The 66,928-nt window shown below is 43.3% G+C and overlaps 1 protein-coding gene across 4 annotated transcripts; it reads left to right on the top strand.

The window, feature by feature from the left end:
* Positions 1–30,019: 30,019 nt before the first annotated feature.
* On the top strand, positions 30,020–65,560 carry LOC106568846 (paired box protein Pax-3). 4 transcript variants are annotated; one of them, XM_045694012.2, is made up of 9 exons: positions 30,020–30,444; positions 31,105–31,340; positions 31,745–31,871; positions 32,266–32,412; positions 50,012–50,211; positions 54,008–54,173; positions 54,379–54,599; positions 63,874–64,146; positions 65,374–65,560. In XM_045694012.2, exons 1-9 carry the CDS (start codon positions 30,360–30,362, stop codon positions 65,389–65,391), a joined length of 1,473 nt encoding a protein of 490 aa, XP_045549968.1. In that variant the 5' UTR covers positions 30,020–30,359; the 3' UTR covers positions 65,392–65,560. The 4 variants fall into 4 exon arrangements, with proteins under 4 accessions (XP_045549968.1, XP_013995048.1, XP_013995047.1 ...); XM_014139573.3 differs by having other exon boundaries at positions 54,376–54,599; XM_014139572.3 differs by having other exon boundaries at positions 31,742–31,871; positions 65,374–65,559.
* Positions 65,561–66,928: the final 1,368 nt, after the last annotated feature.

The following is a 66,928-nucleotide window of genomic DNA, read 5'->3' as shown; positions in this document are numbered from 1 at the left end:
CGATGGACGGGGCCATGTACCGTCAAATCTTGGGTGAGAACCTCCTTCCCTCAGCCAGGGCATTGAAAATGGGTCGTGGATAGGTATTCCAGCATGACAATGACCCAAAACACACGGACAAGGCAACAAAGGAGTGGCTCAAGAAGAAGCACATTAAGGTCCTGGAGTGGCCTAGCCAGTCTCCAGACCTTAATCCCATAGAAAATCTGTGGAGGGAGCTGAAGGTTTGAGTTGCCAAACGTCAGCCTCGAAACCTTAATGACTTGGAGAAGATCTGCAAAGAGGAGTGGGACAGAATCCCTCCTGAGATGTGTGCAACCCTGGTGGTCAACCACAAGAAACGTCTGACCTCTGTGATTGCCAACAAGGGTTTTGCCACCAAGTACTAAGTCATGTTTTGCAGAGGGGTCAAATACTTATTTCCCACATTAAAATGCAAATCAATTTATAACATTTTTGACATGCGTTGTAGTGGATTTTTTTGTTATTCTGTCTCACTGTTCAAATAAACCTACCATTAAAATTATAGACTGATAATTTCTTTGTCAGTGGGCAAACGTACAAAATCAGCAGGGGATCAAATACTTTTTCCCCTCACTGTATACGATGAAGGGCTCATTGTAAAGTCTGGAATGGGATTTTGGAACGGAGTCAAACATGTGGTTTCCATATGTATGATATGTTTGATACCGATCCATTGATTCCATTCCAGCCAATGAGCTTACAATGAGATCGTCATCCTATTGCTCCTCCCATCAGCCTCCTCTGGTGTAGGGGAGTGGTAGTGGGAGAGAGAGAGAGAGGAGAGGAGCTACTGCAGTAACTCACAGGTAGTGGCCAGCACAAGGTCTGAGAGAAGAGATCCTGTTGCCCAACCATCAGCCCATGGATCGATGGCCAGAGGCTTCTCACCTGCTCCTCTCCCCTCCATCCTCTCCCTATTCTCCACTCTCCTCCCCTCATTTCCCCTATGAAAGCTGGGCTTTCACTCCTGCAGTGTGGCTCCTCCAAAAAAAGAGGACCTCATTTATTTTTAAATTTATGCTGGGAGAGAGGAAATGGAAAGGGGAAGGAGGGAACAGAAGATGGCGGAAGAGGGATGCAAGACGAAGGGTGAGAGAGAGTGAGAGAGAGCGGGGGAGGGGAGCATGTACTCACCTTAAAAAGGACATGAAAGTGAAATGGCCAGGTTAGCCCCTCTTGACTCCATGACCCTGGACTAGTGATATCCACTCAACACAACCAAACATCTCCAGGGTATTGGCATATTTGTTGAAGAAACGACAATCATCCTCTCACTTCATATGTATTGACCATGTGTCCAGTGGTGTTAGGTTCCCCATCATACACATGTAAACAATGGACACACACACACCACACACACACACACACACACACACACACACACACACACACACACACACACCACACACACACACACACACACACACACACACACACACACACACACACAGCATCTGTGTGTACAGGGAGAGGAAATAATAGCTGTCCCCAGGCTCTTCCTTTCTCATCTAGACCTCTGAGGTCATCAAGATGAGACAGCAACCATCAGAGGGCAGATGTTATAAACCGTGGAAGCACTTTCATCTCCTCTGTAAATATGTGTGTCCCATCTGATAATGACACCGACACACACTTGAGCTGCTTGCCCTCGTGCCTGGGTCCTCACTTAGTGGTGACCCTAAAGGCAGACAGAGGAAGAGAGGGAAATGCATAGTATCCTGAGACCTAACCATAGGTGATGACCTCTTCTCCCTGACAGGCTTTGACTAGCTGACGGACTCTCCCTTGGGAGTCACCCTGAGCAACACCAATATTGACCCATGTCATGTGATCGCTTCATGATGATGGCGATGGGTAATGTGTTTTGTCATTTCTCTAATTCCCTCCGAAGTATATGATGAATGGTGAAGTGTCAATGGGGAATTGTTTGAATAAACAGAATTAGATGACATTACAAGATATTGGGGGGGGGGGGGATGTTTCTCATAGTGGTTGCTATGGCAGTGTTAAATAGATGATCGTATGGTTTCCATAGCAAGAGTGCAAAGACCAAGCTCCTATTAACTTAAATGATGGCTAAATTCTAGCAAACTGCCAGCTCCAGTTGAGAGCAGATCAGAATGATGAAGATAAACAACTGAAGTCCCAAATACAACTTTTGTCTGTTCACCTTACAGTTTTTCATTTATTTTTTACCTTATAAAAAAGAACCCTTGGATTATCCCATTCTTCTGAGTGATGTAGTAGGATGAAGAATGTAACCATTGAGTCCCTGCCTGAGCATGCGGCCCCTTTGACGTCCAGTTGGGCTTAACATTTGGCAAAGGGAGGGGTGTAAGGAGGGGGGAGAGGGGCGAAGAGGATTAGTGAAACAAAAGGATCCTTCTCTGTCATCAAAGAGGATCTTCTCCTGGCTCATCCCCTGCTCTCTGGCGGCAGGTTTTATTTTCCAAGGGAGGGAGTGGTGGCTGGTGGAGAGAGGAATGGAGGCAGGGAATGAGGGAGGACAGAGAGGAGGGGGAGTACCGATTTCAAAGTAATCTTTGACTTTAAGCCCTGCAGTCTCTCCCAAACGAATCCCCCTGTCCCAGACACCATGATGTCTATGGCTCCCCAATGGCATCCCAGTGGCCTGCTAGCTGCCCTCTCTTTCTTCTCACGCTTTTGTCACGGTGGCATTTAAGTGGCATTTTTCACCGGCTAGATGACCAAATGAAGGAGCTCCTTTGAGGGACCTGAATGAGACAAGTTTTAACTTTCCAGCCCGGTGTCTCCTCTTAAAACAACACCAAACGGGAAACAAAAACCCACTTTGTTGCCAGAATTATTTTAGGCACGTCCTATATCAGAATCAGTCAGAGAGAAAAGAGTAATAAAAGGAGTTTGGGCTTCAGTTACTCCCTGAAGTCAATGGAGATCTATGATACGGAAATAGATGGAGATGTATTGCTTTATATTTGTTATGAATCATGATTGTTTGACTTAACAGTTTTTTTCACACAGATTACGAAGACGTGAGGGACAGATATACTTTCTCTTCAACAAGTTGTGTTTTCACTTCAACAAGTTGAAAATCGGCACCATTTACCTCCCAAACATGGACAAGAAACTTTGCTATCAAGTCACAGTCATACCAACACTTTTTATGTGATATTTGCACACACACACACACACACACACACACACACACACACACACACACACACACACACACACACACACACACACACACACACACACACACACACACACACACACACACACACACACACACACACACACACACACACACCCCGGGAGAGAGATAGAGCGAGAAAGAGAGCGAGAGAACGAGAGAGCGAGAGAGAGAGAGAGAGAGAGAGAGAGAGACCAAGAGAAATCCCTTTCCACGGTCTCATTAATGTTGCACTAGTTGTAACTGCAGCAGAGCCATGAGGCCACAGTGATATGGGTTGTAGAGTTAGGAAAATAATGCGGTCTTTTTTCATTCAAACATCTGACTTTCCCCTCACACAAAACATAGTCCAGTAATTTGGGAAGAGAATGGATCTATGCAAATACATAAGAAAAAAAAACACATTACACTGAAACAACATTGTACCAGATGACTAAATATCCATCAGAAGAATCCTGTAGAGGAGCATTGTATCTCTGAAGATCTGACACAATTCCATCAGATGAACTTTTGAGCAGTGAGGAGGTCCTAGCCCACTCCTCCTATATTGTCTAAGATCTTTATTACACTCTTTGTTCTGACCTCCTACTTCTCAGTTTTAAGACGGACTTTATTTGCTCACATACCCTTAGGGTCATCAGCCTATATCTCCACTATGGTCTCCACAGGCCCAGGCAACCCCATGGTGAACTGAGGTAGAGTTAATCCCAAATGAGATGGGGTTGGGACTACTGTAGGAGGGGGCAGATCTCGCTGTTATTAGCCTGGCTACATTGGGGGTGGTGGTGCTAGTTGAGTTGAAAGATGTTATACTTATACTCTTTAATCCCAGCCTCAGGCTATAAACTACACACAGATACATGTAGTATAATGGAGCCAGAGGAGATGGCTGCCGTTTTACGGTCTCCTAACCAATTGTGCTAATCTGTATGTTTTTTCATGTTATTTGTAACTTATTTTCTACATAATATTTCTGCCACAGTCCCTTTTGACCGAAAATAGCTTCTAGATATTAGGACAGAGATTACTCACCTCATACTGGACAAAGATTTTTTCTTCAACGAGTCAGATGCAAAGGATTTACTTCAGACACCCGACAAGGCCCAAATCACCGTCATTTGCATGAGAAAGAGACAGAGATATTGGGGACGTAGGTTGGGGTGCCTTGTAAGGATCCGATGGCGAGTGGGATAATCTGCATCTACCATCAGTCCTATTAGCCAACGTACAATCATTGGATAACAAAATAGACGAACTACGTTCACGAATATCCTACATTAAAAACTGTAATATCTTATGTTTCACCGAGTCGTGGCTGAACGACGACATGGATAACATACAGCTGGCTGGGTTTTCTGTGCATCGGCAAGATAGAAAAGCTGTCTCCAGTAAGACAAGGGGTGGTGGTCTGTGTCTATTTTTAAATAAAAGCTGGTGCACGAAATCTAATAGTAAGGAAGTCTCAAGATTTTGCTCGCCTGAGGTAGAGTATCTCATGATAAACTGTAGACCACAATATTTACCAAGAGAGTTTTCATCTATATTCTTCATAGCTGTCTATTTACCACCCCAAACCGATGCTGGCAATAAGACCGCACTCAATGAGTATATGGCCATAAGCAAACAGGAAAACGCTCATCCAGAGGTGGTGCTCCTAGTGGCCGGGGACTTTAATGCAAGGAAACTTTAATCCCTTTTACCTAATTTCTCCCAGCATGTTAAATGTCCAACCAGAGGAAAAAAACTCTAGACCACATTTACTCCACACACAGAGACGTGTACAAAGCTCTCCCTCGCCCTCCATTTGGCAAATCTGACCATAATTCTATCCTCCTGATTCCTGCTTACAAGCAAAAACTAAAGCAGGAAGCACCAGTGACTCGGTCAATAAAGAAGTGGTCAGATGACGCAGATACTAAGCTACAGGACTGTTTTGCAAGCATAGACTGGAATAGGTTCCGGGATTCTTCCGATGGCATTGAGGAGTACACCACATCAGTCACTGGCTTCATCAGTAAGTGCATTGATGACGTCGTCCCCACAGTGACTGCACATACATACCACAACCTGAAGCCATGGATTACAGATAACATACGCACTGAGCTAAAGGGTAGAGCTGCTGCTTTCAAGGAGAGGGACTCTAACCCGGAAGCGTATAAGAAATCCTGCTATGCCCTCTGACAAACCATCAAACAGGCAAAGCGTCAATGCAGGACTAAGATTGAATCGTACTACACCTGCTCCGACACTCGTCGGATGTGGCAGGGCTTGCAAACTATTGCAGACTACAAAGGGAAGCACAGTCGCGAGCTGCCCAATGACACGAGACTACTAGGCGAGCTAAACTACTTCTATGCTTGCTTCGAGGCAAGCAACACTGAAGCATGCATGAGAGCATCAGCTGTTCCGGATGTCTGTTTGATCACACTCTCCATAGCCGATGTGAGACCTTTGAACAGGTGAACATTCACAAGGCCGCAGGGCCAGATAAATGATCAGGATGTGTACTCTGAGCATGGGCTGACCAACTGGCAAGTGTCTTTACTGACATTTTCAACCTCTCCCTGACTGAGTCTGTAATACCTTTGAACAGGTGAACATTCACAAGGCCGCAGGGCCAGATAAATGATCAAGATGTGTACTCTGAGCATGGGCTGACCAACTGGCAAGTGTCTTTACTGACATTTTCAACCTCTCCCTGACTGAGTCTGTAATACCTTTGAACAGGTGAACATTCACAAGGCCAGATAAATGATCAGGATGTGTACTCTGAGCATGGGCTGACCAACTGGCAAGTGTCTTTACTGACATTTTCAACCTCTCCCTGACTGAGTCTATAATACCAACATGTTTCAAGCAGACCACCATAGTCCCTGTGCCCAAGGACACTAAGGTAACCTGCCTAAATAACTTCCGACCCATAGCACTCACATCTGTAGCCATGAAGTGCTTTGAAAGGCTGATCATTGCTCACATCAACACCATTATCCCAGAAAGCCGAGACCCACCCCAATTTGCATACCGCCCCAACAGATCCACAGATGCTGCAATCTCTATTGCACTCCACACTGCCCTTTCATTTACATTTTAGCCACTTAGCAGACACTCTTATCCAGAGCAACTTACAGTACTGAATACATACATTTCATACATTTTTTATTTTTTTACATTTTTGTACTGGAACCCCGTGGAAATTGAACCCACAACCCTGGCGTTGCACACACCATGCTGGCGTTGCAAACACCATGCTCTACCAACTGAGCTACAGAGAAGGCTTACCAACCTGGACAAAAGGAACACCTATGTGAGAATGCTATTCATTGACTACAGCTCAGCGTTCAACACCATAGTGCCCTCAAAGCTCATCACTAAGCTAAGAACCCTGGGACTAAACACCTCCCTCTGCAACTGGATCCTGGACTTCCTGATGGGCCGCCCCCAGTTGGTAAGGGTAGGTAACAACACATCTGCCAAGCTGATCCTCAACACGGGGGCCCCTCAGGGGTATGTGCTCAGTCCCCTCCTGTACTCCCTGTTCACTCATGACTGCATGGCCAGGCACGACTCCAACACCATCATTAAGTTTGCCAACAACACAGCAGTGGTAGGCCCGATCACCGACAACAATGAGAGAGCCTATAGGGATGAGGTCAAAGACCTGGTTGTGTGGAGCTAGGATAACATCCTCTCCCTCAGCGTGATGAAGACAAAGGAGATAATTGTGGACTACAGGAAAATGAGGACCGAGCACGCTCCTATTCTCATCAGTGGGCTGTCCACATCACCTACAAATGCTCATGGTCCAAACACACCAAGACAGTCGTGAAGAGGGCACGGCAAAGCTTATTCCCCCTCAGGAGACTGAAAAGATTTGGCATGGGTCCTCAGATCCTCAAAAAAGTTATACAGCTGCACCATCGAGAGCATCCTGACTTGTTGCATCACTTGCCTGGTATGGCAACTGCTCGGCCTCCAATCGCAAGGCACTACAGAGGGTAATGCGTACGGCCCAGCACATCACTGGGGCCAAGCTTCCTTCCATACAGGACCTCTACACCAGGCGGTGTCAGAGGAAGGCCCTAGAAATTGTCAGACTCCAGCCACCCTAGTCATAGACTGTTCTCTCAGCTACTGCACGGCATGCGGTACCGGAGCGCCAAGTCTAGGTCCAAAAGGCTTCTTAACAGCGTCTAACCCCAAGCCATAAGATTCCTGAACAGCTAATCAAATGGCTACCCAGACTATTTGCATTGCCCCCCCTTTTACGCTGCTGCTACTCTCTGTTTATTATCTATGCATAGTCACTTTAACTCTACCTATATGTACATATTACCTCAATTACCTCAACTAATCTGTGCCCCCTCAAATTGACTCTGTATGGGTACATCCTGTATATAGCCCTGCTACTGTCACACACACCTCAGCTTTCTGTACAACATCCCACAGAATATGCCACACACACACTTCCTTCAGAGGCTCTGTCAGAAACTTAACACTTAACCTGTACTTTGAGCCAACACTCCATGCTGACAGGGAGGCTGACTGACATCATAATAATGATCTGTACCTGAGGGTTCACCTATCAAAGAGATGGCTATTCAGCACTGTGATATTGGCAAAATACAATAACAAGAACATCAATGAAAGCATACAATTATGTCTTAAAGTCTTTATTCAAGGTATGGTTTTCATTTACCTCCAAATTGTCAGATACAACCTAATATTAGATATCAAAATATAGTTTTGGCAAGTCGGTTAGGACATCTACTTTGTGCATGACACAAGTAATTTTTCCAACAATTGTTTACAGACAGATTATTTCACTTATAATTCACTGTATCACAATTCCAGTGGGTCAGAAGTTTACATACACTAAGTTGACTGTGCCTTTAAACAGCTTGGAAAATTCCATAAAATGATGTCATGGCTTCAGAAGCTTCTGATAGGCTAATTGACATCATTTGAGTCAATTGGAGGTGTACCTGTGGATGTATTTCAAGGCCTACCTTCAAACTCAGTGCCTCTTTGCTTGACATTATGGGAAAATCTAAAGAAATCAACCAAGACCTCAGAAGAAAACAATTGTAGACCTCCACAAGTCTGGTTCATCTTTGGGTGCAATTTCCAAACGCCTGAAGGTACCACATTCATCTGTACAAACAATAGTACGCAAGTATAAACACCATGGGACCACGCAGCCATCATACCCCTCAGGAAGGAGACGCGTTCTGTCTCCTAGAGATGAACGTACTTTGGTGTGAAAAGTGCAAATCAATCCCAGAACAACAGCAAAGGACCTTGTGAAGATGCTGGAGGAAACAGGTACAAAAGTATCAATATCCACAGTAAAACGAGTCCTATATCGACGTAACCTGAAAAGACGCTCAGCAAGGAAGAAGCCACTGCTCCAAAAACCATCATAAAAAAGCCAGACTGCGGTTTGCAACTGCACATGGGGACAAAGATCGTAATTTTTTGAGAAATGTCCCCTGGTCTCATGAAAGAAAAATAGAACTGTTTGGCCATAATGACCATCGTTATGTTTGGAGGAAAAAGGGGGAGGCTTGCAAGCCGAAGAACACCATCCCAACTGTGAAGCACATGGGTGGCAGCATCATGTTGTGGGGGTGCTTTGCTGCAGGAGGGACTGGTGCACTTCACAAAATAGATGGCATCATGAGGAAGGAAAATGGCAATTATGTGGATATATTGAAGCAACATCTCAAGACATCAGTCAGGAAGTTAAAGCTTGGTCGCAAATGGGTCTTCCAAATGGACAAAGACCCCAAGCATACTTCCAAAGTTGTGGCATAATGGCTTAATGACAACAAGCATTGACCTCAATCCTATAGAACATTTGTGGGCAGAACTGAAAAGTGTGTACGAGCAAGCAGGCCTACAAACCTGACTCAGTTACACCAGCTCTGTCAGGAGGAATGGGCCAAAATTCACCCAACTTATTGTGGGAAGCTTGTGGAAGGCTACCCGAAATGTTTGACCCAAGTTAAGCTATTTAAAGGCAATGCTACCAAATACAAATTGATTGTATGTAAACTTCTGACCCACTGGGAATGTGATGAAAGAAATTAAATCTGAAATAAATCATTCTCTCCACTATTATTCTGACATTTCACATTCTTAAAATAAACTGATGATCCTAACTGGCCTAAGACAGGGAATTTTTACTAGGAATAAATGTCAGGAATTGTGAAAAACTGAGTTTAAATGTATTTGGCTAAGGTGTATGTAAACTTCCGACTTCAACTGTGTATCTGAGTGTAACCTAAAGCCTGGGGCAGTATAAGTGTACAGTATAAGTGTACTTAAGCAATAAGGCCCGAGGACGTGTGGTATATGGCCAATATACCACGGCTAAGGGCTGTTCTTAAGCATGACGCAACGCGGAGTGCCTGGATACAGCCCTTAGCCGTGGTATATAGGACATATACCACACCTCCTTGGGCCTTATTGCTTAGGTACACTTATACTGTATAATCCCATACCATGGCTTTCAGCTAATCAGCATTAAGGGCTCGAACCACCCAGTTTATAAATTAGTATAAGGCAGGCACCATCAGGTTATACACACAGACAGTGAGAAGCCCACACCCCTCACACTCTGAAGTCACATTCTATCTACACACTCAATATTTAGCTATGAAAATGGTCCAGACTGTCTGCACTAAATACAAATAAGTTATTTTATCATTTGCTGCCTACTTTGGTCAATAAGATAAATGCAAAAAATTCCAGAACACACATTTCAAGTAAGCATTTATCTGGATGGGATAAGTGGCAAGCGGGAGGTATTTGTATTTATTATGGATCCCCATTAGTTCCTGCCAAGGCAGCAGCTACTCTTCCTGGGGTCCAGCAAAATTAAGGCAGTTATATACAATATTAAAAAAAAACATTCTGTTACATTTCAAAACAGATTGTGTGTCCCCTCAGGCCACTACTCTGCTACCACATACAGTGCCTTCGGGAAGTATTCAGACCCCTTGACTTTTTCCACCTTTTGTTAGTTACAGCCTTATTATTAAATGGATGAAGAAAAAAAATCCTCAGCAATCTACACACAATATCTTTAACAATGTACGCTGAGAGTCGGGAAGCAAATTCAGGGAGTGAATACATTTAAATAAATAATTGACCAAAACAAGACACACAAACAGCGCACCGCACCGACTTTGAACAGAAAGAGAAACAATGACGACTGGGGAAGAAACCAAAGGGAGTGACATATAAAGGGCAGGTAATCAAGGAGGTGATGGAGTCCAGGTGAGATTCATTATGTGCAAATGTGCGTAAAGCTGGTGACAGGTGTGCGCCATAAACGAACAGCCTGGTGACATAGAGGCCGGAGAGGGAGCACACGTGACAGAACCCCCTCCCCGCTCCCCGACGGCTGAACGCAGGACGCCGATCAAGATGACGATCCTGGGGATCTGGAGCGGACCGGTCACCTCTGTTAAGGCGTGGGACCCTGTCGATTGGGTAAGGGCGGGAGCATGACGACCTAGAGCGCCGGAGAGAGAGCATACGACAGAACCTCTCTCCAGCGCATTCAGCTCCAGCCGCAGGACGCCAACCACAGGGATGATCCCGGGGATCTGGAGCGGACCGGTCGCCTCCGCTGAGGCGCAGAAACCTGACGAACCGGCTGAGGAGTAAGAGTCTGAGGAGCCGGCTGAGACCTCCCCGGTTGCCTCGGCTGAGGCATGGGAACCTGTTCATCCAGCTTAGGCATGGGAGCCTACAAACCGGCTGAGGCCTCCCAGGTAGTTCCAGCTCCAACACCCGGACCCGACATCGCCTCCAACACAAAAAAAAACCCACTCCCTGATGCTTCCCTTTGTTGAGTCGTCATTCTATAACGATGTACGCTGAGAGTCAGGAAGCAAGTTCAGGGAGTGAATACATTTAAATAAATAAATGACCAAAACAAAAAACACAAACAGTGCACCGACATGAAACAGAAACAATGACGACTGAGGAAGAAACCAAATGGAGTGACATATAAAAGGCAGGTAATCAAGGAGGTGATGGAGTCCAGGTGAGTGTCATTATGCGCAAATGTGCGTAACGCTGGTGACAGGTGTGCGCCATAAATGAGCAGCCTGGTGACCTAGAGGCCGGAGAGGAAGCACACGTGACAATACCCCATAATGACAAAGCAAAAACAGGCTTGTAGAAATGTTTGCTAATTTATTAAAAGATAAAAACAGAAATACCTTATTTACATAAGTATTCAGACACTTTGCTATGAGACTCGAAATTGATCTCAGGTTTATCCTGTTTCCACTGATCATCCTTGAGATGTTTCTACAACCTGATTGGCGTGCACCTGTGGTAAATTCAATTGATTGGACATGATTTGGAAAGGCACACACCTTTCTATATAAGGTCTCACAGTTGACAGTGCATGTCAGAGCAAAAACCAAGCCATGAGGTCGAAGGAATTGTCTGTAGAGCTCCAAGACAGGATTGTGTCGAGGCACAGATCGGGGGAAAGGTACCAAAAAATGTCTGCAGCATTGAAGGTCCCCAAGAACACAGTGGCCTCTGTCATTCTTAAATGGAAGAAGTTTGGAACCACCAAGACTCTTCCTAGAGCTGGCCACCCGGCCAAACTGAGCAATCGGGGAGAAGGGCCTTGGTCAGGGAGGACCAAGAACCCGATGGTCAGGGAGGACCAAGAACCCGATGGTCACTCTGACAGAGTTCCAGAGTTACTCTGAAGAGATGGGAGAATCTTCCAGAAGGACAACCATCTTTGCAGCACTCCACCAATCAGGCCTTTATGGTAGAGTGGCCAGACGGAAGTCACTCCTCAGTAAAAGGCACATGACAGTCCACTTGGAGTTTGCCAAAATCAACCTAAAGTCTCTCAGACCATGAGAAACAAGATTTTCTGGTTTGATGAAACGAAGATTTAACTCTTTGGCCAGAATGCCAAGTGTCACATCTGGAGGTAACCTGGCACCATCCCTACGGTGAAGCACGGTGGTGGCAGCATCATGCTGTGGGGGTGTTTTTCAGTGGCAGGGACTGGGAGACTAGTCAGGATTGAGGCAAAGATGAACGGAGAAAAGTACAGAGAGATCCTTGATGAAAACCTGCTCCAGAGCGCTCAGGACCTCAGATTGGGGTGAAGGTTCACCTTCTAACAGGATAACGACCCTAAGCACACAGCCAAGACAACACAGGAGTGGCTTTGGGACAAGTCTCTGAATATCCTTGAGTGGCCCAGCCAAAGGCCGGACTTGAACCTGATCGAACATCTCTGGAGAGACCTGAAAATAGCTGTATAGCAGCTATCAACCTACGTGTGTCAGGGAATCACAGCGAGACCATTCAATTCCTGCTCATTAAGTCCCCCCAGATTCCCATGGTTTTGTGATTCTACTGGCTCCAGCGACCCAATCCCCTCATCAACTGGTCTACGGGTGCTATCATGGGCTGGAGTTCGTTCTGCTACACCCATTATCTGATGTCAGCGCAACCTGCCCCGGGATGTCTTCCTGGGGGCTCGGAAGTTGCTCCGGACCTCTCTGCCATTCCCACGGAGTACCAGGACCTCCGGGAGGTGTTCATCAAGTCCCGGGCCACTTCCCTTCCGCCGCACCGCCCCTATGACTGCAGGATTGACCTTCTCCCTAGCACCACACCTGTACTCTCTGTCGGGACCAAAGATCAAGGCTATGGAGACTTAAATTGGAGACTCCCTAGCTACAGGATTTATCCGTCCCTTTTCCACTCCCGCTGACACAGGTTTCTTCTTTGTGGAGAAAAAGGACAAGACCCTGCACCCGTGCATTGACTACCCGGGACTCACTGACGTTACTGTTATCCGCTACCGCTCATTTCCTCTGCCTTTGAGCCGCTCCAGGGGGCCACTGTTTTCTCCAAGCTGGAACTCCGAAACGCATACCACCTGGTGCGGATACGAGAGGGGGACGAGTGGAAGACCACCTTCAACACGGCCAGCGGCCACTACGAATATCTGGTCATGCCCTTTGGCCTTACCAACGCCCCTTACGTGTTCCAGGCTCTGGTGAATTATGTTTTCCACGACATGCTGAACCGGTTCATCTTCATCTACATTGATGACATCCTCGTCTTCTCCCGCTCCCCCCAAGAACATGTGCTCCATGTCCGACAGGTTCTCCAGCACACACCTTCTGGACAACCAGTTGTTTGTTAAGGTGTAAAAGTGTGAGTCTCATCGCTCCACCATTCCCTTTCTGGGCTACATCATCTCTGCTGGGAGTGTCCAGATGGATCCCGAGATTGTGAGAGCGGTGGTGGATTGGCCTCAGCCTACATCCATGGTGCAGCTGCAACGCTTCCTGGGGTTCACCAACTTTTATCGTCACTTTATCTGGGTTACAGCACCCTGGCCTCCCCCTGTCTGCATTCACCTCTACCAAGGTTCCGTTCATGTGGTCCTCTGCTGCTGACCGGGCGTTCCGGGATCTTAAACACAGCTTCACCACAGCTCCTATCCTGGTTCATCCTGACCCTTCCTGTCAGTTCGTGGTGGAGGCCGATGCTTCATATGTCGGAGTGGGGGCTGTTCTGTCCCAACGTTCTGCCTTGGACCTTAAGCTGCATCCCTGCGCCTTCTTCACCCACCACCTCAATGCCACGGAGAGGAACTACGATGTGGGGAATCGGGAGCTTCTCGCGGTGAAGATGGCATTGGAGGAATGGAGGCACTGGCTAGAAGGGGCGGAACATCCGTTCATTGTGTGGACCGACTACAAAAACCTGGAGTATCTCCGCACCGCCAAGTGCTTCAACTCCAGGCAAGTGAGATGGGCCCTGCTGTTTACCTGGTTCAACTTTTCCCTCTCCTACTGGCCGTGGTCCAAGAACGTCAAGCCGGATGCCCTGTCTCGCCGCTATAACCCCTGTGCCAGTGTTTTTAATGATGTGGTCAAACTGTTTACCAAGTGGGGAGTATTGAAGGAAGCATTGAATGGTCAGGAGGGTGGGGAGGTTTGGGCGTGAGGATGCCATCCTGGGTCATATTTTTATAAAGTTCCCTTGCGTCATCAAATCAAAGTTTATTTGTCAGGTGTGCCGAATACATCAGGTGTAGACCTTACAGTGAAATGCTTACTTACAGGCTCTAACCAATAGTGCAAAAAAGGTATTAGGTGAACAATAGGTAAGTAAAGAAATAAAACAACAGTAAAAAGACAGGCTATATACAGTAGCAAGGCTATAAAAGTAGCGAGGCCACATACAGACACTAGTTAGTCAGGCTGATTGAGGTAGTATGTACATGTAGATATGGTTAAAGTGACTATGCAAATATGAATGCAGCCATTCCTCTAGGTAACCCCGCTGTCTAAAACGCTCATCCATATAGTCGGCTTGTTTGTCACAGTCACTGTGTACTACAAATCCTGCGTATGCGACTGTATTGGCTAACGGAGAGGCTCTTTTTTAGGGGTGTAGGGTGGAAGCTGTCGCCGCGTAACAGAGAATTCCTGTCCATCGGCTTCCTGTATAGATCCGTGCTAAAATCAACCCCCCTCCCTCTTAATCAAAATGTAATCCGCATCAAAGGTGAGGGTGAATTTCAAATGTTCACTTCTTGTATTAATGAAGGAGTGGAACTGATTAAGTTCCTCTGCTGTGCCCTGGAATAGAATGAATACGTCATCAATGAAGCTTTTCCAGAGTCTGATATGGCGCAATAATGGATCGTTAAGGCTGAAAATCACATTATTCTCAAACAACCCCACATACAGGTTGGCATAATTCGGTGCCATTTAACTACCCATAGCAGTTCCCTTCTGTTGAATGAACATGTCATTTTCAAACATGAAAAATATCTTAGCCAGAACAATCTCAGTAAGTTCAACAATACACTTAGTGCTAGGGAGTGTGCCAGTGGGTTGTTGACTAAGACAGTGTGCCATGGCTTCTAGGCCTCCCTGGTGGAGGATATTACTATATAGGGATTCAACATCAAAGCAAGCCATAAGCATCTCCCCATTGAAATTGTGCATTGTCTTGAGGGTGTTAATCATGTCCGTAGAATCGCGTACATATGCAGGGAGGGACACCACACTGGGTTTTAGAAATAAATATACAAAAGCAGAAATATTTTCAGCCAATGGAGGCCACAATAGAACTCCCTGGTGGCTTATCCAGTCGTTTGTGGATTTTTGGTAAGGCATGAATAACGCTCCTGATTGGATAGATACTTTCATGAACTCATATTATTTTTGCATAATGTCTCCACTTTCTTCAAGAGACTTCAGCTTGCAGTGAATCTCATTTTTGAACAGTGGTGTGGGTTCACGTGACAATGTTTGATAGAAAGTGGTGTTGTTCAATTGTCCCCAGATCTCATTCACATAGTCATCACGGTTTAACAACACCACAGCTCCGCCCTTGTCAGCATTACGCACTATCAAAGGGGCATCATTTTTTAAAACATCCAGTGCTTGCCTCTGTTCTTTAGGGAGATTATTGTAGAGTCTGTATTCTCGTTTCTCATTCAAAATCTGAGACGTATCTTTTTACACCAATCTGCAGTATGTTTCTAGGGAGGGATTTCTGTATCTGGGTGGACAAAAGGTGGATTTGGCTCGAAAATGGTTATTTGTTCTTTGGGAAATGTCATTCTCTATTGTGTCACCCATAGCCTGAACACTTGTCTCACCCATAGTTTATAAAGGCACAAGGCAATATCCAGATGCAGACACAGGAGGCAGATGGTTTGAGTCTTTGATATTTATTAATAACCCAGAAGGGGTAGGCAAGAGAACGGTTGTGGACAGGCAAAAGGTCAAAACCAGTTCAGAGTCCAGGAGGTACAGAGTGGCAGGCAGGCTCGAGGTCAGGGCTGGCAGAATGATCAGGCAGGCAGGTACAGAGTCCAGAAAACAGGCAAGGGTCAAAACCGGGAGGACTAGCAAAAGAGAATAGAAAAGGCAGGAGCTAGGGAAAAACACGCTGGTTGACTTGGAACATAGAAGACAAACTGGCACAGACAGACAGAAAACACAGGTTTAAATACCCAGGGGATAATGGAGGTGACACCTGGAGGGGGTGGAGACAAGCACAAGGACAGGTGAAACAGATCAGGGTGTGACAGTCCCCCCCCCCCCCCCCCACCACCACATTTGGACACTTATCATTTATGGGACAAAATAACTCCCTAAGTATCAATGTAAAAAATAATTTCTGAAACTCTGTTGTGGTGTCAAAGTCATTACATGATAAAGTGGGGACAAAAGATAAACTCACATGAAGTGGTGATGGGACGTGACTGTGTGTCCAATAGCAGCCTTGCTTCTCTGTTCTTTTTGCCCCTCCGACACTTCTTCGACGTCCGCAGTGCTGCTGATCCCTGTTAGGCCATTGAGGGTATCCTCTTCCCCCTCGCTTGCGTCCTAAAAAAGATCCACTCCCATGGGAATCATAACTGTAATCCGAATCTGCATCAAGAGAAGATGCACTCGAGTGTGGAGTTAGGGTAACCTGTTTTGGGTAGTCTCTGACGTCACTGCGTGTCTGTCAACGGCCTCGCCTGGGATTCCCTCTCCAAAGATACACTGCATTCTATAGTCATGGCTCTATGTAGTACTGTGCGCCTCCCATATTCTGTTCTGGACTTGGAAACTGTGAAGAGACCTCTGGTGGTATGTCTTGTGGGGTATGCATGGGTGTCTGAGCTGTGTGCTAGTAGTTTAAACAGGCAGCTTGGTGCATTCAACATGTCAATACTTCTCACAAATACAAGTAGTGTTGAAGTCAATCTCTCCTCTACTTTGAGCCAGGAGAGATTGACATGCACATTATTAATGTTAGCTCTCCATGTACATTTAAGGACCAGGCGTGCTGCCCTGTTCTGGGCCAATTGTCCTAAGTCCCTCTTTGTGGCACCTGACCACACGATTGGACAGTCGTCCAGGTGTGACAAAACTAGGGCCTGTAGCACCTGCCTTATTGTTAGCGTTGTTAAGAGAGAGCAGCACTTTATTAACCATTTTTTCACCTATTCCACACTCACTTTACAGAATTCAAAATGACAATGTTTGTCTTTCATAATTTGATCAGTTATGCAGGGTATGTTCAGAATTTGTTGTTTGCTAATTTTGCTAATTTTGCCAATGAAAAAACTATTCATGTAGTTGGCAATATTAGTGGGTTTTGAGATGAACGACAATGTTTGTCTTTCATAATTTGATCAGTTATGCAGGGTATGTTCAGAATTTGTTGTTTGCTAATTTTGCTAATTTTGCCAATGAAAAAACTATTCATGTAGTTGGCAATATTAGTGGGTTTTGAGATGAACGAGCCATCCGATTCAATGAAAATTTTCATTTAAGGTGCTCCAAGGCTTTTCACTATCATTCTTTATATTATTTATCTTTGTTTCATAGTTTCTTCTTATTTTGGTTCAGTTTAGTCACATGATTTCTCAATTTACTGTATGTTTACCAATTGGCCTTGCAGCCAGACTTATTTGCCATTCCTTTTGCCTCATCCCTCTCAATCATCACATTTTTCAATTCATCATCAATCCACGCAGATTTAACAGTTTTTTTTTTACAGTAAATTTCTTAATGGGTGCATTATTAGTAAATGGAATAAGCAATTCCATAAAGGTGTCAAGTGCAGCATCTGGTTGCTCCTCATTACACATCACAGGTGTTATCGCATTGTGCTGATTAGAATCACTGGTGCTTTCCACCCAACATGGTGCTGAAATATGTAAAACAGTGGAGCGCAGCCTGATCACGATAAAGAAATGGAGACTCTTGATTATGTCTAAATCGAAGAATAGGACCATTGTTTTCGTTTGTGCAAATAGGCTAGGCTATGCAAATAGGCACTTGGTAGGAGGATAGATTAGGTGTTATGCAAGGGTTAATTCGTTTAAGCATGCAACAGCATGCAACAGCTCTAAACGGGTTTATTAAACCTACATAATCTGATATAGCCTAATCTGGCACTATTTCCAGGTTGTGCCAGTGCTCCAGTTGAGCCCCAGATCCAAACAGCTCTACCGGGGTAACGACTCTAGTCTAGATTCTGGTTCATGCCAAATTGAAACAGCGGGAGAACCGTGAATGAATGCTGTTCTGTCCAATCCGCTGTGTGTGAGAGAGAGAGAGCTCCAGGTGCCGCTTCCTCTTTACCGCGACGGAATTACCACATCAAATTACCCTCACGTCGTAGACCTATTATCGTATTCTAGCACTATTCTGGTATTTGATGCTGTCAAAACCACGCAGAATGGCGGGAATGGCGCTCCCTGCGTCTGTGTAAACCCGGGGGAGAAGCGTTGGAAATCATCTGATCACATCATAAATTATTTTGAGCAGCCTGGGCCTTAAAGCATGTAGGCTAAACATGCCCTCTCTGTCGCCCTCCGGAGTACCGGTGTACTGGATAAACAACCTCCCCAACAACATTACAGCCACCGACGCTTATCCGTTCTACATCCAGGATGACAGTCTCCCGCAAGACAGCCTGCCACCGTATCCTCCTCCTCTGCAGCCAGCGCTCACGGCCGCGCAGCACCATGACCATGTTCTCTGTTGTTATCACGTGGTTGGTGTGCTGGCTGAGATTCAGACCTGACCCGGAACCCGGACATTCTGCCTCGTCCAATGCCAGCCGGAGACATTTAAATGTTTTATGAGATTACCTTTCAAATGTATTCAATTCAATGTATTAATGTATTGACGGGTCAGTGTAAGTGTAGGCTATAACCTATTATATATGCTTAGGTTTGTTATACACAAAGTAAGCCATAATACACTCCTTTGGGTAGCCTGATTCACAGGCTAGTCATTCCACTTCATAATTGGACCAATTAAATAATATGTTGTATGACTGCCCTATTTAGTACTGCATCACATTAGCTACGTTTACACAAGCAGCCCAATTCTGATCTTTTGCCCAATTATTGGCTTTTTGACCAATCATATCAGATATTTTGCCAATAATTGGGCAAAAGATCAGAATTGGGCTGCTTGTGTAAACGTAGCTAATGTGATGCAGTACTAAATTCAGCCCAATTCTGATATGTTTTCCGCTATTTGGTCTTTTGATCAATCACATCAGATTTTTTCACATCAGCTCTTTTTCAGTGCTGATCTGATTGGTCAAATGACCAATTAGTGAAACAAATATCAGAATTGGGTTGCCTGTCTAAACGCTAATGTGTCACCCATATTCACATTAACCAAAGAACAAAGTGTCCTCTGTCCTGACTGTTATGTACTACTTGATGACAGAAAGGTTATAGAGCAGTTTCTCAGTCAGCCGGACCCTGGGATGTAGCCCTTCAATCAGTAAATCAATCAATCATGTATTTTGTAATGCCCTTTTTACATCAGCAGTAGTCACAAAGTACTTTACAGAAATCCACCCTAAAACCCCAAACAGCAAGCAATGCAGATGCACAGTGGCTAGGAAAAACTCCCTAGATGGTAGGAACCTAGGAAGTAATCTAGATAGGAAGCAGGCTCCGAGGGGTAGCCAGTCCTCTTCTGGCTGTACCGGCTGGAGTACATTTAGCCATTCAGATGATACTGATTCAGTCAGTGCTCAAGCGTTTAAATAAAAGTGATCCTTGAGTCATGGCTTGCAAGTCCTTTCTCTCCTTTCTGATCTGGCATTATTGAATAAGTGAATGTGTATTTGAGGTTTATATTGATTGGAATGTCTACATTGCCACCCTCTATCTCAGGCTCACATCAGAATTAGGCTTACCACTGGCACCCTCCGGTGGCTCATGCATTTACAACATTCGAAAATGAAACTGCTGAATTCTGTCCAGCTCAGTCATGCTGCATGAATCCCAGTGTGCTTATCACAGTCTTGGGTCATAGGGAACACTACTACTATAGGCTATACCCAGAAGCCTTCACACTGACAGAATGCATTGTTTTATGTTCTGGTCTTCTTCTTTTTTTATAAAATGAGTGAGTGTGTACGGGAGTTGATGCGATGAGACAAGACTGTAACTACAGTACCAATTTATTTTTTTAAATGTATCCCCTTTTTTTCCTCCCCAATTGGTACTGTAGTTACAGTCTTGTCTCATCACTGCAACTCCCGTAGACACTCAGGAGAGGCAAAGGTCAAGCATCCTCCAAAACACAGCCCAACCAAGCTGCACTGCTTCTTGACACAATGCCCACTTAATTTGTAAGTCGCTCTGGATAAGAGCGTCTGCTAAATGACTTAAATGTAAAATGGCCACACCAATGTGTCAGAGGAAACACCATACACATGGTGACTGTGTCAGTGTGCACTTTACCCAGCCCACCACAGGTGCACAATGGGACAAGGACATCCCTGCCAGGCAAACCCTCCCCTAACCTGGACGATGTTGGGCCAATTGTGCGCCACCCCATGGGTCTCCCGGTTGCAGCCGGCTGTGACAGAGCCTAGACTCGAACCCAGAATCTCTAGTGGCACAGCTAGCACTGTGATGCAGTGCTTTAGACCACTGCACCACTGAGGAGGCCCCATGTTCTGGCCCCATGTTCTGGTCTTCTAAAGAGACCAATACAGGCAGTGGAGGCTGCTACGGGGAGGACGGCTCATAATAATGGCTGGAACGGCGTTAATGGAATGGCATGTTTGATGTATTTGATGCCATTCCACCCATGCTTCTCCAGCCATTACCACGAGTCTGATCTCCCCAATTAAGGTGCCACCAACCTCCTGTGAATGCAGGGTTTTCCACATCATCAAGCACAGATTCTAGGCTACCCACATTTTTTACTTGATATCCCATTTCCCATTCTCATGGTGGGAAATACATTCCCTGTCAAAGTGAATATTGTCAACATTATAAAACATTTTCCATGGAGATCACTAGATGGAGAGATGTAATAACGACATTATTCACAATCAGATCAGGTAGAGATATGGGGTTCAGTGTTGATGGGGGGAAATCTACTCCCACAATGGTGAAAGGTATTAGGTTACAGGTCAATGAGAGGCAGAACTGGTTAAATGGTGGGACATTTCCATTTACACTACAACACATAAGTATTTTTTGTACACACATGTGCACCCACAAAAGAAGAAAACACAGGCAGGGCCAGCTCCAGGCATAAGTGACGTAAGTGGTCACTTAGCGACCGGTGGCCCCAGACCCAAAGGAACTCAGTCGGATGCTCAACTTACTGTTGAGAGTGAGAATAGTACATTTTGGTTGTGTTTCAGCAGTTTTTCTTTTGTTTTGTCAGTCACTGACAGTCACCCAGCTAACAATTTTTAGAATGGTAATTTAGTCTAGCCCATTATCTAAACTTGTAGTAATCATGGCCGAATACTGACCGGACATGCAGGGCACGTGCCCAGGGGCCCTGACCTCCAGGGGGGCCCCATTGATTTTGTTAGTCACTCTCACTCAGATTTCATTAACAGGGCATAAGTCATGGCAAAATGTGTAGAATTTCAAGAAATATGCTTTAAAACTGACAAAAAATCTCTCCACCCCATGGCAAAATTCATATTTGTATTTTCTTATCTTTCTTTAACTAGGCAAGTCAGTTAAAAACAAATTCTTATTTATAATGACGGCCTAACCCGGCCAAACACAGACGATGCTGGGCCAATTGTGCGCCACCCTATGGGACTCCCAATCACAGCCAGATGTGATGCAGCCTGGATTTGAAACCGGGACTGTGACACCTCTATTGTACTGAGATGCAGTGCCTTAGACTACTGCGCCACTCAGGAGCCCTAAATAATGAGGCTGCAATATAATTGCATGGAATTAACTTTAAAACTACAAAAATGTATCTTTGTCCCATGACAACATGAGTAGAATTGCATAAAATGTGTTATTAAATTGATAAACTTTGATTCTTCCAGTAATGTTTTACCAGCTTGGTGGGCCCCCCAACCAAATCTCGCTTAGGGTCCCCAAAAGGCTAGCTACCTTGCACACACACACACACACACACACACACACACACACACACACACACACACACACACACACACACACACACACACACACACCCCCCCCCCCCCCCCCCTAACCCATTTGCTGAATAAAATTGACATACAGCATGTGATTGGCCTACAGAATTTGATTCAGTATTACAGTAGTGTCACTAATCCAAAGTTAACCAGTTAACAATGACATTTGACATCAAGGTGCCAACATCAGAGAGAGAATGACCCAGGCTCCTACTGGGCTAAAGGTCACCTGAGGGCTTATGGTTTAGTTTAGGGTACAGGAGGAGGACCAAGGGACTCACACAGTAGCCTGGGGGTAGGGATGGAGGGCTATGAATGGGGGACGTAGGTAGCCATATGAGTTCACCATAGGGACAATAAACTACTAACTCACCACTGTCCCCAGTCATCATCCATAGTCATCCTGCTGCATGGCCTGAGGGCTCTGGGTTAACAAATGCCCCTCTACTCATCTCCCTCTCTTCTTCTCTTTCTCCCACTCACCTAGTCCCACATACAGTGCCTTCAGAAAGTAGTTACTCCACAATACTAACCTAATTGACAGAGTGAAAAGAAGGAAGCCTGTATAGAATAAAACTATTAAAAAACATGTATCTTGTTTGCAACAAGGCACTAAAGTAATACTGAAAAAAAAGTGGCAAAGCAATTAACTTTTTGTCCTGAATACAAAGGGTTATGTTTCAGTCGAATCCAATACAACACATTACTGAGTACCACTCTCCAAATATTCAAGCATAGTAGTGGCTGTATCATGTTATGGGTATGCTTGTAATCGTTAAGAACTGGGGAGTTTTTCAGGATAAAAAATGAATGGAATGGAGCTAAGCACAGACAAAATCCTTGAGGAAAACCTGGTTCAGTTTGCTTTCCTCTAGACACTGGAAGATTAATTCCCCTTTCAGCACCACAATAACGTAAAAGACAAGGCCAAATCTACACTGGAGTTGCTTCCCAAGATGATATTGAATGTTCCTGAGTGGCCTAGTTAAAGTTTGGGCTTAAATTGGCTTTAAAATATATAGCAAGACATGAAAATGGCTGTCTAGCAATGATCAACAACCAACTTGACAGAGCTTGAAGAATTTAAAAAAGAATGTGTGCAAATATTGTACAATCCAAGTGTGCAAAGCACTTAGAGACACCCAGAAAGACTCGCTGCCTAAGGTGATTCTAACTTGTATTGACTTAGGGGTGTGAATAGATATTTCTGTATTTTATAAAATGTGTTAAAACGTCTAAAAACATGTTTTCGCTTTGTCATTATGTGGTATTGTGTGTAGACGGGTGAGAAAAGCATACATTTAATCCATTTTGAATTCAACACAACAAAATGTGGAATAAGTCAAGGGGTATGAATACTTTCTGAAGGCACTGTAGGCTCACTGATGCAAAAATATCCCCAGTTTGAGCTTTGGTTGTAGGTCCTCAGATTGCATGTAATTGACAATTTCAAACACCAGAGATAAATTAGCCATTGTTGAATAAGCTTACAGGCGATATGGGCAACTAATTGACAAATGACCAAATGGTTCAAATACAGTGTAACCATAATACTATTTAGTCCTTAGAAACTATTCTTTGTTTGCAATCTTTTTGCAAAGATCCCATGTCTGCATATATAGCTAACGTTCTGACTGGACTATGCTGGTAGGTCTATGTGCTATCGTTTTAATATATTCTCATATCTCGAGGACAGTATACACAAAAATAGGCTGCAAGTTGGTGTAGATAAGATAATGTTATTATTTCCTGTGGGAATTACGTCCCCTGTCACAGTGGCAAACATGTCTCTGTGGACTAATTAATCGGTTTTACACTCAAAGTAAATGGGAAATGGCTTTACAACATTTCCCTAGTTATTTTAATGACCTGAAAACAGTTTGTAAAGCAATCACAGCAACAAGTGCCCACTGTAAACGCAGGGCATTCAGTTGTCATCTGTCATCGTAATGTGGGAATGATAAGGTTCCCACATTGTAAATACTGACTTAGAGGGGTCATCAAAAAGAAAAACTCCAAACCTCCAATAGTGACATCTTTCTGATTTATACTGATTTAATGTTGCTATAAAAGGGTCAAATTGCACTAGACCTTTGAACAATATAATATTTATATTAGGCTACAATTGGCCATGATGTCCACAAACGAGTCAGCATTCATAATTAAAAAGAACAACTCGCCAAGAAATAAAGTAATCAAAATACCATGAGATGTGGACCTATCGAAAATTACAGAATTTTTAATCAGAACCAGACCAAATCCTTATTCTAATGATCTTGTTTACTCCCGGCCTATAAGTGACAGAGCTAAGGCCTACTCGTCCTTATCTTGCTCTCTGATACATCCTGAAGTTATTTTGGTTCTGAGCCCACTGAACGCGACTGCGTTTTCTTTTCTACACAGGCATTTTGGTCTTTATTTTTCGATGCATGTTGTTCACTGATCGAGCGAATTTCTGACTTGGATTTTCCCCTTCACTAATTGATTTGACACGGATATCCTGTATCCCTTTCATGATAATCAAAATTCGTATCATAACTTTGTTTTTGCCCCATTCTCTCTTTTATGACGATATAGAGTTTCAGTAAGTAATTTATGTCCCGTGGACGTATTTTTGTAGGAGGAAAGGGGAATGTATCCCACCTCAAACCCTGTGAAGAAAAACATTATCGGGCTGCATGCTGGGGTTGGTGCTGTAAAAAGTAGCCACACTATTTCTTAAAACTGCAGAGATACAGTTTTTAGTTATCTCGCTGGAGGTTTACGATTATAATTCTAGATAGGTTGTTATTTTCATTCACATTTGTTTTATTTACAATGTATGTTTATTATTATTATTATTATTATTATTATTATTAGGCCTATTATTAGTATTATTAGGCATACTATTAGGTATATTATTATCATTGTATCATCCTACTTAATTATCAGTCCAAATTCTTTTGGTAATGCAATATTAGAAGGTTACTTTTTACAACTTCTAATTGAAGGCCTATGCCAAAATATCAATAATCGTATTATTAGATATTGTGACAATTCTATATAACTTCTACCATATTAGTACATTGTAGCCTACCAACAAATGTTCTAACAATCCACATTATCACAAATAGCCTAACGGTCTCCATTGACCTATTTGGAATAGACGCTATGCCTGAGCAGCATATGTCTCTGCCCATCAAACATGGCTAATTGTCACAGTTCAACAAGGCTACAGTCAAATTAACTCTCGTGTCTCTGTGTCAATAATCGACCATTTGCACGCATGTGCTACACCAACGTGTGGATGAACCGCGGGTCATGCATGGTCCTAATGTTGAATTAGTCGACCATTAGGCGACCATGGAAGAAGTTCCGCATGTAGACTTCTGTGTTGGAACTAACTGAGAGAAAGAGAGCAATTCCTCCTTTTGCACGTGAAAGGACTCCCGTGTCCAAACCATATTTCCCTCCTGCGTTCCATTGTCTGTGCGTTCCTGTAGAAAGAAAACATTTGGAAGAGTCTTTTCGGTTCCCAAAAAGCTGGATGTCAATGCAGGCCTTCATTAACTGTGGGATACCACATTTCCATCTCTAAGATGTCGTTGGCCTTACCATAATTCTTCGTCTGTTAGATGTATTAGATTTCAGGTGAGAAACACGAAAGCCACATGGTTAAAAGATAAGTGAAAAACGAACTCTATTATGGTCCAAGTATTTACCTAATGATTTTAACGTAGTAGTAGTAGTAATGGTTATTCAATACAAATGTTAACGATTATTATTAAGACTACTGGTTTATCTCCATTGTTATCATTGTGAGAAAAAAGTTAGTAATACAAATGGTTATTATTAAATAATAATAAGGACTACAATAATAATTATAATTATAATAACAATAATAGACTATTTATTTATAAATACATAGAAATATGAATAAGAAACAAGAAGTTGCTCTTTTTGAACAACTCAAGGACATTGCTAAAAACGACATAGGCCTAAATTATTCCCATTAATAAAAAGGTGACACCATTATGCAAATAGGCTATGATTGGCTTTAGGCATAGGGCCTTCTCATCAGAAGCATTTATTATTGTTCAGCTATTCCAGCAATGTCAATTAAAATCATAACTAATGACGCTCTCCCTTGTGGAGCTTCCAGTTTGCCCGGTGGTGTGGCAGCTCCTCGCGCCACGGTGACGGCCCTAATCTGGTTAGAGAGCACCTGGGACCGAAACGCTCCATAATCACCGGTTATTAAGGGTCGCGGTGCGCCCGGGTGCGCAGAGACGTGAAGATGGCAATGATGCCATCCAATATTCCAAAGGAAAACCACTCTCGAACTTTTCTGTTGTTTATACATAGAAGTATTTTTGCCAACAAAATTAAACTGTGGTGAATGTCAACCACAGTAATGTTGCAGGGCTCAATCTGTTGGGATTGACTAAATTCCTATAGGCCTGTAAAAGCACACATAATAGCCTATATTAATAGTTTCTATCAACTGATATGCCTTAACATGTTGCCCTTTCATGCACTTCGCCATGTGATTATGAATTGTTGATCGGTTACTATATTCCAGGCCCTAAAACAGCCACGACCTCTCACAAGTAAGTAGCCTACACCTCTCTTATAAGTATCCTAATACACAACTGTATTTTCGTTCGGTTCACTGATTGGAAATGTGACCTAAACAGTCGGTGGGTAGGCTAATATTAGGGTAAGTGTCAATGTGGAATTTGGAGGGGAAAAAATCGTTGTTTTGTTAGAACTCAATGGCTTCGCTTGGAATGATCTCCATACCTTTGATTGATTGGAGTGGTGAATGGGAGAAGCTTTTTGTCTGACATGACTTGTTCAATGAGCCTCCACAAAAATTTCTGAATGGGGTACAAGTCCCAGCTAGCACACATAACGTTCTGAGAACCATATGTTTCTTTTTTTCTTTTTTCTTCTTTTTTTTTTGGGGGGGGGGGGGGGGGGGATCAGCTTAATATTGCGGAAAGAATATTGCTTCCATCAATGTAATTGTCTGCATCATTTCCAATCCCCCATATATTTTTGGGGTAAATATATATATCCATACACGCATGCATACATATACACATATATACATACACATACCTATATAGACATACATACTTTTTAAAGAATATACCTTTATTATTATTCTCCGCAACCATATGTTTCTTAGAGCTTGGTGAGAACGTGGTCGTCCTATGGTTATTTTGCCTTCCCACAACTTTCTGGGAACGGTGCAGGATAGTTGCTTGGCTTCGGAACATTCTCAGCACATTTAAGGAATTAAAGAACTTGACAAAAAAAAATGTTATTTTCTTGGGTATTTCATTACTTTAACCACTAATAGTCTAAGGCGGGGAGGGGCATTTCGTTTTTTGGACACATATTTAACCAATTTATTTTGTTGCCACAAAACTACGTTCATACTTCCATTCATATTTTAAACTGGTACCGGGTTACCTTCAGAAGAGTCCCGTGACACTTGTGGGGGTCGTAGAGCAAAACGGTGTCCCCCCTTTCCATAGTGGGGGTCATATTAGTTTGTAGCCCAAACGGTTCGGACGCTACGAACGGAAGTTGACACATCAACTGGTACCGACTTCAGATGAGTCCCGTTATGCTTGTGGGGGTCGCTACAAATGTCAGATTTTAGGGATGTCTCCTGGTCTAACAAACAACGCTGTAGCCCTGCCACTTTCCACCGCAGATGCAGAAGGCCTACATAGGCAGATGCGGTGGATTGGGACGCAGACCATGCAACAACAAAAAACATATCTCTAGCTTAAACTGACAGATTTTGAATGCGATTTGTTTATCATATTAATTAGATTGACTCACAGGATTTTAACAGAACGTTTCCTAAAAGTTCAAATATGATTACATTTCATTTCAATTTTGGTAATGTCCTAGGAACATTCACCAACTGGTTTGACATTGGGAATGTTCTCAAAAAGTTCAGAGAACTTTAAGAAACAACATTCTTCTGTGGGAATATCAGTACTTCACCATACCATTTCCTACAGTTTTCTTCATGGTTCTATTTAAAGCCATGTTCTCAAATTATTCCAAGAAAGTTTAGAAACAACGTTCTTCTATAGGAATGTCAGTAGGCTACTTCAGCATAATGTTTACTACCAGTTTTGTCATGGTTCTATTTAAAGTCATGTTCTCAAATTATTTTGGGAACGTTAAGCAAACTTTCCCAAAAAAACACAAGAAAACTTTAGTAATGTTCAGAGAACATTCTAAGAATGTTACTTAAAAACATATATTCCGTTCTCAGAACTTGAAGAAAACGTTCCATAAAAACCATTTTTTTTGTTCCAAGAACGTTCCATGAATGTTATTTAAAAACATGTATATTCAGTCCTCAGCATCAATGAAACTCTCTCTATCCTCTATCTTGTTAAGTGTGGTCAGGTGTGTTAGTTGCGCCCACGAATTGGCCACACCTGATCTTAATAATGAGTGCTTGTTTCCTTTGAAATGGGTTCTGTTTGAATAGACAAAAATTAACAGCATTGTATGCTTAAAAAACATTGCATGCTAGCTCCATCCTCAAAGTGCAGTGGACTAATTGCATGGATAGAGAACATAAGATCATAGGTTTGAATCTCACTGATTCCGTGTCACAATAAAAAAGAAATGCACTTGCATGATTGATGCCTATGGAAATGCATTTCCATGTGTCCTATCTGTGCTTGGAGTTTAAAAAAAAGTGAACCCAAAATTAGCTAGCAGAGTTATTAAAAGTCTTATTGAAACATTCAGTAAAAGTTTTAAGGACTTTATTCAAAAACCGTTCTCAGAGCGTTAATAAAACCTCCCAGGAAAACGTTCAAGGAACCAGAGTAAAACGTTCTCAGAACCTCCCTGCAACCTAAAAATTAACATTCCCCCGAACAGGCAACGTTTTCACTTCTGTTCTCAGAATGTTTAAAAAACGTTCCGTTTTACCAGTAAGGAAGCATGTGGATTCGTTCCCACAACCAATGTGAAATCAAAAGCACAACTTCCCACAACTTAAAAAAAAAACCATATATGTTAGCTGGGGTGGATGTGTGTGTGTGTGTGTGTGTGTGTGTGTGTGTGTGTGTGTGTGTGTGTGTGTGTGTGTGTGTGTGTGTGTGTGTGTGTGTGTGTGTGTGTGGCGTGCGTACATGTGCAAGTGCGTCTGCGCGCGTGTGCGATAGAGAGAGAGAGTGATAAAAGAATGGGGGGGTGGGGAGCATTTGACACTCATGAAGTTATAAATAATGTCTTCACACAATTGTACCTTCTTTCGCTACAGACAACTTTACTGCACTCCAGGCGTCATACCCTGCTGGGTCGCATAGCTCCTTCTATTCTAATTAGTGCACTACTGTCTAAGTACTACAATAAATTCCTGTTTGTAAAATCACTGTGCACAGCAAACAGTGTGAGTGTGTGTGTGTATGTTCGTGTGTGTGTGTGTTATTTCACAGGCAGAAAATGGTGTATGTGCAATGCTGTTATGAAATAGTCACAGCATAATAAAGTAATACATTGGTGACTGGTGACTTACAGGGAGTAGCGTAGCCTTCACTAAAAGGAGCATCTTCATCCATCAACATGGTTGGACCATATAGCCTATACAGTTGATGACTGGAGGGCTGATCGTGGATCAGATTCTGTGAAAGCAAAAGCTCGAGGGCACCACAAGACTCAAGACACAACGCCTTGAACCCGTGAGGTCACTACAGAAAACAGTCGGCCAATCAAAATGCACCCTCAGCGCCCCCGGGATTCGCCTTCTAAGCCAATCAGAGGCCTGGAAGGACTGAGGAGAAAGGAGAGCAACAACTTATAAAATGTTTCACTTCCACCCATCTTCTCAATTCAGATAAAGTGTCAACAACAACTCCAACTAAGCGGCCTTCAATTTCAACAGAGGCAAACATTGCTTTGTCAATATTTTCACACTCCACGTTGGATATCGACAAATGCACCATTCTCCAAGGATTTAACTTGTGTTTTTTCTTGCATGTTGTTATTTTGACGAAGCAACCCGTGGAGGCTGTCCTGTTGCTCCATCGAAGCCAACGTGTAGGCCTTTAAGCTATACGTTTTTGTGGATTCCAGAATATTTCAGAAGTTTACGGGTTGGTGTTGATTTGGTCGAGAGCAAGGCATCGTTGGCGGAGTTTTAGGAGACATGACAGCACTAGCGGGGGGCATACCGAGGATGATGCGCCCGAACCCACACCAAAACTACCCGCGGGGAGGCTACTCTCTGGAAGGTAGGCTATTGCAAATGGAACCAAGTGCATGTTTCTTGCGTATTGGAATATTTTGTTTGTTTGTTAATGATTCAATCAGAAAGCAAGTGTTGATATTGTGTCAACTTTGAACAGCGGCAAAATTGTTGTTCATATATAAATCATTTTCTTAGTGTGGCCTTTTAACAGACAATTAACAGTAGGCCTACACATGAACTAACATTTTGACAAGTGAATCAAAGTTGAAGTATTCCCTAAATGTGTAGGCTGCCTATTGGAAACTGTAAGTAGCCTACACTAGCCTACTAAGCCATAAACAGTTTGTAGCAATCCCTGGTTCAATTGAATTGAAATAGTAGTAGTTGATATCAAAACATCAACAATGCTCTTGTTATACATTTTATATTGATTTACATTGTGCACCATCAATTAAGTGTAACCTATGTAATAACAAGAACAATTATACATTTTGCAAAAGACCGAGATCAAATGTTATGTTATTAATATATTTTCTTGCAACAGGTCTCTCTTGAAAATATAGCCCCTTTCACTGAGATAGGATAAATCAACGTTAAATAAATAAACATAGGCCTGATTGTTTAGGCTTTTTTTTTTGCTGCTGTGGTTTACTTTTGTTGTTGAAGTTATTGTTATTGAATGAAATGCGTTCCCTCCGTCCAGTCTCTACCCCGTTAGGCCAGGGCCGGGTGAACCAGCTCGGTGGGATGTTTATCAACGGCAGACCCCTGCCCAACCACATCCGCCACAAGATCGTGGAGATGGCCCACCACGGCATCCGGCCCTGTGTCATCTCCCGCCAGCTCCGAGTCTCCCATGGATGCGTGTCTAAAATCTTGTGCCGGTACCAGGAGACAGGCTCCATCAGGCCCGGGTCCATCGGAGGCAGCAAACCCAAGGTGAGGGCCCTAGAACCGGACTGTATAGCAGCAATGTCTCTGTCAAGCCCAACTTAATGGGCTGCACCTCAACATGCCGCTAACAGGATACATGTAATTGGGGATGATATAAAATAATTAACAGTTTTGTATGGTATAATTTATTGTCATATGCTATTCATTATTCCGAATACATATTTAATTTATAAGACCTTATTTTATGCGCACTTTTAGCACCATATTAATACAGACTGTCAAAACATGGGTTTTGAAAACGATCAAGTAAAAGATAAAACTCAACAGAACTGTATAGCCTATTAGGCACGGTGTAGCCTAATTTATTTTAAAAATTTAAAAAATTCAATGTGCAATAGCAATCATAGGCCTAATGACATTTTTTTCTGCATCCTTGCCACTTGAAGCAGACAACAACCCCAGATGTGGACAAGAAGATCGAGGAATACAAGAGAGACAACCCCGGCATGTTCAGCTGGGAAATCAGGGATAAATTACTCAAAGACGGGATCTGCGACAGAAACAACATCCCCTCAGGTATTTACATTTTTTTAACAAATAATTTATAACTTAACGATCTACAACCCCAAATTATATTGTAATTATCTTATCCAGAGCATAATGACCAACATGTAAATGTACGCTACTTAACTAAAATCGTATAAGCCTACAATAGTATTATACGTTTGCATACGCCTAGTAAAAAGTGCAGGAGAGGATAGCCTATAGGTCTACTGAACGCAACAACCGTAAACATTCTGAAAGTTTGAAAAAGTTTGCCAGATATAAACAGAATATTGTGAAACATTATTGCGAGGTGAAAACCAATCAACAGGTGCTATGACAATATGGATGTTGGCACTTTCATCAATTCAAGCTTGATTTTTTACCAACAATTTATCATTTATCACTTATGTATTTACTTTCAAAGTGAGTTCAATCAGCCGTATCATGCGTTGTAAATTCGGGGGAGTTGGAGGAGAAGATGAGGAGGACGATGATGAAATCCAGAAGAGGGAATTGGAAGAGAACGAAAGACGAGCGAAACACAGCATCGACGGCATCCTCGGGGATAGATGTGAGTAATGGTTTTAATCAAAAGCAGTGCAAAGCTTTGGCGATGTGGAGTAGGCCCAGGACTGTAGGCCACGGTTTCCTTGTTGGACAAGGTCTGCGATTTTGGTTTAGAGAATTCATTTTATTTCAGAAGTATGGAATGCTTCTTTTCCTCTCAATTTTCTATATTTGGTTGTGATAAAATATGTGTTGAGATGTTGTTTAGAAGTTGTTAAAAGTCGGTTAATTCGTTGGCCTCTTGAGACAGTAAAAATTGGGAGAAATGGGGAATATGAAAAATGTGTTGTTGTCTCTTGAAGATGCTGAATTAGCAGATAACCTGCATATTACACTAAATTCAGATGGGTACGGACTACATAATGTGCAGAGAAAAAAAAGCAGAAGTGAATTAAAATACCCATATAATTTGATAAATGGATATATAATCATGGACCATTACTATTTAATTAAATACCTAAATCGTTTACTACATTATTTTTCTGTACGCGTCACTCTGCGTTTAACATTTTGTGTCGTTGGTTTGTCAAGCGGAATGATTGCTGTGCAGATAAGAGATAGATATTGAATTTAAAAAACGAATATTTAAGCATTTGAAAATAACAACTCTTTTGGTGGTTTTCTGCAATATTGGCCTAGCCTAACTTTATGAATATGGAATTTTGAGTTGCATGCCTGAGTTTAAACTAAACCGAAACTTTTGCAAAAGGCAAACGTTTCCATATGAAGTTGATCAAACATTTGCCCAACTGTTCCGTCCCCCATAAAAAACACGGTTCCTCCGCACACAATCGGACACTTGAGGATGAACTTGCCGGACAAAGGCGCGAGAGTCTATTGAGACTCACACTTCGGTTTCAGGCGCACAAAGGCCTGCTATAGCAAGCGGCTCAGTGGTGTACAAAAAGACGCCAAAGCTTTTCAAAATGTGTAGAGAAAGGGAGAAAAAATGCGCTGACAAAAGGCTGGGAGAAGACATTATGGACCCGCAATGAGCGATGAATAATTCAGATAACACCAATGGGCAACTCCGGCCGGTTTTATAGACTGCGCGCCGAGAGAAAATGGCCGTTTTCAACGACAAAATGTTCATTTGGAGACTTTTTCAGCGTCAAGAGATGGGTTTGCTATTCAGACTCAGAGAGGAGGCAGCATCCTATCTCTCCCTATGACCTGGATTTTTCCCAAACACCTGTTGCTTGGTGACCTGTTGGTTTTTCAGGAATGTAGGCTATACTTTCAGAAGCTGACTTTTTTAAACATACAATTTTAGAAATGTGAGCAAAGCCTATTCCAAGTTCATAACAAGGTTTGGGAAGGGACACGTTGCCTGTTTTACATGTTTGTTATTTATTTTTTTCGGGGGGAGATTCAATTCTTTTCACTTATAGCAAATACATATCTGAAGAACTCAACATTTTTTTTATTTTTACACATTTTCCAAGCATCCTCAAATGATTAGGCCTTTCTTATCGCTCTTTTACTCATGTGTTTAGACTCGTTGCGCAGGAGGCATGGTCTGCTTACTACTCCTTACTACTCCTTACATCAGTCATCGCAGTGTAAACCCTTTCTAGTAGATTAAACTCAAACCTTTTATTTCTTCCCACTTTCATCTAGGGACAAAGCCCGCCCAGTCCTCTTCGCCCGGGGCGCGCGCATTCATGCCATATGTATAGCCGCTTTCCTGCCCTTTTCCAGGCGAGGCATCGCGAATACAGATCAGGATAGGCAATTTACTTTGTTAACCTTTTGAAATGTATTCTCCCAGTTTGGTTAAGATTTTTCCTGCGGGGTTGGAACAAATTTGTAGGCTTGTATCTTTGTCCACCTCAATCTATAGCCCATTTATGGAAATGCAATAGTGCTCTTTTGATTATGATTGTGTTTCGATACCTGATATTATTCCACTCCATTTTCTCTGTTATCTATTCGTGCTGATGATGCCTTGTTTAGATAGATTATACAGGCTTGCAGATATTGGGAGATAGGCTTATGATTAGGATATAGATATTGTAAGTTAGGAACAGCCAGGCATGATAAAACGTTGCAACAAGTGTGCACAACAAGTGACGTTAAATTGTTATTACGACCTATAGATGTATCACAGTATGATTTACAGCCTATTTATTTTAAAATATGCCAAACGTTTGAATGGACTTAACGTTGTTGTTTCTATGTGTTATTTAGATTCAAGAAATATAGCTGAGTGTTTTGGGAAGAATTCTTCTATGTATTTTCCCTTTAATTCAGTACCTCGACTCCTTGTTACATTGCCAGACTAATCATCTTCATGATTCATGACAACATTAACTCATTAGCTCAGAGCAAACTCCAGTGTTGACAATGGCATATCTGAGATGTTGTTTACTCAAATTATATTCCAATTCAAACACAGTCCAATGGTTACTTTCCCTTTTCCCTCAGTCTGCAATGGCCATATGTAATTATCTTATCCTCTTGTGTGTGTCTGTGGAAGTAGTTGATCTTGTTGTTTTCTTTTTCCTTTAAAGCTCTTCATTAGAATGTGAAAAGGCTGTCTTGGGTATGGAGAGGGTGTCTTCTGGCCAAATATTGATTAAGTAGGTGTTTGTAGAGGCTATTGTTGCAGGAGAGAGAGGACTGTTCCTCTCTGCCTCTTTCTCCACGGCCTCCATTGTTGGCTACCCTTAAGTGCAGAGATCAAAGCTGCTCTATTTTGATTTATTTGTCTGGGAAAAGTCCACCGTTGAGTTCAGTGGGATAAAGTAGCTATACTGGGACCAGGTAGCTACTACTAGATCTGCATGACATTACAGGGCACCTAGAGCATTCTGGGAAAAGGATGCCCCCAAGCAAATGGTAAATGTCGCGCTTTTAATCAGGAAATGAATCTAACGTTAAACGATTGCACTTCCTGTTTAAGAGGAATAGTTGAGTTCAGGGGAAGCAAAATGTTAAATGAATAAATTCGATTATTTATATATAATTAAGAATATTATGGTGATTGACCAATTATTTAACAGTAGTTAAAAAATAAATAACAGAAATTGGGGACATAGTAAATACTTTCTATTAGTATGAACACATTCATTTGGTTCAAAAATTGTCTGCAGAAAGTGCTCAACCTTGTCAATCTTGCATGAGCAAATTCCATAAAGGATACCGGCATGGAAGTGGCCTCCTAAACTGAATGAATGGTTTCATGTTAATTAATCAATAAATACTGGCACATTAACTGCCTCCTAATGAATGACACCACCTTCCTCTGTATATGACTATAACACCAACGGACACCCCTTTAGCCTCATTTAGCTAATTAAAATAACCAAAGTCATGAAAGAGGAGTAGCCTACTCTTGCAGATTCCATTTATGACAATGGGGGGGGGGGGGGGGGGGGGGGGGTTGAGGGAGGGACGAGGGAGGGAGGGGGAGAAAAAAGAAAAGCTCAGAAATACAAACAGTCAAAGGGATAACTTATCTTGAAAGGGAATCCCGCGGTGCCAAATTGAATAAGCCCAGTTCTTTCAAATCTGCCATGGTGAACGCAGTCAACATGTAATAATTGGTTTCATTGAGGCACATTCACAAAATCTGCTCCCATTCTCCTGGCTCCATTGTCCTGAGGCAGGCAAATAGCCAGGGGGACAGGAGGAATCAAGTGCTGACAAAACATGAAAGATTTAGCTGCTTTTGTCAAAGAAACTGAGTAGGACTTTGTTTGTGTAAATAAAGTGGGAAAACTGGCTCCCCACTACTTTGGCATGGACTGAGAGAGTTTGGAGAGAGAGGAGAGAGAGGGGAGAGAGAAAGAGTAGAGGGAAAGAGAGAGAACAGAGAAACAGAAAAAAGTGAGAGCCATTTTTAAACGTGGCAGGCATAGACCGTAATATGCAAACTCTGCAATCATTCGGTTGAAGCTAAATCTATAGGGAATCATATCAATGACCACTAAGATTAGTGTATATACACAAACCCTATAAACCAATTAGAATGTTTCATAATGTCTTTTCTCCCAGGGCATTCAGAAATGTCAATAAACGCATGTCTCTCACTCTGTCAGTAATAGCCGACCATGTCAGGAACACACCAATACCCCCCTCAGACACAACAGCGGAAACCTTTCGGGAAGAGAGACATTGATTTTCTATAACGTTGTATATTTGTCAGCGGTCCGTGCGTTTTTACGCTATCTTAGTGAAGCAGAGGGATTGAGAGATGGAGAGAGAGAGACTATCTCCAGTCATAACAAACAACAGTGCCTCATAGCGACCAGTGGAATGTTTTCTACCGACTACTTTCCATCTCTGCCTCCAGGCAGAGCAGTAGAGAAATCCAGGCACTGGGATAGAGAAGAGAAATAGCTGGTTCTTGACTCTGTGTGCGATCACTGGCTGTCTCCCTGCCTGGGTTATTACTACTTATATAAACCCAACTTAACTTGGCCAGTGGAACTGTATTGTTACAGTATGCCACACCAGAACTCCAAATTCACAATACCTGGAATATAGCAACTCTTTCCAGGAGATTAATGTTGGATGGAGTAATCAGAATTCATTCAGGGCTGAGAGTTTTTATTAACACCAATAGATTAATAAATTATGTATCCCAGATCATTTGGTGTTTGGTGTCATCACAAGTAGTCAAACATAGAGGCAGTTTAGTGTCATACACATTTTTAATGAACTTATGTGTTTGGTCTTGACTTTTTCCACTTGAATGTTTCCTGGTGTTTTTTGGATCAAGTTAAAATGAAAGTTCACTTTTTCGAAGTTGTAGCTTATTTTTTACTTCTGTAGTGTGTTGTCGTTTGCTACGAACCATTTTATAAAATCGTAAGCTCAGCTATTAAGTAAGCGACGTCCTGATTCTCCTGTCTAGCATACTTAGAGAATTTACACTTTAGGGGTTTGGGGTCACTTAGAAATGTCCTTGTTTTTTAAAGAAAAGCAATTTTTTTGTCCATTATAATAACATCAAATTGATCAGAAATACAGTTTAGACATTGTTAATGTTGTAAATAACAATTGTAGCTGGAAACGGCTGATTTGTAATGGAATATCTACATTGATGTACAGAGGCCCATTATCAGCAACCATCACTCCTGTGTTCCAATGACATGTTGTGTTAGCTAATCCAAGTTTATCATTTTAAAAGGCTAATTGATCATTAGAAAACCCTTTTGCAATTATGTTAGCACAGCTGAAAACTGTTGTTCTGATTAAAGAAGCAATAAAACTGGCCTTCTTTAGACTTGTTGAGTATCTGGAGCATCAGCATTTGTGGGTTCGATTACAGGCTCAAAATGGCCAGAAACAAATAACTTTCTTCTGAAACTCGTCAGTCTATTCTTGTTCTGAGAAATGAAGGCTATTCCTTGCAAGAAATTGTCAAGAAACTGAAGTACAACGCTGTGTACTACTTCTTTCACAGAACAGTGCAAACTGGCTCTAACCAGAATAGAAAGAGGAGTGGGAGGCCCCAGTGCACAACTGAGCAAGAGGAAAAGTACATTAGAGTGTCTAGTTTGAGAAACAGACGGCTCACAAGTCCTCAACTGGCAGCTTCATTAAGTTGTACCCGTAAAACACCAGTCTCAACATCAACAGTGAAGAGGCGACTCCGGGATGCTGGCCTTCTAGGCAGAGATGCAAAGAAAAAGTAATATCTCAGACTAGCCAATAAAAATAAAAGATCAAGATGGGCAAAAGAACACAGACACTGGACAGAGGAACTCTGCCTACAAGGCTAGCATCCCGGAGACACCTCTTCACTGTTGACGTTGAGACTGGTGTTTTGCGGGTACTATTTCATGAAGCTGCCAGTTGAGGACTTGTGAGGCATCTGTTTCTCAAACTAGACACTCTAATGTACTTGTCCTCTTGCTTAGTTGTGCACCGGGGCATCCCACTCCTCTTTCTATTCTGGTTAGAGCCAGTTTGTGCTGTTCTGTGAAGGGAGTAGTACACAGCAATGTACGAGATCTTCAGTTTCTTGGCAATTTCTTGCAAGGAATAACCTTCATTTCTCAGAACAAGAATAGAATGACGAGTTTCAAAAGAAAGTTATTTGTTTCTGGCCATTTTGAGCCTGTAATCGAACCCACAAATGCTGATGCTCCAGATACTCAACAAATCTAAAGAAGGCCAGTTTTATTGCTTCTTTAATCAGAACAACAGTTTTCAGCTGTGCTAACATAATTGCAAAATAGTTTTCTGATGATCAATTAGCCTTTTAAAATGATAAACTTGGATTAGCTAACACAACGTGTCATTGGAACACAGGAGTGATGGTTGCTGATAATGGTCCTCTGTACGCCAATGAAGATATTCTATTACAAATCAGCCATTTCCAGCTACAATAGTCATTTACAACATGAACAATGTCTACACTGTATTTCTGATCAATTTGATGTTATTTTAATGGACAAAAAAATAGCTTTTCTTTCAAAAACAAGGACATTTCTAAGCGACCCCAAACTTTTGAATGGTAGTGTATATATACAAAAGTATATGGACACCCCTTAAAATTAGTGGATTCAGTAATTTCAGCCACATCCGTTGCTGACAGGTGTATAAAATTAGCACACAGCCATGCAATTTCCATAGAGAAACATTGGCAATAGAATGGCTTTACTGAAATGCTCAGTGACTTTCAACGTGGCACTGTCATAGGATGCCACCTTTCCAACAAGTCAGTTTGTCAAATTTCTGCCCTGCTGCAGCTGCCCCGGTCAACTGTAAGTGCTGTTAAGTGGAAACGTCTTGGAGCAACAATGTTTCAGCCGCGAAGTGGTAGGCCACACAAGCTCACAAAACAGGACCGCTGAGTGCTGAAGCTCATAGCACGTAAAAATCGTCTGTCCTCGGTTGCAACACTCACTACTGAGTTCCAAACTGCCTCTGGAAGCAACGTGAGCACAATTACTGTTCGTCGGGAGCTTCATGAAATGGAGTTCCATGGCAGAGCAGCCGCACCATGCCAAGCGTCTGCTGGAGTGTTGTAAAGTTTGCCGCCATTTGATTCTGGAGCAGTGGAAACGCATTCTTTGGAGTGATGAATCATGCTTCACCAACTGGCAGTCCGACATACAAATCTGGATTTGGCGGATGCTAGGAGAATGCTACCTGCCCCAATGCACAGTGCCAACTGTAAAGTTTGGTGGAGGAGGAATAATGGTCTGGGGCTGTTCTTCATGGTTCGGGCTAAGCCTCTTAGTTCCAGTGAAGGGAAATCTTAATGCTACAGCATACAATGACATTCTAGACGATTCTGTGCTTCCAACTTTGTGGCAAAAGTTTGGGCTAGGCCCTTTCCTGTGTTCAGCATGACAATGCCCCTGTGCACAAAGTGAGGTCCATACAGAAATGCTTTGTCGAGATCAGTGTGGAACAACTTAACTGGCCTGCACAGAACCCTGACCTCAACCCCACCGAACATCTTTGGGATGAATTGGAACACCGACACCGAGTCAGGCCTTATCGCCCAACATCAGTGCCCGACCTCACTAATGCTCTTATGGCTGAATGGAATCAAGTCCCCATAGCAATGTTCCAACATCTAGTGGAAAGCCTTCCCAGAAGAGTGGAGGCTGTTATAGCAGCAAAGGAGGGACCAACTCCATATTAATGCCCATGATTTTGGAATGAGATGTTCGACGAGCAGGTGTCCACATACTTTTGCTCATGTAGTGTATGTTAGCGGCGCATTCAAAAGCATCCCCCTCCCTATTCACTCCCTTATTTATCTCCTCTCACCCTGGCTATACACACCACATTTACTTCAGCCTATGTCAAAGCATCACTCTCAAGACTCTCTCTCAAGAAAATCCACACTGGTTTATCTGCAAGTGAATACAGGCTCTATGCTTCATTAAATCCTCTTTCTGTGCTGGCACCCGCATTGTGAGGACTGTGATATTAATTCAAAGGACAATTAATGAATGCAGGCCAACTTTGAAGTGAGGGAGCGGGGTCCTGCCCTGGGCCTGCCTCTCGTCGCTGATGGACTCCCGTCACATTCTCCCCACTGTCCAGAGAGACAGTTTGAAGTGGCTGAAAGAGAAAGAGAGAAGAAGAGAGATGAGAAGAGTGGCCAATAGAAGGTCAAGGAGAACGCTCTATTTCCTTGGAAGTATTAGCTAAGCAAAACTCTGTGATGGTGGAGGATAAAGGAGTTTGGAGAGAATGAGGTCGGGGGGGGGGGGGGGGGGGGGAGTTCTGGCAAAAAAGGTTTCGATACAATGAGATAGTTAATTGAGTAAAGCCAGACAGCGTTGTCAATCACTTAACTTGGTTTAGCCTTGCTTCTTTATTATTTTTTAAGAGCGGTTTAGTTCGGCGCAGAATGGAATGGACACGGTAGAGTCATTTCGTTGCTCTTTTTAGCTGTGTTTTCTCACGGAAAAGAGCAAAAGAAAAAGGTCTGCTTTTGTTTTCGCGTCTTTGTGCATCTCGATTAGACGCAAACATTATCCAAGCACTATGAGATACGCCTAAAAAAATCTAAAAATATCAGAACGTTAAAATAAAGAAACCAGGACAGACCGACTAACCAGTAAAAGGAGAAACAGAAAGAAAGACACATCACAGCCTAGATAATGTGTTATGGAAAAGAAGAGAAACTGAGGAATGCCACGGTGGTTGAACTCTCTGGCCGTTCACTGCCTATGAAGTTTTTGTGGAGGGGTGATGTTGGCCTGTAAAGGGGTCAGCAGCCCACCTCCGCTCCTCTCCTGCCCCCCTCCCCTTTATGACAGTACATGGGGGTGTAGTTTGGCAGGGTCAGAGGGCGACTTAGGGTCACTGCCTGTTAAAACTATCTCCTCCTCAGGAAGAGAAGGTTAGAATAATGTTTAGTTCACCATGACAGCTAATGGACTCCCGTTCTATTTCTCTGGGCTATAGAACATATTACATAGACATCCAATATTATAGGAATCTTATGGTTTTTCTGATATTATTGCATGGATGTGTAAAGCTAAAGTGAATTGGAATGATGCTGGTGGTTGCTTGGTGTGAGATTATGAGAGTAGGCCCACAAGGCCCATTATGCACCTGGGGAGCGGGTGGCTTGGGCGGCTGGGCCGGGGTGGGTCGGTGCTGGGGGGTGGGGGGGGAGAGCGTGTGACAGACTGGCCTGTTCATGTGGCCCTGCATGGGTGCTGTGCCACTGCTTTGTCTCTTCTCTGGGGGTGGCAATGCCACCGTGAAACTGTCACCTCACTCCACCCCACTGGAACTAAATAATAAGATGCCCCACACTGGGTCCACATAATGCCCTGCACAGGGCCGTTTGGGGCTTTTTGCCACTTCAGCTATATTAGAGAGTGATACATCTTTTTAACGTCATATCGCCGACTCTCTTTGTGTGTGATCTCTGCAGCCCGCTCTCCAAACGCGCTCTCTCTCTCTCTCTCTCTCTCGCTCTCTCGCCCTCCATCCCTGCTCCATCCCTCCTCCTTCGTCCCTTCCTCCCTCATTCCCAGGCAGCTGCAACAGACTCCTGGGGGCTCCTTAGTAAGTCAAGTGAGAGCCAGGCCCCACTCCCCTCTTCCTCACCATCCTCCCCTCTTTCTCCTCCTTTTCTCACCACACTGTTAACTCCAGCTGGGGCCATAAGCTGTCAGTTAACCATTATACCCTGTGTGCATCTGCTGGGTCTAGCCCTAGCTTTTCCCTGTCACGCCTCCATGGCGATGATGTACTGTTTTATTCAGTGAGTCGGCCATCCAGTCCTGCTCTCTGAAAGGGCCAGATCTACTTCCCTGTGCAAATAACTAGTTAATTTGTCTCTTCTGCCTTTTGTTTTGGGTGCAGGGGAACACATGTCAGCCGCTCAATTACCCTCTCTATTAAGAGCCCCTAGAGGAAGGGCCGCACGGCCCTACGACCAGCCCCGTCATAAACGGCCCCATATGGCCCTCTCTCTAAACCCTTCCTCTCTATTTAGACCTACTGTATCTCTCTTTGTCTGTTGCTTTCTGTCTCTTTCTGGATTCTCTCCTTCTCTCCGGCTCAGTCCTTCTGGCTCTTTCTCTATCTCTTTTCTCTTTCTCCATCAGTCTCCTTCAATCTGCCTCTTTTTCTTCCTCTCTTCCTCTCTCCCTCTCTCTTTCTACGTCTTTATGCTGAGATTGCAAAATCAGAGAGTGTGTATTGTCGACTGTGTGTGTGTGTGTTTGTGTGTGTGTGTATTGGCGACTATGTGTGCGGGTGTTTTTGCGTGTGTGTGTGTGTGTTTGTGTGTGTGTGTGTGTATTGGCGAGTCGTGATTCTCTGTGTGTGTATGTCAGCCACTATGTCTGTGTATTATGTGTCTCCTCGTGTTAACATCTCAGAGTAGGGTGGAGAGGGAGTGCTTGCCAGGGTGTGTCTTGGCCACTGGACTCTACACAGTCAACAAGCCCAGTCAGTCCCTATTTGAGGTCTGGTCTGTGTGGAGGTTTTCCTCTACTGTTAAATACAGTTCTGCTAGAGGTGATTGTAATGGACAGCGACAGTCTGACGGTTCGCATCTCTGTGTGTGTGCCATGCCTGTCTGCTTCCTGGATCCATGAACCATTTCGTTTAGTTAAGGTTTGTGTGTGTGCTTTTGGCAATGTCAGTCCTCTGTAAATCGGTGTGGGCGTGTGTCTGCATGTGTTAGCGCGGGTTTCTGTGTGAACAGCATATACATTTTTATACAACTTTTTTTAACCTTTATTTAAGAAGAGAGTCATGCTGAGACCACGGTCTCTTTCACAGATGAGCCCTGTATACACATCAATACACAACAATTACACTACACATACAGTTGAAGTCGGGAGTTTACATACACCTTAGCCAAATACATTTAAACTCAGTTTTTCACAATTCCTGACATTTAATCCTAGTAAAAAAAATCCCTGTCTTAGGTCAGTTAGGATCACCACTTTATTTTAAGAATGTGAGATGTCAGAATAATAGTAGAGAGAATGATTTATTTCAGCTTTTATTTCTTTCATCACATTCCCAGTGGGTCAGAAGTTTACATACACTCAATTAGTATTTGGTAGCATTGCCTTTAAATTGTTTAACTTGGGTCAAACGTTTTGGGTAGCCTTCCACAAGCTTCCCACAATACGTTGGGTGAATTTTGTCCCATTCCTCCTGACAGAGCTGGTGTAACTGAGTCAGGTTTGTAGGCCTCCTTGCTCGCACACACTTTTTCAGTTCTGCCCACAAATTTTCTATAGGATTGAGGTCAGGGCTTTGTGATGGCCACTCCAATACCTTGACTTTGTTGTCCTTAAGCCATTTTGCCACAACTTTGGAAGTATGTTTGTGGTCATTGTCCATTTGGAAGACCCATTTGCGACTAAGCTTTAACTTCCTGACTGATGTCTTGAGATGTTGCTTCAATATTTCCACATAATTTTCCATCCTCCTGATGCCATCTATTTTGTGAAGTGCACCAGTCCCTCCTGCAGCAAAGCACCCCCACAACATGATGCTGCCACCCCCGTGCTTCACGGTTGGGATGGTGTTCTTCGGCTTGCAAGCCTCCCCCTTTTTCCTCCAAATATAACGATGGTCATTATGGCCAAACAGTTCTATTTTTTGTTTCATCAGACCAGAGAACATTTCTCCAAAAAGTACAATCTTTGTCCCCATGTGCAGCTGCAAACCGTAGTCTGGCTTTTTTATGGCGGTGTTGGAGCAGTGGCTTTTCCTTGCTGAGCGGGACTTGTTTTACTGTGGATATAGATACTTTTGTACTTGTTTCTTCCAGCATCTTCACATGGTCCTTTGTTGTTGTTCTGGGATTGATTTGCACTTTTCACACCAAAGTACGTTCATCTCTAGGAGACAGAACACGTCTCCTTCCTGAGCGGTATTACGGACCATGGTATTTATACTTGCGTACTATTGTTTGTACAGATGAACGTGGTACCTTCAGTCATTTGGAAATTGCTCCCAAGGATGAACCCGACTTGTGGAGGTCTACAATTTTTTTTCTGAGGTCTTGGCTGATTTCTTTTGATTTTCCCATGATGTCAAGCAAAGAGGCACTGAGTTTGAAGGTAGGCCTTGAAATACATCCACAGGTACACCTCCAATTGACTCAAATGATGTCAATTAGCCTATCAGAAGCTTCTGAAGCCATGACATCATTTTCTGGAATTTTCCAAGCTGTTTAAAGGCACAGTCAACTTAGTGTATGTAAACTTCTGACCCACTGGAATTGGGATACAGTGAATTATAAGTGAAATAATCTGTCTGTAAACAATTGTTGGAAGAATTACTTGTGTCATGCACAAAGTAGATGTCCTAACCGACTTGCCAAAACTATAGTTTGTTAACAAGAAATTTGTGGAGTGGTTGAAAAACGAGTTTCAATGACTCCAACATAAGTGTATGTAAACTTCCAACTTCAACTGTATCTACATACGCATTCATTACACAATACATGAAAAGGAAACACAAAACTCGAAAAGCAAAACACAATGATATGAAACAAACATATTCTTCAGTATAAAGGCCCTCTGATGTCCGCCTGAATTGCCCGCCTAAAGGCACCAACTCCACCAACTTGAAGGAGTTTTGGAGAGGATTCCACATGAGAGGCGCAAAAAAAAAAAAAAAGAAGCAGACTCAGTGGAGATTGAATGGATCCCTGACTCCAGGCCTGGTAACTTATACGTCTGAAGGTTAACAATTTAGTAAGGTACGGCGGAAGTTTATGCAAGAGGGCTTTATAACCAAAAAGAGCTCAATGCATCGATCTACGAGACTGTAATTATTTAAAAGCTCAGACACACCGTTAGGATTGTCAAACGTTTGCCTGCCGACAGTACTCAGAACCTCTGAACAGTGTCGGCAGTCAGTCCCTTTTGTGTTCACACAGCAAAGACCTAGAATTCGTCAGCCACTCAGCCTTGTTAAAATACTCCAATCCAGAATGTGGCAGTAGCGTTGTTCGGCAATGCATGTCCGTATGTGTTGCTCAGTTCATGGTCTGGATTCCAATGTTAACAAGCTAGATAGCTTCGCTAATGTTGCTATTTTGTAGAAAGCACTTGATGGCCACAGCTAGATAACTACCTAGCAAGATGACGAAGAAACAATTGAATACGTAATCCCATACTGCCAGTGCCAGACTATAGCCACATGTTGAAATATCTAGCTAATGTTAGCATATTCGCTAGCTGGCACAACCTAGCTAGTTAGCTAAGGACACTGCGCTAACTCGGCAGCTAACACAGGCAGTTTTTTCATGGAAACTAATCCATTGTGATTTAATTATAATGTAAATATTAGCTACAGTGGTTAGCTAGCTTGGAGGAAGTATTTAGTGTTGTGTGCATTGCATCTGTTCACTTAGCTAGCTCCCATCCCATAGCCTAAATTGCATATTAATTTTGACTGGCTCATGCCCTATTTTTTCTTTTTTGTTGTCACTCCTGTTGGCTCCCCCACGTGGGGATTCGTTCTCTCTGATTGGCTCAAAGTCAAGTTGTTGGCCACTGACGTGCATTGCGATTCTAAAAGTAGAAATGTCAGGTTCGTCGCTACCGGTTTGGCACACAGCAGGTACAACTTTTGTTCTGGCAAAATAAGGAATGGCCTCCCACTGTGATAAGTATCTATCGGCAGTGAGATTCTCGGTGTGTTTCATGCTTGAGAGGGAAGCACTGTCTAACACAATCTACGTACCTGTTGAAATCTATATATCTATCTATCCTTACTGTGTCACTCTGTCAACCTTATTCAATGTATCCTTTATCTACTGGCCTTACACGTCCTGGTGTAACCGATGTGAAATGGCTAGTTAGTTAGCGGTGGTGCGCGCTAATAGCATTTCAATCAGTGACGTCACTCGCTCTGAGACTTGAAGTAGGGTTTCCCCTTGCGTTGCAAGGGCCGCGGCTTTTGTGGCGCGATGGGTAACGATGCTTCGGTGGGTGTCAGTTGTTGATGTGTGCAAGGGTCCCTGGTTCGAGCCCAGGTTGGGGCGAAGAGAGGGACAGACCCTACACTGTTACATTGGTCCTGCTTTGTTTAAATGCCTATTTTAGAGGGTAATTCAGCAGCAAAACCAATTTCCTCCTCAGGGAAAATAATCAACTTTTACATTAATTTAGATTATTGTCAGAGGCACAGCCAAACTGTGGAGTATTTTGTATTTTCAGCACCCTGGCGCTTTAGCTCCAGTGTAACATTTGATTTGGGTGTTGAAGTGAGGAGGTCGAGGCGTCTCTTTGTGTATTCAATATCCTCTTCTTCTGTTTGTTGATGGGAATGTGTGGGAATCCTGTTGCTCTAGGTTCCTGCATTTGCGTCGATGTTGCCCTCTCGTTGTGATCCGCCACAGCATCGGAACGGGGTTGGTATTCTCAAACTCAAACGTGGGCGGTTGTGGCGGGAGGAAGAGGGAAGTGGCATGATGGAAATGGACGTGGTGGAAGGGACAGTTTTAACAATGAGTGGAGCAGAATAGCGAGCAACCCCACTTTTACGTCTTCTCTCTCTCTCTCTCTCGTTCCCTCCGTAGCACCCCTTCACCTCTGTCTATCTTCTCCAGGTGCATTCAGCTCCCATCTCAGTTACCCCCACCCCCCTCATCTTCTCAACTCTACAACCCCCATGCCCCCACCAACCCCCATGCCCCTCTGGCTATAGATGGAAGGTGGGAGGGATCGGGGGGGGGGGGGGGGGGGGGGGGGAGACGCTCCCCTGCTGTGCCCCTCTACAGCCCCCAGTGGCCCCTCTCTGGCCCTCTTTGTGCCCCCACCACCCCCCTTGCCTCGCTCACCCATCCAGACCCCCATTCCCTCACTCCCCTGCTGGGCAGGTGACAGGGCCCTGAATGCGGGCCGGGGCAGCCCTGATGGATTCTACAGATGGAGCGTGGAAATCAGCCCAATAGAGCCCTGCCACAGGCCTTTCCCCTCCGCCATACAAAGGAACCCGGGCCATAGCACTCCCAAAGAGAGAGATGGAGAGAAAGAGATGGAGAGAAGGAGATGGAGAGAACGAGAGAGAAAGAGGGCCAAAAGGATGACAAAAGTAACACTGTCATTTTTCATTAAAGTAGAGGCCGTGATGGAGTGTTTTCGCGCAGTTACTAATAATAGAGAGAGAGAGAGAGAGAGAGAGAGAGAAAGAGAGAGAGAGAGAGAGAGAGAGAGAGAGAGAGAGAGAGAGAGAGAGAGAGAGAGAGAGAGAGAGCTCCACCCCCACCCTGCAGTTAACATGATACAGTGCTGCTGGGGAGCTTTTCTCTCAGCTCTTCTCAGCTCGTTTTCAGCTTTCTTTCGGTCTCCTTCTTTTCTCTCAGTTCTTCTCAGCTTGTTTTCAGCTCTCTTTCTGTCTCATTTTCTCTCTTTCTTCTTTCCTTTAAATGGCAATGTATTTGTTTATCGCTTTGTTTGGTCTTTATCTTGTTTTTCGCTTAATTAATCCGTTTCTTGTTTTGTGAATGTTTTGAGTAACAAGTGTAGTTGCTTTTGGGGCAGAATAATTTTGGGGCAGAATTTGAGACTATTTGATAGTTTAGGACATAATAGCATCCCAAATTCATGTAAAATTCACTGCAGATAAAAATGATTTACTATACTTGATCAGTTTTTCAGTTAGGGTTGATGCTGTGTCCATACCTCTTCTCAACATTGCTCTCAAAGTAACACAAACGTCCCAGCCAGACCAGTATTCCAAATCATGGCTCAAAACTTTCTGCCCTGATGGATATTTACTCTTCACGTCCAACAAATCTCCCATGAGCCTCTCTGCTCTCAATCCTCTGTCCGGTGCCCCTGGTCTGAATCTAATAAAGAGCTCTTCCCTGCGTTGGAATCTTGTTTCGGCGTTCCGGAGCCACAGCAGAATTCCCAGAGCTCAAATCCCTGTGTAATGCCTGGATGGGCTCTCACTGGCAACCAGCACAAGCATTTCCTGTTCGGCTCCAGAGGCTGGCACCGAGGAGACGGGAGAGATGGGAGCCCCGCTCCCCTGCCTGCTTGGCTCTCTACTTTTAATTAAACCTAAATCTGGAGAGGAGAGGAGAGGAGAGAGAGAGGAGAGAGGGAGAGCTGAAGAGAGAGAGGAGAGAGGGAGGAGAAAGAGAGAGCAGAGGAGAGGAGAAGCGTAGAGGAGAGGTTACCTCCATTAACCATGCATCCACACCATATTCTCTCTCTTTCTCCTCCACCTCTTTCCTCCTCTCTGATGCCTCACTGAGAGACATGAGGTGGTCTTGGTATGGGTAATACTATCATTACAATAGAACTGGATTTGCCTCTGCTTTTAGGTGGATGTTTGGGTCTATGAGACATACGAGCACAGACTCAGACAGACCCCTATTTAAAGCTTTGTCCCACCTTCTGTCAGACTTCATGATTAGAAGGTCCCTCAGGCAAAGAGCTCAAGGGAATGGAATTTAACCCTTTCTGTCTGTAGCCATCTGCATTGGAAACATTGTTATAGAGAAAAAGCAACGCGTGAAATCAGAGGTCCTAGACACAGCAGACAGATGCATGTGTGTGTATACGTTTATGTGTGTGTGTGTGTGTGTGTGTGACGAGTGCATTGCAGACACGTAATGGTGGACAATGGGTGGCTGTCACGCTAGTTTGAGGACCCTAATCATTATTTAATAGACAGCTAGCCTCCCCCCATACGCTGCTTTAGTCCTTCAGTCTCCCAGCCTCAAGCCTTCATTCACCACTCTTCTGCTGAATTAGGCCTTAAAAGCCCTCTCCATCTCTCTGTCTGTCTGCCTCTATATCCCTCTGTCCCTCTGTCTGTCTGTTTCTATATCTCTCTATATGTCTGTCTGTCTCTATATTCTTCTGTCCCTCTGTCCATCTGTCCATCTGTTTGTCTGTCTCTATATCCCCGTCTGTCCGTCCGTCCGTCCGTCTGTCTGTCTGTGTCTGTCTGTCTGTCCCTCTGTCCGTCTGTCCGTCTGTCTGTCCGTCTGTCTGTCTGTCTGTCTGTCTGTCCGTCTGTCCGTCTGTCCATCCGCCCGTCTTTCTCTATATTCTTCTGTCCCTCTGTCTCTCTCGATATCCCTCTGTCCCTTTGTCTTTCTGTCCCTCTGTCCTTCTGTCCCTTCTGTCTCTGTCACTCTGTCCAGAAGCCCTCAAATGAGCAAACAGATAAAATACACAATCTGGAATACATTTTTCATCCAAAATGGCGATATCCTACTTTGCCCTACAGGTATTACGACTCCTTTAACCCATGTTTAAACAGACTACTGCTCTCTCTGGGCTCTCTTTTGATCACCTTAGGATCCACTGGGGCCTGTGTGGAGTTTAGAAGGGGGTGTTGAGGATCAATTGAAAGTGATCCCACCCTGTGAAAGCCCTAAGGTCACATCATAGTGGGTGAGAACTAGATATATTATTCCCTGACCGCAGGAGCTACCCAGGTCAAATTCTGGGCCCTAGTCATTACATTACATTGTAGGATTTATCCCTAGTCTTTGACACCTGTTGCTTCTGTGTGTCTCTCTAGGTCAAGGTCAAGGGTTTACTTTACATTCCAAGTTTTAGAAATACATTTTGTTGCCCCCCCTCCTCCATTCAAGATACCAGCTTTCCTGTTTCCTTTTTCTAACCGGCCAATCAGAATAACCATTATCTGTTACGTGTTTGCAGCCAGCCACTCAGACGAGGGTTCGGACGTGGACTCCGAGCCGGGCCTGCCACTAAAGAGGAAACAGCGTCGCAGTAGGACCACCTTCTCAGCTGAGCAGCTGGAGGAGCTGGAGAGAGCCTTTGAAAGAACACACTACCCTGATATATACACCAGAGAAGAGCTAGCTCAGAGGGCCAAACTCACAGAAGCCAGAGTTCAGGTTAGTGAAGACCAATACACACACAGGCAAGGATGCAGACATACACACACAAGTACCCAAACATGGGCAAGCAGGCATGCAGACATGCTCAGACACACACACACACACACACACACACACACACACACACACACACACACACACACACACACACACACACACACACACACACACACACACACACACACACACACACACACACACACACACACACACACACAGACACCAGTTGTACTGTGATGTCTTTAACCCCTGCCGCCCCATACACACACACATTCTGGAGGTCTTTGTCCACAGTCCCAGGGGCCCAATCTAGTCTGTGACTGCTCTGTGATCTGCTGGGCTGGAGATTCCTGGGGATATGTGCAATATGGGTGTTAAACTGGCCTGGCATGGTGCCATTCACCCCCTCCAGACATCAGTCACATGAGTCAGCTGTACACACACACACACACACACACACACACACACACACACACACACACACACACACCACACACACACACACACACACACACACACACATAAACACAGGCCCCACTGTATTCTCAGTTATAAAAGTTTCCTTTTTTGACATCTTTTGTAAAAATATATCTATAAAAAGCAACTAAAAATAAGCCAGAATTAGAGATTTTTTATTAAGCCATTAAAGTGATTTCATTGGTTTATGGGTTTGTCAGGGATCCCCAACAGGCGACCCATGGGCTGGTGATTTTGTTTAGGCCCCCAAGTGTTCAAAACAAAAAAATACAAAGAATAATATATACATTTGTATATCATTTTCAGTGTTGGACATAAAAGACTGTAAAATCCACAGGAAATCAGCTCAAAGTGATTTTAATTGAGGAAATCTGTTCCCCAAAATCCCCATGCATAAATAGAGAGGCATACTGTATGTCATCGTATCCAAGTGGGATACAGATTTGAAATTATTTTGTTTTTGTCAACTACTGCTAGGGATTCTTGATGTCAATTTGCAGTGTTCAAATTATTTCTAAGTACAGTTGAAGTTGGAAGTTTACATACACTTAGGTTGGAGTCATTAAAACTCGTTTTTCAATCACTCCACAAATTTCTTGTTAACAAACTATAGTTTTGGCAAGTCGGTTAGGACATCTACTTTGTGCATGACACAAGTAATTTTTCCAACAATTGTTTACAGACTGTATCCCAATTCCAGTGGGTCAGAAGTTTACATACACTAAGTTGACTGTACCTTTAAACAACTTGTAAAATTCCAGAAAATTATGTAATGGCTTTAGAAGCTTCTGATAGGCTAATTAACAACATTTGAGTCAATTGGAGGTGTACCTGTGGATGTATTTCAAGGCCTACCTTCAAACTCAGTGCCTCTTTGCTTGACATCATGGGAAATTAAAAATAAATCAGCCAAGACCCTAGAAAAAAATTGTAGACCTCCACAAGTCTGGTTCTTCCTTGGGAGCAATTTCCAAACGCCTGAAGGTACCACGTTCATCTGTACAAACAATAGTACGCAAGTATAAATACCATGGGACGACGCAGCCGTTATACCGCTCAGGAAGGAGACGTGTTCTGTCTCCTAGAGATGAACGTACTTTGGTGCGAAAAGTGCAAATCAATCCCAGAACAACAGCAAAGGACCTTGTGAAGATGCTGGAGGAAACAGGTACAAAAGTATCTATATCCACAGTAAGACGAGTCCTATATCGACATAGCCTGAAAGGCCGCTCAGCAAGGAAGAAGCCAGTGCTCTAAAACCAGCATAAAAAATCCAGACTACGGTTTGCAACTGCACATGAGGACAAAGATCGTACTTTTTGGAGAAATGTCCTCTGGTCTGATGAAACAAAAATAGAACTGTTTGCCCATAATGACCATCGTTATGTTTGGAGGAAAAAGGGGGAGGCTTGCAAGCCGAAGAACACCATCCCAACCGTGAAGCACGGGGGTGGCAGCATCATGTTGTGGGGGTGCTTTGCTGCAGGAGGGACTGGTGCACTTCACAAAATAGATGGCATCATGATGATGGAAATGTATGTGGATATATTGAAGCAACATCTCAAGACATCAGTCAGGAAGTTAAAGCTTGGTCGCAAATGGGTCTTCCAAATGGACAATGACCCCAAGCATACTTCCAAATTTGTGGCTTAGGGGGCTAGGCGTCCCCGTTAGCGGGACAACTTCCGGTGAAACAGCGCAATTCAAAGAAATAATCATAAAAATGATGGATATTAAACATTTAGGTACATACAAGTGTCTTATATCGGTTAAAAGCTTAAATTGTTGTTAATCTAACTGTACTGTCTAATTTACAGTAGGCTTTACAGCAAAAGCATGCCATGTGATTGTTTGAGGACGGCGCCCCACAAAATATTTTTCCACCGGCACAGGTTTCATAAAGTCACAAATAGCGATTAAATATTCACTTAGTTTTTGAAAATCGTCCTCTGATTTGTCATCCAAAGGGTCCCAGCTATAACATGTAAAAATCCACTCGTTCAACATGCAGAGAAAGGAATACGAAAATCTACACCTAAACTTTGTTTCAACAAGTCAAAATATGTTTCTATTTACTCCTCAGATACCCTAAAATGTAATCAAACTATAATATTTCTTACGGAAAGAAGTATGTTCAATAGGAAACCGATTTTAGCAGGTGCTTCTTGTCTTCATGGCGCGGGCCAACACGAATTTCCAAGACTGTGTCCCTGTACTAAAACTGATATTTCTTATTCGTTTATGAATTTACAAGCCTGAAACCATGAACATAGACTGCTGACACCCTGTGGATGCCATATGAATTGCATCCTGGGAGCTAGAATTGAGTATGCCCTTATACTTGCCATTGTAAGAGCATGGTCTCTCTCTCAAAAAAATTCTGGTTGGTTTTTCTTTGGATTTTCTCCTACCATATCTATTGTGTTATATTCTCCTACATTATTTCAACATTTCTACAAACTTCAAAGTGTTTTCTTTCCAATGGTACCAATTATATGCATATCCTGGCTTCAGGGTCTGAGCAACAGGCAGTTTACTTTGGGCATGTCATTCAGGCGGAAATTGAGAAAAAAGGGGCCTAGCCCTAAGAAGATTTATTAAAGGCAATGCTCCCAAATACTAATTGAGTGTATGTAAACTTCTGACCCACTGGGAATGTGATGAAAGAAATGAAAACTGAAATAAATCCTTCTCTACTATTATTCTGAGCTTTCTCACATTCTTAAAATAAAGTGGTGATCCTAACTGACCTAAGACATGGAATTTGTATTAGGATTAAATGTTAGGAATTGTGAAAAACTATGTTTAAATGTATTTGGCTAAGGTGTATGTAAACTTTCGACTTCAACTGTATTCAACTGTATACCCCCCCCCCCCCCCACCCCCCCGACCATCCACTCAAGGACAAATTGTCCCACGGCTGAATGTAATTGTGGACCTCTGTCAATGTAAACCCTGTGACTGAGTTAGACAAAGACGTAATGTCACTGTGGTTTCAAAGTGCACCAGATGTTCAGATCTCTTTTTGTCTATCCTGCTTGAGGCTACAGCGCAGATATACACACACACATACTGTTAGCCGGCACACACACATTGAATACTCTCACACACTTTAGGCATGCCTATTGCACACACACACACACACACACACACACACACACACACACACACACACACACACACACACACACACACACACACACACACACACACACACACACACACACACACACACACACACACACACACACACACACACTGTATGTACTATTTTTCACAAGAATAGATTCTCACGTCTTCTATTTTATTTTATTAGGTATGGTTCAGCAACAGGAGAGCCAGGTGGAGGAAACAGGCAGGAGCCAATCAGCTAATGGCCTTTAATCACCTGATCCCTGGCGGTTTCCCACCTTCGGCCATGTCGAGCTTGCAGCCATATCAGCTGTCAGATACCCCCTACCCTCCCACCTCCATCTCACAAAGTGAGCACACCTTCACCTTCTACTTCTCTCTTTGATCTCATTCTATATCAACAAAGGTCATCTACAGATGTGATGTATTTGACTCAAGATCAATAGCCTAGCCCTAATCCATTCTCTCTCTCTCTCTCTCTCTCTCTCTCTCTCTCTCTCTCTCTCTCTCTCTCTCTCTCTCTCTCTCTCTCTCTCTCTCTTTCTCTCTCAGCAGTGTCAGAGCAGCACAGTACGGTCCACAGGCCTCAGCCTCTCCCCCCCACCTCGGTGCACCAGGGTGGGCTTGGCTCCTCAGTGGGGACCCAGGACGGGAGTTCGGCTTACTGCCTGTCCTCCGGACGCCACGGCTTCTCAGGCTACTCAGACAGCTTTGTGCCCCCCCCTGGCCACTCCAACCCAGTCAACCCCAGCATTAGCAACGGCCTCTCACCACAGGTCAGTCATTCAATGTCATGACTGTAGCTAGCAGCACAAACATAAGTGTTTTGCTCTGCAACATGTCGATTCCATAGTTTCAATTTGACATTTAGTATAGGTTTTATACCATCGGAATGGTAAACCCTGTTTAGGGGGTTTGTTCTTGATAACTTTCAGTAGATGTATTAGCTCGGTGACTGAGTGGATTTGACATCCATTTATCAGATGCATTCAATAGGGATGACTTGTGCTATGCAAATGTTTCATGAAGAGAGAGGAGACAGTAGAAGATGGAGGGAGTGTGAGAGAGGACGATAGTAAGAGGAAGAGTGGCAGATGGAAGATGACACAAATGAAAACGGAAAATACAATTATGGCCGATTACACAGTCATTAGAGTCCATAGCGGGTTCCGTACGCCGTGAGGGGGCCGTCCTAACAGGCGGAAAACGAGCTTTTAACCGCCACAAAGGGTGGCCAGGCCCCACGCAATGCACGCTGGGTCCTCGCCCCATGAGAGAGAGCACTTCTTCCTATTTCTGTGACAAGGGGAACCCTGAGGGTGTGTGTGTGTGTGTGTCTGCTTGTCATTTTCATCAGCAAATGACAGCAGGACAACACAACCTGGTGATCCGTGAAACCGTTTGGGAAATGGACAATAATTGACTACTTAAACTGAGAACAGCAGTAAAACACATTGGTTCCTTCACAACCTGGTGCTGACTAGCCACAAGCCACCACTTGAGTAGAGTCGACTTAATGCATGCAAACGGTCAGTAGATGCCTTCTTCTCTTCTAAGAGGACAAATCCATTCGATTACTTTTACTCTGCTTGGAGGCCAAAGGTGCTTCTCTCTCGTAGCTGTTTTTCACCATCAGCCTCCCTGAGAGGGTCTTTCCCTTCAGAGAGTGGCTATCTTAGCTTGCATATGGAAGCATACATGCACACGTCCACATGCACGATCAAACGCACACGTCTGGAATGTATGCATCCGTCCTGAATTGCAATTATGAAACGTTCCAGTGTGCTAATTGATTGGAATGAAGGAATCTATCCCTTAGTAATGCGGTGTGTAATTTATGCAAATGACTCACTTTGTTGACTAATTTGTTTTAATTCATGTATTCATCTGCAGTTTTTTTTTATGCATATTGGAATATGCTCATTTGCATTTCAGACTGGATGGAACTTTGAAATAATAAAAGAGATGGAATACGAATTAATACATTTTATGACATTTATAGTGAGTGGATAAAAACCTTTAAAAGTTTACAATTAGACATACCAAATAAACGCACACACAAAGATATCTAAACTCTGCAATGTCTACACAGAAAAGCCTCGATACTGCGGATTCCCACTGAGCACAGACGTCAGTTCAACATCTAGTTTTGGATTTACATTTGGTTGAGTTTTCAACTAATGTGAATTCAATGGGAAATCAACAAAATAATTGGTTGGGTAAAACAAAAAAAAACATTACGTTCCCTTACGTTGATGATTTTTTTCAAATCAAATCAGTTTCCCATGTTGATTCAACGTCATAACCTAGAATTTTTGGTTTGAAGTGACGTGGAAACCTAGTTGATTCAACCAGTTTTTGCCCAGTGGGTTGTTACAGTATATTGTTCTTTTGGGCTGTCTGATTGTTAAACCGTGCTGAATGACACTTCTTGGTGGTTTTGGAAGTAATTTGAGGCTTTAGTCCATGAAAAAACAATTCATGTGGTGTTTCTTTTGTAGCTCTGTGAATGGTTACCCTTTGGTTATATGGTGTTTGAATACATCATCACACTGAGTTAGCCCTATGTTATGAGTAGTTCGGTCTATGCTCTGAGTGGTAGTGCTTCGGTTGGTAGTAAAACATGAAGGTTTAGGGGACCAGTCTAGCCTGCCCCAGTGTATTGTGGGATATCTCCCTGGGGTGTGGTGTCTCAGACGTCTGGCTAGCTGATCCGGGGCATACCAGAGGAATCTGTTCTCACCAGTACAGCAAGCGGCCAGGCTTTGCACCCCGATGAGGCTTAATCCCCGGAACCACTGAGAAACAGAGACACCCCCGGGAACCGCCATGGGCTTCAATCACAGAGCAGAAAGGCTGGAGGAATACACACACTGGCTTAGACACACATACAGTGAGCTCCAAAAGTAATGGGACAATGACACATTTTTTGTTGTTTTGCCTCTGGACTCCAACACTTTCGATTTGAAAAGATACAATGACTCTGAGGTGAAAAGGTAGACTGTCAGCTTTCATTTGAAGGTATTTTCATCCATATCGGGTGAACCCTTCTACATGAATGTGGATGCTACCATGATTAAGGATAATCATGAATGAATCGTGAATAATGATGGGTGAGAAAGTTACAGATGCACAAATATCATGATATTTATGCCACTGTAACTTTCTCACTCATCATTATTCACAATTCATTCAGGACGATCCGTAATCATGGTAGCATCCACATTCATATAGAAGTGTTTAGAAACATATTCTATTCTTATTTACAATAAAAGTGACTCCAAAATGACACAACACATAATTTACCATTCATTTATATTGAGCACAACATAATCTGAAACACAACCAAAACAAACAGCAAATGCATCCAACAAATTTGTAGAGCCACAAGCTTGATGTAGTCATTGTGGCTATGAATATGGGACCAAATACTTAACTTTTTACTACTGTAATACATATATAAGTGAATTTATCATATTGCTTTTGGTCCCCTGAAATGGGGGGGCTATGTACAAAAAGTGCTGCAATTTCTAAATGGTTAATGGATGAAAATACCCTCAAATTATAGCTGACAGTCTGCACTTTAACCTCATAGTCACTGTATAATTATTAAAGTGCTGGAGTACAGAGCTAAAACAACAAAAAATGTTTCACTGTCTCAATACTTTTGGAGCGCTTGAACGTGAACACTGGCAAACATAGGCTGAGACACATTAGGACTTTCCCCAACAAAAAATATCTTGGTCGACCGAGACTTGTCTGTCCTTTCGACCAACCGATTTGATGAAAAAAAAATGTATGTGTATTTTTCCATATATGGACATTTTTTTGAATACGTTTGAATAAAATCAACTATATGCAGGCTACTGAGCTTGTCTGATGCTTTAAGCGCTGCGATTAAAAATGAAGACACACAAATTACTAAAGAGGGAGCCAGAGATCAATATAGCCTAACTGGAAGAAAGAAGCCTGCTCCCGACCCCCATCCTGCTGTTGACCATCGCAATGCCAAGAGTGTGCAAAACTGTCATCAAGGCAAAGGGCGGCTACTTTAAAGAATCTCAAATCTGAAATATATTTTGATTTGTTTAACACTTTTTTGGCTATTACATGATTCCATACATGTTATTTCATAGTTTTGATGTCTTCACTATTATTCTACAATGTAGAAAATAGTAAAAATAAAGAAAAACCCTTGAAGGAGTAGGTGTGTCCAAACTTTTAACTGGTCATGTATATTTAAATGACAAGTAACTTCTATTGCCGTTGCCAATATGTAAAAATACAAATAAAAACATTGATAAAAATAAATATCCTATGAATCACATTGGCTATGCATGGCCTGTCTGCAAGGATCTTGAAACATTGTATCAACTACTATCTCTCTCTCTCTCTCTCTCTCTCTGTCTATATGTAATTTTTTCATTCTCTTCTGTCTCCCTTTGTCACTCTCATGCCTGTTTATCTCTACGTTCTCTCTCTCTCCCTCTCTCTCTCTGTCTCTCCACTCTCTTTTCTCTACCTCTCTGTCTCTCTCTCTCTTTCTCTCCTACTTTGAGAATCTCCACAGTGATGGTGATTGAAGACAATCAGAAATAGTATCAGATCCCCAAATGAGCACATTTATAGGCCTACATTTGCGCACAGGCCAGGCAGCCTTCTGTGCGTACACAGGTGCGTGTCCTTACTCAACATTGACAGGAGCGCTCCAAACGAAAGACAATGAATAAATTGACAGCTCGTAAATGGCATGAAATAAACCCAAACTTGTAGCCTAGGTTGTGCGCTCTGCAAACGACGTGTCCAATTCAACAATGACATCGGTAAGTCTGTAATACTAATATATTGACTGCATTAACAGAAAGGACCGTAACAAACAAACATTGTAGATGAGAAATGATGGTAATTATCGGTAAATGTACTACTGGTGATACTGGTGTGCCATCCCCGCGGTCTGATTAGTCCCCTCAGACAGGAGTGAATCAGACAGGTGTCTCCTGTGCCATAGTTGTTTTAATATAGAATTTGCCACTGCTTGACTAAAAAAAATCTGGGTCGAAAAACAGCCTATCGACCAAACAATTGACCGGTCGACTAAATGGGGTCAGCCCTAGTGCGCATACATAAACAGTCACAGACACACACACATGCACGCACACACACACACACACACACACACACACACACACACACACACACACACACACACACACACACACACACACACACAACATCCACACAGGGGTTTTTGATCAGATAACCGTATCAATTGGATTGTATACAGTTATCTTTCCTCTAATCCCGTATCTAACCTCAAATCGGAGGAAACATGGGTTAAATGCTCTCGCCATGACGGCAGTACAATATCCACATATAATAAGGATCTATACGTATTGTTTTCTACACTTTTCCCTGTGAACAGACCAACATTTGGGTTTTCCATTCAGAAAAAATCATTTCCATATACTTCCCCACCCACACATATACTCAAACACACACACACACACACACACACACACACACACACACACACACACACACACACACACACACACACACACACACACACACACACACACACACACACACACACACACACACACACACACACACACACACACACACACACACACACACACACACTGTAAGATGAATGGGATGTGTTGACCTCCATGTGTTTCCCATTTGTAGTCAGTCACACATCAGCATGTTCCTAAGACGCGTTAGGTTAGATTCCTCTGACAGAGCTCCTGTAAATTACATACTCTCAGACAGATAGTGTGTGTGTGTGGCTGTCCGGGCATATATGTGTGTGTGTGTGCGTGTGTGTGTGTGTGTGGCTGCCAGGTGGGGAAGCAACACGATTATCCTTCAATTATTCACCATTAGTTCAGCATTCTGCCATTTTCTCTGCCTCTTCTTAAAGTGTCTCTTTCGGTTTAGTTCTCACAGTATTGTCTCGCTTTCGCTCTCTCTCTCTCTGTATGTCACTCTTTCATTATCTTGTCTACCTTTGTCACTCTCATGCCTGTTTATCTCTACTTTCTCTCTCTCTCCCCCTCTCTCTGTCTATCTATCCACTCTCTTTTCTCTCTCTACCTCTCTGTCTCTCTCTCTCTTTCTCTTGCTGTATGTTTCTAACGGTCACTAACTCCACCTATTTTCCCCTTGTTTTGACGATATCTCGTCTCACACAAATTCTCATGCAGCTGTTCATGATGTATCACCAAGGAGACCCCTTAACCCCTAACAGAAAGTGCTAAACTTTGATTCTTCCAGTAATGTTTTACCAGCTTGGTGGGCCCCCCAACCAAATCTCGCTTAGGGTCCCCAAAAGGCAAGAGCTGACCTTACACACACACACACACACACACACACACACACACACACACACACACACACACACACACACACACACACACACACACACACACACACACACACACACACACTTATTGGTGATGTGTTAAAGAATCATACTCCTTGTTCCCACGTACCCTGTGGCCTTTCCATGTAGGCCCCATAAGGACACAGTGAATTTGGTCATCAAACGTGAAAGCTGGAGAGAGAGAAAGGGAAGGAGGGAGAAGACGGAGTGGGTGGGGGTGGGGTGGAAGGGAGAGGGAGAAAAAGAAGGATAGGTTATTCACGTCTGTTTTTCTCCTTTAGTATACTGTCCAAACACATAAACGGTCATTCATAAACTTTATCATACTGTTAAACACACCATCTGCTTTATCTAGTAGACATTGACGACGAAATGAATCAACAAGTTATTTACCATAGGTTTTGTATTGTGAATGTCTTTTTAATATGTTTATAAAATATAACATGTTTCATGAAAAATGTAAAAAGTGGTACTGTAAATTTAGCATAGTAAATAACCTCCATGAACAACCTTTTCGATTCCATTCCATAGGATACAGTAAAAACTCCACAGAGTAATTCTGAAAATGCTATCTAGCGGTGTAGTGGACCAGAACTGTGCGGTCCCGAACCGATCAGTGCTCCCCTGTCCGTCTGTCACTTAGGAAATGATGTAACAGGAACCATGTGTCTGGGTGAACACAGTATAATGTGTCTCATATGGTCACAACCAGGAGAGGAGAGGAAAGAAGGAGAGGAGAGGAAAGAAGGAGAGGAAAGAAGGAGAGGAAAGAAGGAGAAGAGATGAGATGAGAGGAGAGGAGAGGAAAGAAGGAGAGTAAAGAAGGAGAGGAGAGGAGAGGAAGGAAGGAGAGGAGAGGAGAGGAGAGGAAAGAAGGAGAGTAAAGAAGGAGAGGAGAGGAAAGAAGGAGAGGAGAGGTTATTCTAGAAACGATATATAATATAACAGAACCAAGTTACATAGTCATGATCAGTAAGAATGAACAGGGTTACAGTTGTCTGCCAATGGAGAGTAGGTATACAAGTAAAGTTGAAGGCTCATAAGATGTTGTGTGATTTTTACATAAATGATTTTATTTTTTATCGATAGTCGGATGTACACTATGTTACAGGACCCTATAAGGTATTTTTTAACAGCCTTCAAAGAATGTCAGAAATTCAATGTGTCTTCACAAATATATTCTTGGAAAATCCATCTAATGTTTCCCGAGACTGAGTTGGAAGACGTTTTCTCTGATGCGAACTGACATATATATTTTAGGCCTGGTGAGGATTAGTAACACAACTTTACTGCTGTAGTAAATTCACCAGTCAATCCCTGTTGCTTTCCTCCATCTTGAACTCTCCTCTCGTCCTCTTTGACACAGTAAGCATCCCTAATCTGTACTGTGTGACTCTGTACATACCCCAACTCGTGATATGAGCGCTCAAATTGAACCTTCATGTATATGTCGTATTGACATCAATGCATGAGCTATACAAAAGTATGTTATGTGTGTAAAATAATGTTGCATGAGCAAAAGTATGTGTTACGTGTGCAAAAGATACAGTACATGCTATTTGTACGTTTGTCTTCATGGATTAAGCCATGTAAGGGCTGTATTTACAGTTGAAGTCGGAAGTTTACATACACTTAGGTTGAAGTCATTGAAACTCGTTTTTCAACCACTCCACAAATTTCTTGTTAACAAACTATAGTTTTGGCAAGTCGGTTAGGACATCTACTTTGTGCATGACACAAGTAATTTTTTCAACAATTGTTTACAGACAGATTTACAGACAGGGTCAGAAGTTTACATACACTAAGTTGACTGTGCCTTTAAGCAGCTTGGAAAATTCCAGAAAATGATGTCATGGCTTCAGAAGCTTCTGATGGGCTAATTGACATCATTTGAGTGAATTGGAGGTGTACCTGTGGATGTATTTGACATCATGGGAAAATCAAAATAAATCAGCCAAGACCTCAGAAAAAGAATTGTAGACCTCCACAAGTCTGGTTTATCCTTGGGAGCCATTTCCAAACGCCTGAAGGTACCACGTTCATCTGTACAAAAAATAGTATGCAAGTATAAACACCATGGGACCACGCAGCCGTCATACCGCTCAGGAAGGAGACGTGTTCTGTCTCCTAGAGATGAATGTACTTTGGCGTGAAAAGTGCAAATCAATCCCAGAAAAACAGCAAAGGACCATGTGAAGATGCTGGAGGAAACCGGTACAAAAGTATCTATATCCACAGTAAAACCAGTCCTATATCAACATAACCTGAAAGGCCGCTCAGCAAGGAAGAAGCCACTGCTCCAAAACCGCCACAAAAAAGCCAGACTACGGTTTGCAACTGAACATGGGGACAAAGATTGTACTTTTTGGAGAAATGTCCTCTGGTCTGATGAAAGAAAAAATAGAACTGTTTGGCCATAATGACCATTGTTATATTTGGAGGAAAAAGGGGGAGGCTTGCAAGCCGAAGAACACCATCCCAACCGTGAAGCACGGGGGTGCTTTGCTGCAGGAGGGACTGGTGCACTTCACAAATATATTCCTGGAAAATCCATCTAATGTTTCCCGAGACTCAGTTGGAAGACGTTTTCTCTGATGCGAACTGACATATATATTTTAGGCCTGGTGAGGATTAGTAACACAACTTTACTGCTGTAGTAAATTCACCAGTCAATCCCTGTTGCTTTCCTCCATCTTGAACTGGCCATAATGGCCATAATGACCATTGTTATATTTGGAGGAAAAAGGGGGAGGCTTGCAAGCCGAAGAACACCATCCCAACCGTGAAGCACGGGGGTGGCAGCATCATGTTGTGGGGGTGCTTTGCTGCAGGAGGGACTGGTGCACTTCACAAAATAGATGGCATCAGGAGGATGGAAAATTATGTGGATATATTGAAGCAACATCTCAAGACATCAGTTAGGAAGTTAAAGCTTGGTTGCAAATGGTCTTCCAAATGGACAATGACCCCAAGCATACTTCCAAAGTCGTGGCAAAATGGCTTAAGGACAACAAAGACAAGGAAATGGAGTAGCCATCACAAAGCCCTGACCTCAATCCTATAGAAAATTTGTGGGCAGAACTGAAAAAGCTTGTGCGAGCAAGGAGACCTACAAACCTGACTCAGGTCCACCAGCTCTGTCAGGAGGAATGGGCCAAAATTCACCCAACTTATTTTGGGAAGCTTGTGGAAGGCTACCCAAAATGTTTGACCCAAGTTAAACAATTTAAAGGCAATGCTACCAAATACTAATTGAGTGTATGTAAACTTCTGACCCACTGGGAATGTGATAAAATAAATAAAAGCTGAAATAAATCATTCTCTACTATTATTCTGACATTTCACATTCTTAAAATAAAGTGGTGATCCTAACTGACCTAAGACAGGGAATTTTTAGGAGGATTAAATGTCAGGAATTGTGAAGAACTGAGTTTAAATGTATTTGGCTAAGGTGTATGTAAACTTTCGACTTCAACTGTATCTATTCATTTGTTTGTGAACAAATGAGACTTGCGTAACCTGTATGAGAAAAAGTATTCTGTTAAATTTTATTCTACTCTATTCTTTGTGTCTACTACATTCTATGATACTCTACTCTATTCCACCGTATCCCACCACAATCCATTCCATTCTAACCTCTCTCCTCTCCTCTGTCTCTCCAGGTGATGGGGCTGTTGAACCCGGGAGGAGTGCCCCACCAGCCCAGCCACCAGAGTGACTTTGCCCTCTCTCCCCTGACCGGTGGGATGGAGCCCGGGGGTGGCATGGCGGCCAGCTGCCACGGTTCCCAGCGGGGCCTGGAGGGTCTGCCAGGCCTGACCAGCATGCCCACCCTGCCCAACTCCCAGTCCTACTGCCCGCCCACCTACAGTTCCCCAGCCTACGCTATGGACCACCACCCCTCATACCAATACGGACAGTATGGACAGAGCAAGGTGGGTCATGGGAGTTTTATGTGTAATGATATTGTAGCCATGTGATTGTTGGCAATGTTTTTTTTTTAAGTATTTGTGTATTATATAGTTATTTATATCCCTTTTTTGTTTGAATGCATTGATTGTAAGTTATTCTGGAAAAAAATTCTGCTTAAATGCCTGTATAAAAGACACATTAGATTAGCATTAGAGGTATACTAACTCCATTCATTTCTATATACCGGTATATAGTCTCCTATGATTAAAGACCATACTCAAGGTTTAGATTTTCAGAATCATAACCCACGTTAATTGCAAAGGCCAACATGATGAGTGAGCCTCTTGAATCACGCTCTCAAATCAGGCTGTGACATTACATGTATGTCAGAGGCACGGCTAGTAGTCCAGAGGGCACTTCGGTTTACATTACTATTACCTTCAAGCACTTACCCACGCCATATATCCACGTGGCCCGATACAGAGGTATGTCAGTAGGGCCTCCCCCATAACCATCAGCCTGTGACCTTTCACGACCCGTGTGATGAGCTGGACCACCAAACCCTCCGCTCACTCACCTAGCCATGTAATGACCCCTGGGTAACAAAGATACCTCCCCAAATCAAATGAGCGGCTTCCCCAAAACATGTTTGACAGGCGGGGGGGAGGGGGGAGGGGGGTAGTAGAGTTAGTGGAGTGGGGGTGAGGTACACTGCCATATGTTGAGTAGTGTATACTGGCCCATCAGTGGCGGCATCTTGATGTCATTAATTTGGCGAGGTCCGGGCTTGGGACCTCGCAGGGGTAGGGGGTTGGTAAGAGAGGGGTGGATGGAAGGTGGGTTTGAGAGGGGGTCTTTTTAACAGGGAGCGAAATGGCCTCTGGCAGGCGGGGATTAGAACCATGTGTTTCTGTGCAGGTCAGATGCAGTCTGAGTTGTTGTTGATCACTGGAGCAGAGCCACAGCCAGGACCAACGCAGCAAGGGCAGGCTCACTCTAACTCTCCCCCAGTACAGTATAGCCCAGCCACAGGGGAAAACCCCAGATCTGCCTCACACTCCTTGCCTCTCTTTAACTCCCTCAACCCCTCCCTTCTCTCCACCTCTCACTGCTCTCATCCCTCTCACCCACTATTTACCTTCTTACTCATCAGGCATGATGTTTCCCTGACACAGGAGGTAGAGAGTGACATGAAAACCAATGGAGAACAGTTCCAACCCTTCCTCTCTCTCTCTCTCCTTTTCTCTCAGGTGCCTTTCATTATCTGAAGCCCCACCATGGCCAGGAGGGGATGAGATCTCTGGTCAACCCGACAGTCAACTCTGGAGCACTCCCCCTTCCTCTCTTCTTCCCCCCTCCGCCTTCTCCCCACCCAGCCCCTGAGGAAAACGGACAACCCAGAGAGATGGAGGGAGGGGGGTTGTTTTGGGGATTCGGGGATGTGGGGGGGGGGGGGGGGGGTTGACGCAATGGGATAATCAGGACCAAAGGGGAAGCCCTCTCTAGTTACCTGGCACTCGCCCCGCTCGCGCTTCACATCATGCTCCGAAAACCAAGCACGCCTCGCTCTCCATGCTTGACGAGAAAAATAAATGGAGAGAAGGAGAAGAAGAGGATAAAAAAAGGAGTGAATAAAACCCCAACAAAAAACTACATTCACTCATTCAACACTCTGCGTTTGATTTGTAATAAGTGGCAGAGAGTGGGAGAGGACTTGGTGAACAGTTTTCCTTCCATGGATGTGCTTTCAGGGTATATTGTGATGATGGGAGGAAAATAAGGTTTTAGGGCACAATCCTGAGGCATAATGATGATGTATGGACCTGCAATAGGCACACCGCTCACTCACCCACAATGCTCTATGTAAGACACTAACAATGTCTTAGGAAAATACTGCACGCTGAGACTTTGTATTAGTTGATATGATTTGGGGAAATGAAATGTGTTCTATCAGGAGAAGAAAAACTGCCATCAATTTGATTTGTAAAAGTGACTCTAAGCATATGTACTGTAGGTCTGGACAGTGACGGTCTGGACAGTCTTTCACCCAACTAGGATGATAGAGAGAGAAATATACTGTAGTAGATGGAAGCTGCTGCAACCCAAAGAAGTGCAATACATTCAAACCTCAGATGAAATGAATTGACACATCCCTGTATAACAATCTCCTCCATTAACTGACTACATCCTTTTTGTAATCCATATTGTTTTGAGCAAAAACAAAGGTAGCTGGGTTGCACTGATCACTTTGAAGCAAAAATCATCCTAACACAAGATCTGTGCACGTACAGGTAGCTTGGACTTTTGCATAAATCTTGCGTTGATTTCAATGGGAGATTTGAGTAGAAATCGGAGTAGGACCAGGGCCTGTATAAATTGAATCTGGGACCAGGGACTGTATTCAGAAAGTATCTCAGAGTAGGAGTACTGATCTAGGATCAGGTCCCTCCTGTCCATATAATCATATTAGTTATGATCCAAATGGCAAAACAGCATTCCTACTCTGATACACTTTGTGAATACAGGCCCAGGCTACCAGTCACAGTCCAATCAAGTGTAAATTGGACCTGATAAAACATACCACTCTCATTCATTTAGTATTTATTCAGTCCACCTCTTCTCTGTTAGTATCCCTGATCATAGCATTCAGTTGTGTGGAAATCAAACATTTATTTTTCTGCCTTGTTTCTTTTGTATACATATATCATTTTCATTTATGACTGCATAAAATGATTTGTGTTTTAATATGTCTTGTGTCAAATGCAGCACTATTTACTATTTATAATAAAATATATAAAAATGTGT

Source organism: Salmo salar, chromosome 14 (genome assembly GCF_965601325.2).
Source record: "Salmo salar chromosome 14, fSalSal1, whole genome shotgun sequence".
Lineage (NCBI taxonomy): Eukaryota > Metazoa > Chordata > Actinopteri > Salmoniformes > Salmonidae > Salmo > Salmo salar.
The sequence above is the reverse complement of the archived record's forward strand: the minus strand, read 5'-3'. Positions and strand labels throughout refer to the sequence as shown.

Bases quoted from the DNA above. Each gene is read 5' to 3' on its own strand.
- LOC106568846 (XM_014139571.3), top strand. From the start codon at position 30,360: ATGACAGCACTAGCGGGGGGCATACCGAGGATGATGCGCCCGAACCCA. The intron at 31,341-31,741 runs GTGAGGGCCCTA...TGCCACTTGAAG, and splicing joins TCGGAGGCAGCAAACCCAAG to CAGACAACAACCCCAGATGT. The intron at 32,413-50,011 runs GTGAGTAATGGT...ACGTGTTTGCAG, and splicing joins CGGCATCCTCGGGGATAGAT to CCAGCCACTCAGACGAGGGT.